This window comes from Helianthus annuus, chromosome 5 (assembly GCF_002127325.2).
Source record: "Helianthus annuus cultivar XRQ/B chromosome 5, HanXRQr2.0-SUNRISE, whole genome shotgun sequence".
Lineage (NCBI taxonomy): Eukaryota > Viridiplantae > Streptophyta > Magnoliopsida > Asterales > Asteraceae > Helianthus > Helianthus annuus.
Window position 1 is genome coordinate 25,517,555 of NC_035437.2, and position 72,089 is coordinate 25,589,643.

At 36.9% G+C, this 72,089-nt stretch overlaps 2 protein-coding genes and 1 long non-coding RNA gene across 4 annotated transcripts; 2 read left to right on the plus strand and 1 right to left on the minus strand.

Moving 5' to 3' along the window:
• Positions 1 to 21,014: 21,014 nt before the first annotated feature.
• Positions 21,015 to 22,103, plus strand: LOC118492320. Its single transcript, XR_004893195.1, has 3 exons — positions 21,015 to 21,339; positions 21,407 to 21,512; positions 22,063 to 22,103. It is a non-coding gene; the product is annotated as an uncharacterized LOC118492320 (long non-coding RNA).
• Positions 22,104 to 35,350: 13,247 nt separating this feature from the next.
• LOC110940219 (calmodulin-binding protein 60 D) lies at positions 35,351 to 41,133 on the plus strand. Of its 2 annotated transcripts, none has more exons than XM_022181774.2 (9): positions 35,351 to 35,545; positions 35,682 to 35,889; positions 37,069 to 37,144; positions 37,361 to 37,422; positions 38,429 to 38,922; positions 39,020 to 39,180; positions 39,667 to 39,870; positions 39,952 to 40,186; positions 40,288 to 41,080. In XM_022181774.2, the coding sequence occupies exons 2-9, from the start codon at positions 35,777 to 35,779 to the stop codon at positions 40,875 to 40,877; spliced, it is 1,935 nt and encodes a 644-aa protein (XP_022037466.1). In that variant the 5' UTR covers positions 35,351 to 35,545; positions 35,682 to 35,776; the 3' UTR covers positions 40,878 to 41,080. The 2 variants fall into 2 exon arrangements, with proteins under 2 accessions (XP_022037466.1, XP_022037465.1); XM_022181773.2 differs by having other exon boundaries at positions 35,352 to 35,545; positions 35,678 to 35,889; positions 40,288 to 41,133.
• A 149-nt stretch (positions 41,134 to 41,282) lies between these two features.
• Positions 41,283 to 42,505, minus strand: LOC110940220 (probable xyloglucan endotransglucosylase/hydrolase protein 23). Its single transcript, XM_022181776.2, has 3 exons — positions 42,162 to 42,505; positions 41,887 to 42,080; positions 41,283 to 41,797 (listed from the first exon to the last, which is right to left on the minus strand). Exons 1-3 carry the CDS (start codon positions 42,429 to 42,431, stop codon positions 41,395 to 41,397), a joined length of 867 nt encoding a protein of 288 aa, XP_022037468.1. The 5' UTR covers positions 42,432 to 42,505; the 3' UTR covers positions 41,283 to 41,394.
• Positions 42,506 to 72,089: the final 29,584 nt, after the last annotated feature.

The window sequence follows — 72,089 nt, forward strand, 5'->3', positions numbered from 1 at the left end:
TAGAATGTTTGAGTTGTGCAGGTTTCTGATCCTATTGCTACGGAAAGCAAGGAGATACATCAGAACCTGAGAAGAAGTTTAAACTGATAAAACTAGGAATTGATTTCAATGGTGATAACAAATTCCAGACAGCGATCCCAGCATGATGATAGGGGGAGTCTGATGAAAGTTAGAGCCAGAGAAAGATCCGGGTACTTAATTCCAGGAAGAGTTCCTGAAGAAGACCGATCAAGATTGAAGAGCAGTCAATGTTTGAAGACTCTCACTGAAGATTCCGTCAACATTCAAGGGGGAGTCTGTTGGTGCAGTTGTCTGTCGACTACATCTTAGTTCGAGTCTTAGGTTAGGGCTGATTGTATAGTGAACGAAAATCAAGAAACACATAAGATTAGATAGGTTCGCTTATATGTCAATATTGTAGGTTCGCTTATGTGTCCTTGATAGATCCACTCATATGTAACTTAATAGGTCCGCTTTTATGGTCATGTCATATAAGCGAACCCATCAGTCTATAAATAGGGGTCTGATGAGCGGATCTAGTAGAACAGGTGTGTGTGTGTACGGAGAAGCCCTGCCAATTTGTCTCCAGCTCTTGTAACTTGTTAGAAGATCAATAAAAGAGACGTTAAATAGTGAAATCAAGCTGAACAAAGACCGAATCAATGAATTCCGCCTCTGATTCTGTCTGAGTACTCTTCTGATCGACTCGTCAGGTCGTCTAACGATCCTACAAGTTGATGCTTGTGCATCAGCCAAGGAAATATGGGATCAGTTGGAAAATCTTTGTGAAGGAGGAGAAAGGATGAAGAGAAACAAGAGAACAAACAACGTCTCATCCTATGAAAGGTTTAAAAGTTTACCTAATGAAAAGTTAAATGACACATATCAAAGGTTCACAAAACTTTTAAATGAGCTAAAGAAATTTAGAATAACTAAATCAAATGATGAAAGAAACATAAAATTTCTTGATGCTTTGCCTAGAGAATGGAGAAGTCTCACAATGACTTTGTCCTCAACCTTAGAACTAGGAAACATGAGTCTTCATGACTTATATAGCATCTTGATCCCCAGAGAGGAAGAAATATTTGAAGAAACCATTCAAAGAGGGGGATCTTTAGCTCTTATCTCTAACTCACAAAGACAAACAACTTCCAATGATCCACAACCATCAAACAGCCAGGCCCTTGAAACTTCTGATTCATCATTAGATTTTTCAGCCTTTGCTGATGCAATAGCACTGCTCACCAAAACATTTGAGCAAAGGTTGAGGGGAGGAGGCCAGAGGTACCAGAGGAGTGATAGAAGGAGGATGGATGATAGATCTAAAGAAGTTGTTAGATCTAAGGATAAAGGAAAGGCTGAGGTGGTGTGTTACAAGTGCAAGCAAAAAGGTCATTATGCATCTGAGTGTAAGACCAAGAAGCTGAAAAATGTTGCTTACTATGAAAAGAAGCTTGAGGAAGCTAAGAAGCAACAACAGCAAGTCAGCTTAATTGCTGGAACAGATACATGGCTATGTGATGATTCTTCTGATGAAGAAGAAGAAGAAGAAGAAATGGCCAACTTCTATCTCATGGCAATTTCTGATGACATACCAGAGACTTCAGGACAACAGGTAAGTTTAGACAATCTTGATCTTGACCACAAGCTAAATGAGCTCATGTCAGATTTTTTAAACTTGCAAGTTAAACACCAATCAGATGGTAAAAAATCTGATGAGTTGCAGAGGACCTTGAATAAAATCGTTCTTGAAAACCAATTACTGATAGAACAAAGTTTAGATCAAAGAGCTAAAATTGAGTTCTATGAAAATGAAAGAAGAGATCTTTATAAGAAAATCAATGATAAAGAAATTAATGTAAGAGGTTTTCAAGAAGCAAAAGAATTCATAAATTTCATAGAGTCCACTCCAAAGAACAAAGGAGAAGGGTTGGGTTATGTAAGAACAAACAATAACAAACCTATTGTCTTTGTAAAAGCTACTCAACAGACTTCTGATAAATACTTATCAGAATCTGATTCTGAAACTTGCAAATCAACATGTTCTGAATACTCCTTTGACAAGCCAAATTTTGAACCAAAAAGAAGTGAATGCAGTCAAGAGTTTGTAAAAACTCTAGAAGCAGTTCATTCATCTTTTCAAAACTATCCCTTCATTCCATCACAAGAAGGAAAATCAGAAATTTCTGATGATTCCTATATGTGTGTTGAAATACTGAAGCTTGTTCAACACCATCTCCAAAAGAAAAACAAAAATTCTGTTAATGGCTCAGCATTTAACAGAAATTCTGATGAAAGGTCATCTAGAAGAAATAATAGAACCAGAATATCATCAGAAAGTGTACCCAAGCATGCCTGGGTACCTAAAACCCTCTAATCATTTCATTTCAGGACCATCATGTGCAGCAGATCTGGTACTGCGACTCAGGAAGCTCCAAGCACATGACTGGAGATAGGAGCTTACTCAGCAACTTTGTCTCAAAGCTGGGTAAAATGGTGAACTTTGGAAACGGAGTGAAAGGAAGGAAATGGGATACGGATGTATCAGGTATGGATGTTTGACCATTGAAAGAATAGCTTATGTTGAAGGCTTAAAGTATAATTTGCTGAGCTGTGGTCAATTCTGTGACAAAGGTTTTCAGGTAACATTTTTACCAGAAAAATGCTTACTAATAGGAACGGATGATAATAAAATATATTTGAGTGGGAAAAGGATAAGACAATCAATCTATTACTTTGACTTCAAAGAAGAAAATGAACATCCTAAACTATGTTTATTTTCAAAAATTAACAAAGGAAGTAGTTGGTTGTGGCATAAAAGATTGGCTCACTTAAATTTCAAAAACCTAAACAAATTAGCAAGTAAAGCTCTGGTAAAAGGGTTACCTTTCATATCCTCTAAAAAGGATAAAATTTGTGATGCTTGTGAGATGGGAAAGTCAAAAAGAAGCTCTCACAAGTCAATTTCTGAATCTTCCATTACACAAAATTTGGAACTTTTACACATGGATTTTTGTGGACCCATAGGTACATAAAGTTTTTCTGGAAAGAAATATATACTAGTAATAGTTGATGATTTTTCCAGATATACATGGGTTGAATTTTGAGAAAGAAAAGTGAAACACCTGATTTGATCATTAATTTTATAAAGAAAATTGAAAATCTGTTAAAACTAACAGTAAGAAGGATCAGATCAGACAATGGGACAGAATTCAAAAATTCAAAAATTGAAAGCTTTCTTGTAAACAAAGGAATCTCTCATGACTTTTCTGCTCCCAGAACCCCTCAACAAAATGGGGTTGTTGAAAGAAAAAATAGAACCTTAGTAGAAGCTGACAGAACAATGCTTGCATATGCCAAAATGCCCTCTCACTTTTGGGCAGAAGCAATTGCAAATGCATGTTTTACTCAAAACAGGACTCTCATCAACAAAAGGCTAAACAAAACACCCTACAACATTATAAATAATAGAATTCCAAGTGTAAAATTTTTACACACATTTGGTTGTAGATGTTTTGTTTTCAATGATTTTGAAAGCCTTGAAAAATTTGACAAAAAAACAGAAAAAGGTATTTTTCTTGGATATTCTTTGTCCTCAAAAGCTTATAGAATTTTTATTTTAATACAAGGACAATCAGAGAAAGTTTATATGTCTCATTTGATGACTCATCAGAGACTGAAGTTTCTGATGAATACATGAAAGAAATAAACTTTTCTGACAAACAAGAAAATTATGAGCATCTCTTTGAAATGATATCAGAAGATTTTTTAGAACATGATAAAGCTTGTACATTTAAATCATCAGAAATATCATGTACTAACCCTGAAGAACAAGTAAATAGCACAATAGAAAATCAAAATTCTGGTGCTTTACATGAAACAGAGGTAACTGAACAGGGGGAAACTTCAAATCCATCAGAACCAACAATTGTTCAAAACAGGTTAAGATGGATCAAAGGGCATGTTCATTCTGATATCATTGGCAATCCAGCTGATGGTGTGAGAACAAGATCTGCAACTGCACATGAATGTGCATATGCTGGGTTCTTAAGCACAATAGAACCCAAATCTGCCAAAGAAGCTCTGAATGATCCAGATTGGATACAGGCTATGCAAGAAGAGCTGGATCAATTCGAAAAGAGCAAGGTATGGGATCTGGTACCCAAGCCCAAAGACAAATCTGTCATAGGCTCAAAATGGGTATACAGGAATAAATCTGATGAAAATGGCATAATCACAAGGAACAAAGCAAGGTTAGTAGTCAAAGGTTACTGTCAACAAGAAGGTATTGATTATGATGAAACCTTTGCACCAGTAGCTAGATTAGAAGCTGTAAGAATTTTTCTTGCTTATGCTGCATCCAAGGATTTCAAAGTTTATCAAATGGATGTAAAATCAGCTTTCCTAAATGGTAAAATTGAAGAAGAAGTTTATGTGCAACAACCTGAAGGCTTTGTTGATCCAAAATTTCAAAATCATGTTTATAGATTAAACAAAGCCTTGTATGGATTGAAGCAAGCTCCTAGAGCTTGGTATGAAACATTATCAAACTTCTTACTCAATTCTGGATTTACCAAAGGTACTATTGACACCACACTTTTTCTCAAAACACACAAAAGCCATACCTTGTTGGTTCAGATATATGTTGATGACATTATATTTGGATCAATGAAAAATTTTGCAAAAAGTTTCAAAAATTAATGACCAGCCATTTTGAAATGAGCATGATGGGTGAATTAACCTTTTTCTTAGGGTTACAAGTCAAACAAAGAATTGATGGAATATTTTTGAGTCAATCAAAATATGTCAAAACAATTCTACAAAAATATTCACTTGAAAACTGCTCTGTTTCAAAAACTCCCATGGCAACAGGGAACAAATTAGATTCTGATAAAGATGGAATAAGTATAGATATTAAAACCTATAGGGGGATGATAGGGTCATTGTTATACTTAACTGCAAGTAGACCAGAAATCATGTTTGCTACATGCTTTCTGGCCAGATATCAATGTGACCCTAAAGAATCTCATTTAAAAGCTGTAAAAAGGGTTTTTAAATATCTAAAAGGCACTTCAGAACTTGGTCTCTGGTATCCAAAGGATACAAACCTTGAATTAATTGCATACACAGATGCAGATTATGCAGGGTGTAAGATTGACAGAAAAAGCACATCTGGTGCTTGTCAAATCTTGGGGGGAAAATTGGTATGTTGGGCAAGCAAGAAGCAAAACTGTGTTGCCACATCAACAGCAGAGTCAGAATATGTTGCAGCAGCAAGCTGTTGTTCACAAGTGCTGTGGATGCAAACTCAACTGAAGGACTATGGAGTAAATCTGACAAAAATACCAATTTTGTGTGGTTCAAAGAGTGCAATTGCAATAACAGAAAATCCAGTTCATCACTCAAGAACCAAACACATAGATGTCAGATATCACTTCATAAAAGATCATGTGGAGAAAGGTAACATTGAAATGTATTTTGTTCCAACTGAAAACCAAATTGCCGATATATTTACAAAACCTCTTGATGAAAAGAGACATAATTTTTTGATCAGCAAACTTGGCATGGTCAACATAAGAGATGAAAATATTTCAGAAATAAAAGCAAAGCAAAACAAAATGAAAACCAAATTGATAATCACCAAGATACTGAGAATGAAAGGACAATTAAACAAAATTCTGATGCAGAAATTCATCTATCTGATGAAAAATCAGAAGATTTAATAAATCATCAATAAAATGTGATGATTTACCAGAAATTCTGATTTATATCAGGAACTTTTGTTTAATTGTACATAATAATCAGTAATCATCAAAAGTCCATATCTTCATACATATTCCATTTGTATAAATTTATAGTTTTTTTTAATTTAAAAAAAAATTTGATTCAGATTCCTATAAATGAATCAAATGTCTTCTGATGATATATATATATATATATATGAGAAAATTCAACTCTTTAAGAAACATTTAGAGATCTTTCAATATATATATCATTAAAAGGACAACATGGGAAAGCACTCAATTGAAGAAAAGGCTTTTGATTGGACTAATTCTGAAACAAAAAGGGTCCCACATAAAAAGTTGCAAGTTGGATACTAGTGTTTATCTTTTAAAAAAAAAATCGTTGGAATCTCTAATTGTCTTGAATGAGATATACATTAAATTAGAGATAAACCAAAGGTTTTTCAAAAACGGTTGCTTCTTTAAAAGATTAAAATATCATTAAGGTGTCATAAAACACCTTGAATACAAACAACCCACGAAAAACACTCAAAAATCTCTGTCTCAACTCACTATAAATATCCCCTCCAACACAGAGACGTCCATCTTCAATCTCCATTCTCAAAACCCTAAAAACCCTTTTCAAAAGCAAAAACCCAAATTCTAAATGGCTGCCACCAACAACAGTCCAACTCCAGCTGAACACTCTGTTCCCTTAATCACTGAAGCTGAATATCTTCCCTTGAAGAACAACAATGAAGCAATGAACACCAATATCGAACAATATGATGTGAAGTGTCAAATTCTCATTGAGTTTCTGATCAGAAGCCCAATAGCTCATGCTCTTACAAAGACCAGAGAGGTACCAGAAAGACTGCTACAGCAAGTTGTAAAAACTCTAAAAGCTCATAGTATAAATATGGAGCTAACAGCACATGTATGGGAAGATATCTTCATCATAATCACACCAAAGAAAATAAGGGAATGGTTGGAACTACCCTTAAATCAAGAGTATGAAGAAGCACCACCAAAAGAAGACATGTTTGAACAACTTGATGCTGTAATGGGATGCAAGGCAAAGATTTCAAAAATCAATGAGTTCAAAAGGAACAAGCTGCCTGCCTTCTGGCAACTATTGATGGAAATATTGAATAAGTGTTTATCATCCAAGATCGGAGGTACGGATCAGATAAATATGAATATTCTAACAATCATGTTCAGCCTTATAACTGGGTTGAATATTGATTTTGGAACAGAAATATTTAATCTGATCAAAAGATCAATTCTGACCAAAACTGGAAAGATAGATTCACATCTACCATTCCCCAGATTTCTATCCATCATAATTTCTGATGCTTTTTCTGAAAGAAATCTACAAACTCCAAAATCAAAATATATGTGGAAATCAGAAATTATGAGACCTTGGAGTGCTGCAGGGTCATGGAAGTCAGACTTTGATGTACCTGTTCTGCCAGAAAATATGATGGATCTTGTACCAGAAAATTCATCATACGGAGCAGAATATATGAGAATGTTAAGTAGGCAAGCAGAAACAAAAGAAGGATTTGAAAAGGTGTCACCCATGGAGCATGATGCAGAAGAATCAAGCACACCAAGAATAGAGTAGCAGGATGAATCTGATCCACATCCAGCTGATAAAGATGTGCAGATGACTCATGCAACAGAAGAACATCATGCTGAAGGCTCACATATGGGAGAAACAGGTGCAACAAAATCTAAACTCAATATATTTTATACATCTGAAAGTGATTCTGATGAATCAATTCAACCAAGATATGAAATATTACAAAGAAGCACTGTTTTTACAAAACAAAATGTGAGTGAAACAAAAGACCCATTTTCTGAGTTAGACTCTGAGGAGGAAAATGTGGTAACAACAGGTGGAGATCAGTTCACTGATCAAAGAAACCCGGATGAGAAAAATAAAAGTTTCTCAACAACTCATGGAGAACCTGAAAAGGTTCAAGGATGTGAGGAAAACCAGGACTTGAATTTGTTTCAAATTTCTGGTGAGGAAACAAAGAATTTGGATACTTCCGATCCTCTTAACCTCAGAACATCAGAAAATGTGTTTTCTGGTGGTGTTAGAAGAGAAACATCTGTTGTTTCTCCAATTTTCCAAGAACGACCATCTATGTCTCCAAAACAACTTCATAAAGAACTTGAAGAGAAAGCTGCTACTGAGAAAACAGTCATGGATGAAAAACTTGATCTGATACTGGAAGAAATCAGAAATCAAAAATCAAAAGTCAAAGCTCTATCAGAGACTGTCAAAGCTGTGCAGAAACAAACTGAAGAAAATAATGCAGCTCTCAAAGAAATACAAAAGTCATTAGAAAACAAAGGAAGTTCTTCAGAAATGGAGAAGGCTCTTAAAGAACTGCATGATATCAAGAAAAAGATGACAGAGATTGCAACTGCAGGAGAAAGTTCAAGTTCAGGAAGGCTTCTTGAAGAAATACAACTTCTCAGAGCCAACAACAGCAGCCTAACTGAGGCTTTTGAAAAGTTGATACTAGAACTAAATGAACAAATAAATAAAGAAAATCAGGAGTTTCAGAAGATAAAGAAGCAAGAAGAAACAAACAGTCAAGCTCTTACTAACATTCACTTGCTAGTAAAAAGACTGCAATACAATGTTGCCACACTGGAAAAGTTGATCTTCATAAACTAAAGACTCCAATTCCACAAGAAAGACAAGCAACAGAGTCAGAAAGTCCCCAACATCAACCAGAAACCATCCAACAAGAACACAAGAAGCAAACAGAAATTGTAACAGCACAAAAACAAAAGCAGACCATGGGTCCACCACCAGATAAACAAAAGTTACCCATGGCTCCTCTACCAAGCATATCAAAGCCAGACACTTCAAGGATCCAACATACTTCAGCTCAACCATCAACTACAACCATCACTGGAGAAACAGAATTTAGCATAAGGATGGACACAAAAGAGAAGCGAAGAATGGAACATGAAGTGACCTCCTCAAAAAGGCCAAGAAAAATAATGAGATTAGATTCAGAAGGCAACATCAAAGAATCAGAAGTGCTGGAAGGTGATCTACACACAATCATGTATCCAGAAGAACATCTGAAGCACTACTATTGGAAAGGTCCAGAAGACAACCCAACAAGGCCACTCTCACCAATGAGTAAAGGTATTTATAAAGAAAGAAAAAATGGCAGCTGGGTAATATTGCACAACAAATTGACCAATCCAATAGTATCAATTGAAAGAGTTGATACTTTGACTACTGGAGGAGGCTTACTAGGGAATGAAAGTCAAAACAAGTACACCCTAGTCAGAAAAGACAAAGATGTTCAAAAAGTTACTAATGCAGACCTGGCTGATAAAATTCATCCAATGGACATAGTCAAGATGAAGAACATCATTGATGAATGGAAAGGTGGTTCAGTAGTGATGAGGAGAGCTCTTGATAGTGTTAAAAGTGCAGGAGCGAAATTATACAAAAGAGCAGCATTAGCAGACTTTGATCTGTGTATCAATTTCGAGTATAACACTAAAGTGTTAATACCTCCACCCAACACAATGATTCCAGCTGAAATCCCTTCAAAATTAGCAAGAACTGGTGCAATCTTTGACACACCAGAAATTTGTGCAGTCTTCAAAGATGCTCATGATGAGAAAGCTCTATTCAGAATCAGTGAAATTTACAGGTATTCAAACCAAACTTTAAAGTATATAAGAAACTGCATAAATGAGAAACAATAGCAACTCAAGATGAAAGGAAAGAACAATGAACAACTAAGAAAGAAAATTGAAGATTGCATTGAAGATTGGATGGAAGCAAGAGAATGGTACAAATCAATGTACAAGGCAACTCAAAAGATAATTGATCATAAGAAAAAGCTGAAACCAGGAGACAAACACAGAGGTGGAGTGAAGATCAATTAAATGAATTGATGAGATAGTATTTGTTTTTAACAATATTTAGAATTTGTTTTTATGTTTTTTTTACAGTGGTTGGATGGTCTATGCTTTAACTTTTATGTTTTATGCTTTATGTCTGTGGGACATAGTCACTTGATCTTTCTTTTTCAAGAATTAGTTAAAAGTTGTTTACATTTCAACAGAGAAATAGTTCATTTTCTTACAATACTTAGGGGAAACTGTTAGGAAACTTTATTTGTAAGTATTGAAGAAAATCTCTATCAACTGGATCTCTGAAGAAGATAACAGTCCTGAAGAACACAGCAAGATGAAGGAAATTAGTTGGGACAACTGAAAAGCAAAGTATCTACTACAAAGAATCTCAAGTTGATAAAGAGTTGATTTGGATTATCAGAGAAGGTCGTTTCTGATGGATCTGATGATATTTCTGATTAAATATCATCATTTTCTGACAAATTCTGATCATCAAACTTTCTGATGATTTGTTCACCAGAATTTCTTATGAAGTGGCTTATCAGAAATTCTGATGAAAGACCCACTTGTCTAAAAATCACAACTCTATCCTGCCACCCATGACCGAAGCATGACATTATTGGTTTTCATGATTACAAATGCAACTTGAACGATGGATTCAATGAATATGTCAAATTGCTACTTTATGCAGGACTTATTGCATGAATAAACAATTGTTTATTCATGTCCACAGCCGTCTATAAATAGAAGGCTCGAGAGGCAGAAGATAATTGAGTTTGAAGCTTAGCATTCACATACAAACACCCAAACTCCACTGCTCTTCTCACCCACAGAAATCAAGATTCATTTGTATTAGATAATAATCTTACAATCACCTTGTTAAACTAATTTGTGTCAAAGTGATATAAACTTGATAATTCTGTAGGTCTTGTTTCTTGAAAGTCTGATTTCCATTTCCGTACATCTTTTTCACATATACTGAAATCACTTGCCATATTACGTAAAAAGAAGTTGTTAAGGCCATACTGGGTCCAACAACCCATGACCACTCCAGCACTCCCAGATAGCAAGTTCCATGTCCAAGAATCTAACGACCTGCAGGCATGCAGACAAGTGTGTCAGACGACGCTGGTGAGTTCAAAGTTTGTTTAATACGTTTTAGTTACCAGATATGTGAATAAAACATTTCGATGATTTTATGTTGTAATAACTCGTTTACCGCTGATGGCTTACAGTTTATTTGCCCAAACCCCATTGCCTCTATCAAAGCAATGGTCAAGACTGGGATCATTAGTTCACTCCCGACCTCCCTGGTATGGTGTGAGGTTGCCAAACCTAAATAGCGCTATTAACTAATACCCCGTTACCTCCCCGGTAACAATCGGTAAAAGGGACTTGATTGATAGATATGCGAGTATTAGAAAACATCCCATTAACCCGACGTTCCTCCCCGGAACGTTTACCAGATGTCCCTCCCTGGGACGCATGCTTGGAAAAAGAGCAGTGAACTCACCTTAGATTTGCTCGGTATTTAACAAGTTACTTTACCCATTCCAAGTAGGTCAACCAAACCCTACCGTGGTTACCAAAGACAATCAGTATAGTGTTTACACATATCACGTATCTAACGTACACGTTGCACAAGTAGCAGACAAGGAAGACACATGTTCTTATACGCATCGTAAATGTTTAAACATACAATCCGTTGATCTATAACCTTTATCATGAAATCATATAACAAGTGCACATGTTTCACATGCAACTCAATCACTTAACAGTGATTAACATAAGAGTGCTCTACTTACAGTAGTGTTTCATGAATCTAAGTACTCATCGTCATGTATAATAGTTTATGGTTATCACATAACAGGTGTTCAAGTCACACACACACAGGTTTGCATCAATAATACATGTTTCACATATTCTTATTCACAAAGTCAACGTACTCTACACAGATTACATTCATCACAAGGTTATTGTATAACACATAGCATGCATATCACATATTAGCATTCAACAGTGAGTTGGTTATTCTCATTAATCAATAACAGTTTCCTCGTTTTAATTGATGTTGTTGTCATGCAGAAACCGAAACCATGTAACCAGATATTCACATCACAAGCATCATGAACAACTCAAAACTCTACATCCTACAACCACATCCAAAGTCAATACTATCGGTACCTACTGTCTAGTTCGTATCCTTACACGACGAAACATCCAGGTGACGAAAGATCATCTTTCGTCGGCATAACAGGTGACAAAACACATATGTTTCGTCAGAATTGCAGGTGACGAAAGTCCATGAAGTTTCGTTGTCGAGGGTCTTTCGTCATTGTTCCTGAGCCGCCGTCGAGATCCTCCGCAACCCTAATCATGGCGGTTTCATCTTCACTAATCAACCTTCTATCAAACAACTCACATGAACACTAATCCTTACCGAATTACTAACGTATGATCTCTACCCAATCGGACCCATGCAAAATACGAGTTAAAAAGTCTGCTTCGTGGTTATTCATCATCATCATCGCACAACCCCATATAACCAGATTATATTTAATAGTGTGGAAACATAGGTGAATTTCCCTAATCAGTTTATGTTGTCAATTCATTAACCACTACATTCTTATACAATATCATATGTTAACATCATTCATGTCAATAGCATTCCACGGAATCACATACTTTCATTCATCATAATCAATACATTACACAACACATAATTAGCATAAACCAAGAATATGAATCGCATAAATGATAGAACATACCAATCGATAGAAATAAGATAATAGAAATGGAAGTAGATGATGCATTCCATCCAGGGAGTCTCGAAGAGGAGTGCTGCCGTCGAAGTGGAGGAACAAAGTGGGGAAAGGTTTAGGGTTAACGAATGATGTGGGGGTGTACGTACATGCACTCTTGTATCCACCAAGGAAAGTGGGTTGGGCCTGGTTTGGGGTTTCGGCCGTGGACCGAGGCACAAAAGTGTGCGGCCCGTAAGGAGGTGTGCGGCTCCTTTGGTGTTCTCTCCGATATGACGAGTAAGTTTATCATAACGGTTATTTACTATGACCCAACCGAGACATGAAAAGACTGATACAAGACTAATGACCACGAGATTTAAACGACGTTGGCTTTGAAAGTTCAAGTTGTCACAAAATCATCAAAGGATACATAAATGACGAGTCGGATCCAAGTGATTCTATCTTGACTATCTGTTGTAACAACCGCCAAATCCAGACTAACGTCCGTACAAACAGAAATCTCGAACACATCGTTATCTTACGTTTTAGATACATAAATGACGAGTCGGATCCAAGTGATTCTATCTTTGAAAGTTCAATTGTGGCCATGTCGAAACTTTCTTATTGATACTTGAATTCATTGTTGGATTATGTTTCAACCAAGTTCAATTGATTGAACTTGCTTACAATATATATTCGATTCAGGGTCCCGTATGATGGATTAAGACCATCATATTCGAAATAATCCCAACAAGCACTTCATTTGTCTTGAACCATAATAGGCTTGTTTGGCCTTCGACTTCATTGAATCGTTTCTTTGATCACGATCACCTTGTGGTGGCGTTTTTCACAAGTTTGAAGCTTGCGCTAATCTCGTTGCTCACCTCATGTACGAATTTAATTATTTATTTATTTGTTTATTGATATTAAATCTGCTTTGTTGATTTATTCATATTAAAGCAATCTTAATACAATCGTGTGTTAAGATAATGGTACACAAGTTCGTGTTAAATATTCCCGTGTACCTCCTAATGGTTCTTTCACCATCCAGCGAACATTTTGTGATATTTATTGCTTTTCATCTTCGCTCGAAAACATTGTTTATTTGTTCCATTTTTAGTTGTAGATCCTATGAGAATTGTTTGAAACAAATATTCAGATTTACTTCGTTGAACCCACAGCGCGATTTCAAAACACGATGATACTTGTTTGATCATCGTTGTTATTGAATTATTTCAATTACTACGACACCTTGTGGTGTCGGTATAAACTTTGTAGCTTGGGCTAATTATGATCGAGCGTTTCATGCAAAACACATGTGATACTTGTTCGATCACCGCTATTATTGAATTGTCTCATTCACTACGACACCTTGTGGTGTCGGTATAAACTTGTAGCTTGTGCTAATCACGATCAATCGCTTCATGCGAAATTACGTATGCTCTTTGTTTGACTAATCACTCAAATAGTCTTAATGCAACTATGTATTAAGGCAATGATACACCCGGTTCGGTTGCCTTTCATTTCGGTGTATCCCCAATTCAATAATGTCAACACCCAGATTGTATTTCATTTAATGGTTCAATAGTTGACAAATCTTTTCATGTTTCTATATCATTTGAGATTGTTGATCTCTAAGTTCATTTTTATGACCAAAGCAAGTTTCGTTTGACAATGAATTCGATTGTTTCTAAAAGTTAATTGCAGATCGTAAACATTTATTTGGACATCTATTGGTCATAATCTCTTTTGTTTGACCCGTGTAAACTCAGTCACATTGGTGATAGTATCACAATATCTCATTCACTTGACATCGATTTCTAGAACAAACTCAGTTAAACCGTTGGGTTCCTATTGATGCAAAATGTTCTTGCAATCACGTAATCTGAACAAGTTTTGGTTCGATTACACAGTCATTCACTTTGTATTATTCGGACTTACCTAGGAACGTCATAACTCTGAGGAGATAACATAGTCTAAATTTCGAGGACGAAATTTCTGTAACAGGGGGAGAATGTAACAACCGTCAAATCCAGACTAACGTCCGTACAAACACAAATCTCGAACACATCGTTATCTTACGTTTTAGACTTATTTTTTTATCAATTGGGTTATCATATGCATAACAATGTCTATTCGTGTCACATTTTGCGTATAGTTATTATTAGAAATTACCGGGTCACACGGGAGTTAACCCGACACGCACGAACATTGGTGACAATTGTTTAATGCTTGGGAAATCACCCTATAGTATTGTTATGTGTGTAATACTATAAATATATATATATATAGATATATATACATATACATATATATACATATATATGTGTGTGTGTGCTATTATTTGAATTTTTCGGCGCGTAAATTGTAAATTATACTTGTGATACGCGGTTAGCATGACACGAATACAAATGTATATAAATATATTTTTATACACCAGACTTATTCATATTATTTTATTTTGGTTTTCTTTTAAATTCTGTTAAAAATGAGTAACTAGTGGGTATAATTAAGCGGGTATTTTATATACCCAACTAAACCTAAACCCACACTCAAATTCAATCATCATCACTCTACCATCAAAATCATTACACCACACCCTACCCCATACCCTATTATCGAGCTCCATGCCTCAAGAAGTCAAACTTCTTCCAACATTTATACAAACCTACAAGAAACATGTGTTGAAATCATATTTGTTGTTTATTATAATTCATTGAAAATTTCACTCCTTTTCCCACAAATAGGTTATGAACCGAATAGATCAAGCCAAACAACATTCAAATTCTAAATTATTAGTTAAGTTGGAACTCTAGTTCCTATCTACAGGCAAACCTATTATAAATACTAAGTGGACATCCTTGATCACCTTTCAACTCTTGCAAAATCTCTAGCTCTACTACTCTTTTTCTTGGTTTTCTTTGGTCCTTTCAAACCAGACTTCTAAGCCTTCCAAAGTGTAAGTTTTATAAGCTTATAGGGTTATCATCCAACTTTTTTTATATACTCTTGTATTTTAGATCATGGTTCTCATTATCTTGATGTCTAGGTGAAATATATCAGGCAAAACCATCCAGAATCCTCACGTTTTAGCATCCATTTCAAGCCCATACTCAAACTATCAACCTTGTTGCCATTTCTAAGTGAGTTTAAAGATCCTTCAATGTCTTTCTATACGATATTCATGCTTAAAACACCCAAGGAAGTCAATTTGCGGTGCAGAATCCATGAACCCAATAAGACTAATATGTATTTATTTTGGACATTGTATCTCTACGAAAGTTAAATGAATTTCTAAGAAGTTCTCAAGAACTATGAATTTTACAAACAAGATTAATTCATAAACCTATGATTCATTACCAGAATCATCTTCAAGGCTTATAAGATTTATTCTATGATTTTATATGGTATACCGAAGATATGTTCACAAATTATTTTAAGGATTTTAATTAAGTTGGTTTTTGTTCTAGTTTTACTAGAAAGTGTTTACAAAAGCATGTCAGTATATTCTATTAGACCTTATTATTATTGTTATTAGTATGAGCCCACAGGCCCAGCTTAGGTTTCTAGGGTTTCACATATTCTCTATATAATGTAATCTCATTGAATCAATAAAGCATTGAGTCATTCAATGAGATTACATTATATAGAGAATATGTGAAACCCTAGAAACCTAAGCTGGGCCCGTGGGCTCATACTAATAACAATAATAATAAGGTCTAATATATTCAATTCAAGAAACCATAAAATATCATAATGCACCTTGTGTGTTTTTAAGGACGTATGTGTATATATGTAACATATATGGACCTAAAGTTGGATATTTATGGGCTTAAAATGTTCAGTTGAACATATACATCGTGTCGTGTTCAGAACGCGGTTCAACTCGGTTCAACACGGTTCAACGCGGTTCAACTCGACTCAACTCGGTTCAACTCGATACAACTCGGTTCAACTCGATTCAACTCGGTTCAACTCGACTCAACTCGGTTCAACTCGATTCAACTCGGTTCAACTCGGTTCAACTCGGTTCAACACGATCGGTTTTGTTGTCTCAGGTCAACACCCGGTCAACTCAGGTCAACAGTAGACAACGCCCGGACAACTCACGAGACCCGGTAACATTTAAACCAAGCGAATTTTAATTTCGTCGTTATTACATATTATATGTTACGCGAACTGAGCTCAACCTATAGAATTAGTTATTTATTTTATTTTTTATTTTTTTTGCACTCGATGAAAATTATATACATTGTTTGATGAATTGCCGTTGCGTGTTGATAAAAATATCGACACTTTGATTGTCGGGATCATCTAAACAGAGGAAACTCTGTCCGTTTTTCGTAAAATCTGTTATACGAAACATTTACAACGTCTATCGAAAGTTAAAATATATGTATATATATATTTTTTTATAAATTTAAAGTATATTTATTTTGGCGACGCCTTACGACTTACGCGACAAATTTATAACATTCATCCAAACGAGGAAGTATAATTAACGAAACTCAAAACTTATATAAAAAATATATTAATATAATTATTTATATTTATTTCAAAACACATTAAAACTTGAGTACGTACCATTTCATCTACGCCTTCTAACCGCGACGACTAACACGACTACGTAAATATATTTATATTTATGCATACAAATATATATATATATCCTAAACCACTCAGAAACTAAGTTGTTTCCGAGACTTAGTTTTATCCCGATTATAACAGGATCAAATAACCATAGATTGGTTATTCTAAATCAAAATAATAACACCTTCTTAGAATCGTTGAGTTAACGATTCGGTAGAGCTCGGACACGTAGTTTAACCACGTTTAAATTAGAAACTTATAAGTATTTTCCTTGTTAGGAATACTACAGTTGCACACTAGCTAATTCAAGTTCTTGGAACAACCTCATGGAAACACATGTAGTTAGCTTTGCACAAGGATATCAAGGTGTGTTCATAACCCCCACTTTTTACTGTTTTACATTTTTTTTATAAATGTTTTCGGGGGTGGAAAGACATGCAAGTTTTTACAAAAGCAAACACTATTTTGATGAACAAAAACACATATTTATAAACCATGTTGCAAATGAATTTCAACGAACTCCAAAGGTTTACGAAAGGTTTATACTAAACATACCGGTTCTACAAAACGTGCATGATTTTCATGACTAGTGACGGGAATGTCCTAGTTACTACAACGGGACTGGGTTGGTCTGCGTACGAAAAACGAGACAACCCAATGGGTTTATGTCCCCTTTTTCTTTTGAATATACATATTAACTAGGGTATGATTAAGTTATGGGATGAACTCTTAGATCATGTGAGCATAGGCTGTAACTGAGGTGCCATTAATCCTTTTGAGGACCAAGGAACAAATGTTAGATCTAATGGGTACGGGCGAGCCCCACTCACGGTCCAGGGGTGACCACTAGAGTGCTGTTGTGTCCATCGTCGAGAGTTCGACACTTAAATTGCCTATGTGGGTTGAGGACCTCCTATGTCGTCACATATATTAATGTCCTTGCAAAACATTAATAATCAAGATTTATTCTATGATTTTATATGGTATACCGAAGATATGTTCACAAATTATTTTAAGGATTTTAATTAAGTTGGTTTTTGTTCTAGTTTTACTAGAAAGTGTTTATAAAAGCATGTCAGTATATTCAATTCAAGAAACCATAAAATATCATAATGCACCTTGTGTGTTTTTAAGGACGTATGTGTATATATGTAACATATATGGACCTAAAGTTGGATATTTATGGGCTTAAAATGTTCAGTTGAACATACACATCGTGTCGTGTTCAGAACGCGGTTCAACTCGGTTCAACGCGGTTCAACTCGGTTCAACTCGATTCAACTCGGTTCAACTCGATTCAACTCGGTTCAACTCGATACAACTCGGTTCAACTCGGTTCAACTCGGTACAACTCGGTTCAACTCGGTTCAACTCGATTCAACTCGGTTCAACTCGGTTCAACTCGGTTCAACGCGGTTCAACATGGTCAGTTTTGGTGTCTCATGTCAACACCCGGTCAACTCAGGTCAACAGTAGTCAACGCCCAGACAACTCACGAGACCCGGTAACATTTAAACCAAGCGAATTTTAATTTCGTCGTTATTACATATTATATGTTACGCGAACTGAGCTCAACCGATAGAATTAGTTATTTATTTTTATTTTTTTTGCACTCGATGAAAATTATATACATTGTTTGATGAATTGCCGTTGCGTGTTGATAAAAATATCGACACTTTGATTGTCGGGATCGTCTAAAAACAGAGGAAACTCTGTCCGTTTATCGTAAAATCTGTTATACGAAACATTTACAACGTCTATCGAAAGTTAAAATATATGTATATATATATTTTTTATAAATATAACGTATATTTATTTTGGCGACGCCTTACGACTTACGCGACGAATTTATAACATTCATCCAAACGAGGAAGTCTAATTAACGAAACTCAAAACTTATATAAAAAATATATTAATATAATTATTTATATTTATTTCGAAACACATTAAAACTTGAATACGTACCATTTCATCTACGCCTTCTAACCACCGCCAACTAACACGACTACGTAAATATATTTATATTTATGCATACAAATATATATCTATCCTAAACCACTCAGAAACTAAGTTGTTTCCGAGACTTAGTTTTATCCCGATTATAACAGGATCAAATAACCATAGATTGGTTATTCTAAATCAAAATAATAACACCTTCTTAGAATCGTTGAGTTAACGATTCGGTAGAGCTCGGACATGTAGTTTAACCACGTTTAAATTAGAAACTTATAAGTATTTTCCTTGTTAGGAATACTATAGTTGCACACTAGCTAATTCAAGTTCTTGGAACAACCTCATGGAAACACATGTAGTTAGCTTTGCACAAGGATATCAAGGTGTGTTCATAACCCCCACTTTTTATTGTTTTACATTTTTTTATAAATGTTTTCGAGGGTGGAAAGACATGCAAGTTTTTGCAAAAGCAAACACTATTTTGATGAACGAAAACACATATTTATAAACTATGTTGCAAATGAATTTCAACGAACTCGAAAGGTTTACGAAAGGTTTATATTAAACATACCGGTTCTACAAAACGTGCATGATTTTCATGACTAGTGACGGGAATGTCCTAGTTACTACAACGGGACTGGGTTGGTCTGCGTACGAAAAAACGAGACAACCCAATGGGTTTATGTCCCCCTTTTCTTTTGAATATACATATTAACTAGGGTATAATTAAGTTATGGAATGAACTCTTAGATCATGTGAGCATAGGCTGTAACTGAGGTGCCATTAATCCTTTTGAGGACCAAGGAACAAATGTTAGATCTAATGGGTACGGGCGAGCCCCACTCACGGTCCAGAGGTGACCACTAGAGTGTTGTTATGTCCATCGTCGAGAGTTTGACACTTAAATTGCCTACGTGGGTTGAGTACCTCCTATGTCGTCACATATATTAATGTTCTTGCAAAACATTAATGATCAACATGTTCATAGACGCATTACATACCTACTTATAAACTGAACTTTCAAATGTTTTTAAGATTCATTTGATGTAAACTCACAAATACATGGATTTACATACTTTGGTAACGTTTTTCAAATTATACCTAAGTAAGAGGACACGCTGATCCTGCTTACAAAGGTTCGTTTGGGCTCGGCCCATTCTCTCTCGTGCAATGCACAAAGACTCTTGTGGGCTAGACCCACAATTTTTCTTATATCATGCCAAGAAAATAATTTTACTATATTTTTTCAACAACTTTTAAACCGGTAAACAAAAAGATTTGTTTAAAATCTTTTTCAAAACAAACTATGAACTCGCTCAACTTTATGTTGATTTTTCATATGTTCTTTCTCAGGTTGCATTTTCAAAACTATGGAACGGTAGGAATAGGAGAACCCATGGGAATTCGAGTAATTAGCAGGCGTTCAATTTCTAGAAGTCTTAGAGTATTTGCTTCCGCTGTGAAATGAAGATACCGGTCCAGTCACGCCAGCTCTGATATTTCGGGGTGTGACATCTGATTTACTTTATTTCTTTATTTATATATACCTATTTAAAAACAAAAATTTTCTCCATATTTGGTTAGATTAGACGTCGACGATATTCTAGTATTAAAAGCTCTTGTGTCCTTGGACGACCTTGGTATCTTACCATCACTATATGACGCCAACGATGGGTACACTTGCCCTAGCGCGTTGTAGAGAGTGATAGTTTTATATCATGTTTTAAAAATTTAATGCTTGATTCAAGTGTAAAAAGGTACTAAAAATACATTAAAAATCTGTACACACTCCGACACGTCAGCGATCACAAGGAAAGTGTGGGAGTTGGTGCATTTAGTGTAACAAATTTTGGACGTGGTGCAACAATGGGCTGCTAGTCGATGGTTAGGATTAGAAGAGGGGGAGGGATAGATGCGACCACAAAGAAAGCATGGGGTGGAGGCTTGGGTTGTTTATTTATAAAATTTGTGTTTTTATTTTGTTTTAAGGGTAAACATGTAATTTTACATCCACCTAATAGATTTCCATAATAGAATTTCAAGAACGTAGAATGTTAAGTAGCATGAAAAATAAAGACTATAACCATAATCTACTACTTCTAATAAAACAAAATAATTTTTAGCCACTTGTCATAATCTTAACCTATTAGTTGACACTTGGCATTAGACTAATACCTATTTTGTTCTATTGACCGCCAAAACCACATTCACGCTTCTTTTCTTTTCCTTCTTCTTTCTTTTCCTCACACGCTATTCTTTCATCTGCTCCGCTTCAAACCCTAATAGTCATCTACTCTCTTTATGGCGATTTTTCAGAAAACCTAAATCTCATCCCGTCGCTTTTGAACATCGAATTAGGGTTTTTGACGAATACTTTCTTCTCCGCAGACGGTGCATATCTTCAAAATAATCTTCAAATCAAGGTTAGATCATCGTTCATATGTTTGATTTTGATTGTTTTTATATTTGATTTTGTTCGTTCATATGTAGGTTTCTGTCACTCGATTCCTTACAATCACCAACCCTATTTCTCAGCCGTAATAGACATTGGCGTTTTCAACGTTGGTGATTTCATCAGAAGATTTTATTTACATCGGTATGATCTTGATCCTGGTATGTTTATCTGAATTGTTCAATTGTTTTTTCAATCCAAAATTTCTATAGATGCTGATGATTTCATCTACAATTCCTTATTTTCCCATTCAATTATTTCTCGATAGATTTTTGGGCCAACATTCATCCATTAATCTTCATCGTTGTCTTCTTCTTCATCATCTCAAAATTCCTAATTTTCAAACAGTAGCATAAAAACCCACTTCTTCCCTCTCCAAATTTGCATTTTTGGTTATCAAATTCGTATGTTATTTCGTCAAATTTGAGAAATCAAATTTCCAGTTTGTGTTCAGATTAGGATTGAATTTTGGATTCTATTTGCGAAATTTTTGCTTTAAACCGGTGAATTTTGACGTATTGATCTGAATTGAATTAGGGTTAGGATTATAATTAGGGTTTAGATAGTTTTTTGTATGAAGAATTTTGATGTGAATATGTGATTAACATTGAAGGTGTTAATGAGTAAGTAACGTTTGATTATCACTAACATGCACACAAGATTGGTGATTGATTTGTATTTTATTAATTTGTAGATCAATTCGAGGCAATAAATGATGAAGGAATGCCATTAAGCTATATATATACAGGTATATTTTTCAAAAGTAAAAGAAAAATATACATGTCTATGGCAGAGGAAAGCTTGAGATAAAAGAAACATGAGATACTGAATTCATGAGAAATATATATAGCTTAATCAAGGTCAAGTTCATAGCAGTTACCAGTTGTCAATGGCAGCCACTTTGCTAGAACTTTTCTTTTTGTTCATTGTGCTATGCTTCTTCCTCCAAATCCATAGGAAAAAACCAGCAACCAATAACAATCTGCCACATGGAAGCTTCGTATGGTCGTTTTTAGGTGAAACCATAGAGTTCGTCCGTACACAAAGACATGGAGCTCTGGAGAAATTCATGAGAAATAGAATGGAGAGATATGGAAGTCCTATGGTTTTCAAAACATCGTTGCTCGGCCACCATATGGCTGTCTTTTGTGCGCATGAGGGGAACAAGTTTTTGTTTGGAAACGAGAACAAACTGGTGGCGTCGTTGGCCCGAAGCAATCCAGATGATGTTTGGTAAATGCTTAAATACAAGCCACAGAGATGAAGCCCTATATATATATATATCCATGCAAGAAACCAATGGCTTAAGTGGTGGATACGTATTCATGTGCTCTTTTTAGCAAAAACAATCGGAACGAACATTATTGGCCGCTTTTCAAGTAACGTTTATACATATGGTTCTGGCTGATAACATTTTTGGTGCCATCCATTGTGTTGGGAAAGCTTACTGATGGAATCCAGCTTTGAGAGGGCCTAATTGAATTCGAGTTGGGCACTGGTTGGGTGATTAAAGGTTTGAGAACAACTGCCTTTAATATGTTTACTGAAGGTTCGTGTTTGTCAAATACCAAACTGAAGTGTTTACAATAGCATATTTTCAGTTTATTGCATTTTTTTATTTTATTTTTCATTTGTGTATCGTTCTCTCTTCGAGATGGACAGGTAAGCGTGGTGAAGTGTGGTGAAGGGAATAAAGGACCTGGGAGTTAAATGTAGCGCAGCTGGTTTTTGCAAAGATTACTAAATGGGTCATTTGACTACAGGAATGGTCGTTTGACTAGACATACATGGTTAGAGGACTCGTGCTCGACAAAATAAGAGGAAATATACTGAAGGTTCGTGTTTGTCGAATACCAAACTGAAGTGTTTACTGTAGCATATTTTTAGTTAATTACATTTTTTTATTTTATTTTTTATTTGTGTATCGTTCTCTCTTCGAGATGGACAGGTAAGTGTGTTGAAGTGTGGTGAAGGAAATAAAGGTGCTGGGAGTTAAATGTAACACAGTTGGGTTTTGCAGAGATTACTAAATGGGTCGTTGACTACTGGAATAGTCGTTTGACTAGACATACATGGTTAGAGGACTCGTGCCCAACAAAAAAAGAGGAAATATACTGAAGGTTCGTGTTTGTCAAATACCAACTGAAGTGTTTACAATAGCATATTTTTAGTTAATTGCATTTTTTTATTTTATTTTTTATTTGTGTATCGTTCTCTTTTCGAGATGGACAGGTAAGTGTGGTGAAGTGTGGTGAAGGAAATAAAGGACCTGGGAGTTAAACGTAGTGCAGCTGGTTTTTTGCAAAGATTACTAAATGGGTCGTTTGACTACAGGAATGGTCGTTTGACTAGACATACATGGTTAGAGGACTCGTGCTCGACAAAATAAGAGGAAATATACTGAAGGTTCGTGTTTGTCGAATACCAAACTGAAGTGTTTACTGTAGCATATTTTTAATTAATTACATTTTTTTATTTTATTTTTTATGTGTGTATCGTTCTCTCTTCGAGATGGACAGGTAAGTGTGGTGAAGTATGGTGAAGGAAATAAAGGTGCTGGGAGTTAAATGTAACGCAGTTGGTTTTTGCAAAGATTACTAAATGGGTTGTTAACTACTGGAATGGTCGTTTGACTAGACATAAATGGTTAGAGGACTCGTGCTCGACAAAAAAAGAGGAAATATACTGAAGGTTCGTGTTTGTCAAATACCAAACTGAAGTTTATATGTTATACCTTTTATCTCTTAACTGTTGCAAAAGTCGCATGAGCAGAATAATGAGGTGGGTTATGAATAAAAGCCGACATCTGTAAGGTAAAAAAACACATTGGTCAGTATAGTCACTTGTGTCAAGCTCGAATTTAGATGGTAATTGGTCAGGATTGTAACTTCCAATTGGCTCCAAGCTGGATTAGAATTTTGATCTTTAAACTTGGTTTTATTTACTCTTTAAGATTGAGTTGTTTGCATTTACAAAGGTTAATTTAATGGAACATAGGCCATGTGTTGTTGCAACGGTAGCCGTCTTATTAGCTTGTGACGATCAGTCAACAAGAAACACTCTTGAATTGTCGTTTGACTACTGGAATGGTCGTTTGACTAGACATACATGGTTAGAGGAATCGCGCTCAACAAAAAAAGAGGAAATATACTGATATACTGAAGGTTCGTGTTTGTCAAATACCAAACTAAAGTGTTTACAATTGCATATTTTCAGTTAATTGCATTTTTTTATTTTATTTTTTATTTGTGTATCGTTCTCTCTTCGAGATGGACATGTAAGTGTGGTGAAGTGTTGTGAAGGAAATGAAGGACCTGGGAGTTAAACGTAGCCTAGCTGGTTTTTGCAAAGATTACTAAATGGGTCGTTTGACTAGACATACATGGTTAGAGGACTCGTGCTCGACAAAATAAGAGGAAATATACTGAAGGTTCGTGTTTGTCGAATACCAAACTGAAGTGTTTATTGTAGCATATTTTTAGTAAATTACATTTTTTATTGTATTTTTTATTTGTGTATCGTTCTCTCTTCGAGATGGACAGATAAGTGTGGTGAAGTGTGGTGAAGGAAATAAAGGTGCTGGGAGTTAAACGTAATGCAGTTGGTTTTTGCAGAGATTACTAAATGGGTTATTGACTACGGGAATGGTTGTTTGACTAGACATACATGGTTACAGGACTCGTGCTCGACAAAAAAAAGAGGAAATATACTGAAGGTTCGTGTTTGTCAAATACCAAACTGAAGTGTTTACAATAGCATATTTTAGTTAATTACATTTTTTTATTTTATTTTTTATTTGTGTATCGTTCTCTCTTCGAGATGGACAGGTAAGTGTGGTGAAGGAAATAAAGGTGCTGGGAGTCAAACGTAGCACAGTTGATTTTTGCAGAAATTACTAAATGGGTCGTTTGATTACTGGAATGGTCGTTTGACTAGACATACATGGTCGTTTGCTCTTTGTAGCAAAAATAATCGGAACGAACATTATTGGCCGCTTTTCAAGTTACGTTTATACATATGGTTCTGGCTGATAACATTTTTGTTGCCATCCATTGTGTTGGGAAAGCTTACTGATGGAATCCAGCTTTGAGAGGGCCTAATTGAATTCGAGTAAGGCACTGGTTAGGTGATTAAAGGTTTGAGAACAACTGCCTTTAATATGTTTATATGTTATACTATTATCTCTTAACTGTTGCAAAAATCGTATGAGCAGAATAATGAGGTGGGTTATGAATAAAAGCCGACATCTGTAAGGAAAAAAAACACATTGGTCAGTATAGTCACTTGTGTCAAGCTCGAATTTAGATGGTGATTGGTCAGGATTGTAGCTTCCAATTGGCTCCAAGCTGGATTAGAATTTTGATCTGTAAACTTGGTTTTATTTACTCTTTAAGATTGAGTTGTTTGCATTTACAGAAGTTAATTTAATGGAACATAGGCCATGCGTTGTTGCAACGGTAGCCGTCTTATTAGCTTGTGACGATCAGTCAACAAGAAACACTTTTGAATTGTCGTTTGACTACTGGAATGGTCGTTTAACTAGACATACATGGTTAGAGGAATCGCGCTCGACAAAAAAAGAGGAAATATACTAATATACTGAAGGTTCGTGTTTGTCAAATACCAAACTAAAGTGTTTACAATAGCATATTTTTAGTTAACTGCATTTTTTATTTTATTTTTTATTTGTGTATCGTTCTTTCTTCGAGATGGACAGGTAAGTGTGGTGAAGTGTTGTGAAGGAAATAAAGGACCTGGGAGTTAAATGTAGCGCAGCTGGTTTTTGCAAAGATTACTAAATGGGTCGTTTGACTACAGGAATGGTCGTTTGACTAGACATACATGGTTAGAGGACTCGTGCTCGACAAAATAAGAGGAAATATACTGAAGGTTCGTGTTTGTCGAATACCAAACTGAAGTGTTTACTGTAGCATATTTTTAGTTAATTACATTTTTTTATTTTATTTTTTATTTGTGTATCGTTCTCTCTTCGAGATGGACAGGTAAGTGTGGTGAAGGAAATAAAGGTGTTGGGAGTTAAATGTAACGCAGTTAGTTTTTGCAGAGATTACTAAATGGGTCGTTGACTACGGGAATGGTCGTTTGACTAGACATACATGGTTAGAGGACTCGTGCTCGACAAAAAAGAGGAAATATACTGAAGGTTCGTGTTTGTCAAATACCAAACTGAAGTGTTTACTGTAGCCTATTTTAGTTAATTACATTTTTTTATTTTATTTTTTATTTGTGTATCGTTCTCTCTTCGAGATGGACAGGTAAGTGTGGTGAAGGAAATAGAGGTGCTGGGAGTTAAACGTAGCGTAGTTGGTTTTTGCAGAGATTACTAAATGGGTCGTTTGATTACTGGAATGGTCGTTTGACTAGACATACATGGTTAGACGACTCGTGCTCGACAAGAAAAGAGGAAATATACTGAAGGTTCGTGTTTGTCAAAAACCAAACTGAAGTGTTTACACTAGCATATTTTCAGTTAATTACATTTTTTATTTAATTTTTTATTTGTGTATCGTTCTCTCTTCGAGATGGACATGTAAGTGTGGTGAAGTGTGGTGAAGGAAATAAAGGTGCTTAAAAGTTAAACGTAGCGCAGTTGGAGTTTGCAAAGGACATAATATTTATACGTACAAGATGCAAAACCATATTCATATCTGAATATTTATAAAAGATGCCTCTTTTTCTCTTAAATGTCTTTAAGTAATTGGTTTAGTGTGCTTGACATTGTAACTGATTTTTGCTACTGGATTTTTTAGAGATTACTAAATGGGTTGTTTGACTAGACGTACATGGTTAGAGGACTCGTGCTCAATAAAAAAAGAGGAAATATACTGAAGGTTCGTGTTTGTCTGTCAAATACCAAACTGAAGTGTTTACAGTAGCATATTTTCAGTTAATTACATTTTTTATTTCATTTTTTATTTGTGTATCGTTCTCTCTTCGAGATGGACAGGTAAGTGTGGTGAAGGAAATAAAGGTGCTTAGAAGTTAAAGGTAGCGCAGTTGGAGTTTGCAAAGGACATAATATTTATGTGTACAGGATGCAAAACCATGTTCATATCTGAATATTTATAGAAGATGCCTCTTTTTCTCTTAAATATCTTTAAATAATTGGTTCAGTGTGCTTGACATTGTAATTGATTTTTGCAACTGGTTTTTGCAGAGATTACTAAATGGGTTGTTTGACTAGACATACATGGTTAGAGGACTCGTGCTCGACAAAAAAAGAGGAAATATACTGAAGGTTCGTGTTTGTCAAATACCAAACTGAAGTGTTTACAGTAGCATATTTTCAGTTAATCACATTTTTTTTATTTTATTTTTTATTTGTGTATCGTTCTCTCTTCGAGATGGACAAGTAAGTGTGGTGAAGGAAATAAAGGTGCTTAGAAGTTAAACGTCGCGCAGTTGGAGTTTGCAAAGGACATAATTTTTATGTGTACAGGATGCAAAACCATGTTCATATCTGAATATTTATAAAAGATGCCTATTTTTTTCTTAAATGTCTTTAAATAATTGGTTTAGTGTGCTTGACATTGTAACTGAACATAGTGCAACTTCTTATTATTCTTAAACAGTCGGGCATGGCTTGCGGACAGTAATGGATAGAGATGGAAAGTAAGGGTCTAGGTGATTCAAGTATCACTGTTGGAGCCAGGATGGTATATGTGGTGGATTTTGTTGATTGATGTTCGGGGCACATTAACTCAGGTTGAGTGCTCGGTAAGGCTTTCCACTTTGTTGAAGAACCCAAAGGTGAAGTTAATACTTCAATTATTTATGAAGATAAGGAATATGTTTGCTCTATTTTTTAATTTTTTTGAAGGAACATACATCTTGGTTGATCTATCAGATAGAATGAATTGCATTATGAACACTTTTGATCCCATATAAATTCTTTTAATAGAAAATTGATATTTTGGGTTTCTATGCTTGAGATAACAATATTCCTTTTGTGAATATTTTATGAATACTTTAGATTTCTTTTGTTGAATACTTGTGATCCCATATTTCTTTTGATGAGTACTTGAAATCCCAATAATCTTTTTGTAAAGTGTGTGGTAATTTTATGTTGGTTTTAGCCGATATTTCGTTTAAGGACAGTACTTATGCGTTCACTTTGAAGCATTTAAACCGTGAATGAAACCTGTTTACATGCTATAAGTGGGAGCGAACTTGAGAAAACTTATATGTGAAGGAACACCAATAAACATCAGGAATAGTCCATAAGATGGTGCGTGATAGTTATGGTATAGAACACTAAGAAGCCTCAGGGATAGCCCATGAGGCTACACAACATACGTATCAACTATTATTTTAGGACTTTTCACTAGCCACACGGTTAGTGTGACACCCCGACCCATGGCGGAACTCCGGAAGCATCAAACCGGTACGAAATCCCGGAAGCATAAAACTAATAAACATTGTAATGGATACAAACACTATCCAAGTTCCTTAGAGATATTAGTTATGTAACATTCCAACGTGAATAACAAATAAGTTAGTCTTAAGATTATAAATAAGTTAATCGCATGATTATTTCGATTTTATTCTCAAACTTTAGTGAGATATTTTGTAGACATGTCAATTATTTCGATTTCATTCTCAAATTTTAACGAGATATTTTGTAGACATGTTAAAGGGTGGAATGTTTCTTTTATTTCAAATTGGGATCAATACCGGTGTTTCTTTTGTAGCATGGGCTGAACTTGAAGCGATAAAACGAAGGTATATTTTTGTCGTAGTGGGCCTTCAAAAGATATCATCCCTGGGTATATTAATATGAATTTAAATAAGAATTTAGATATTGATGTTTATATAAACTTGATGTCAATCAAAAGATGAAAACATTGACCTTTCGTTGATTTATTAAAGGTTCACTGGTATGTAACTGGTTTTTGGAGAGGGAAGTGATCACTCTGTTCGGTTTTGGGTTTGTACCAGTTAGGGTCGTGTATTGTCTGTTTGGGACCTGTTTTAACCCTTAGACGTGAAGCCTAAGTTTGGAAAGGCCCAGAAAAAAATGATGATCTACATAGGCTTCAATGCCGGTAGATATTATATGTTTGTGTAAAGCCACCCGCGAAACTCGTGGGATCTTAGGCTAGTCTATCTACTATAATAAAAGAAACCAACTTTTAAACACGTGTCATTCATTGAAGGCATCCTCAAATATATACTTATTTTATATTAACTAAATAAATATATAATAAATTAATATTAAATCTTATCATACTTTAATAAAATATTATCCTCAAATCTAAATTGTTAATTTAATATATTTTTAAAACAAATACCTCTCTTTCCTACTTATCATATATTAAATATATAAATAATAAATTAATATTAAATGTTATCCTAATTTATTAAAGAGTTAATTACATAGTTAGTCCCTGTGGTTTGCACAAAGTAATATACTTAGTTACAAATAGTTTAAAATCACATTTTAGGGTATTAACTTTTCATTTTATAACGTCTGGAGGTATTAACATTATTTGTAGGTTTAAAATCACATTCTATTAGTACCCAAGTATGTTATTTTGTGCAAACCACAGGGACTAACTATGTTAATACCCTAGAATTTAATACCTCCAAACGTTACAAAATGAAAAGTTAATAACCTAGAAGGTGATTTTAAACCATTAGTACCTAAGTATGTTATTTTGTGCAAAACACAGGGACTAACTATGTAATTAACTCTTTATTAAAAATATAACTTTTTTTATTATTTGGTATACAAAATTATACTTATTCAACTCGTGTAAAACGCGGAGTTTTTAAAAATTTAACTTTTATTATTTACTATACAAAGTTACATTTATATAACCCGTGTAATACACGAAGTTTTTAAAGAGATAATTTTTTTATCATCTACTATAATAAAAGAAACCAACTTTTGGACACGTGTCATTCGTTGAAGGCATCCTCAAATACATATACTTATTTTATATTAACTAAATAAATAAATAATAAATTAATATTAAATCTTATCATACTTTAATAAAATATTATCCTCAAATCTAAATTGTTAATTTAATATATTTTTAAAACAAATACCTCTCTTTCCTACTTATCTTATATTAAATATATAAATAATAAATTAATATTAAATGTTATCCTAATTTATTAAAAATATAACTTTTTTTATTATTTGGTATACAAAATTATACTTATTCAACTCGTGTAAAACGCGAGGTTTTTAAAATTTTAACTTTTATTATTTACTATACAAAGTTACATTTATATAACCCGTGTAATACACGAAGTTTTTATAGAGATAACTTTTTTATCATTTACTATAATAAAAGAAATCAACTTTTAGACACGTGTCATTCATTGAAGACATCCTCAAATATATATACTTTTTATATTAACTAAATAAATAAATAATAAATTAATATTAAATCTTATCATACTTTTATAAAATATTATCCTCAAATCTAAATTGTTAATTTAATATATTTTTAAAACAAATCCCTCTCTTTCCTACTTATCTTATATTAAATATATAAATAATAAATTAATATTAAATGTTATCGTAATATATTAAAAATATAAATTTTTTTATTATTTGGTATACAAAATTATACTTATTCAACTCGTGTAAAACGCGGGGTTTTTAAATATTTAACTTTTATTATTTACTATACAAAGTTACATTTATATAACTCGTGTAATAAACGAAGTTTTAAAAGAGATAACTTTTTTATCATTTAGTATAATAAAAGAAACCAACTTTTGGACGCGTGTCATTCATTGAAGGCATCCTTAAATATATATACGTATTTTATATTAACTAAATAAATAAATAATAAATTAATATTAAATCTTCTCATACTTTAATAAAATATTATCCTCAAATCTAAATTGTTAATTTAATATATTTTAAAACAAATACCTCTCTTTCCTACTTATATTATATTAAATATATAAATAATAAATTAATATTAAATTTTATCTTAGTTTATTAAAAATATAACTTTTTTTATTATTTGGTATACAAAATTATACTTATTCAACTCGTGTAAAATGTGGGGTTTTTAAAAATTTAACTTTTCTTATTTACTATACAAAGTTACATTTATATAACCCGTGTAATACACGAAGTTTTTAAAGATATAATTTTTTTATCATTTGTTATGTAAAATTAGATTTATTCAACACATGTAATAGACGGGGTTTTTAAGGATATAATTTTTTTTATTATTTGGTCGATTTTTCAACCCGACTATACACGGGTTTTTTAAAGATACGACGTTTTTAGTATTTAATATACCGAATTACATTTATTTAATATGTGTAATACACATGGTTTTAAAGATATAACTCTTTTTTAGATCTATTCAACACGTGTACTATACGGGTTTTAAGGATGTAATTTTTTTCTCATTTGGTAGATTTATTCAACCCAATTATATATGGGTTTTTTAAAGATACGGCGTTTTTAGTATTTAGTATACAAAATTACATTTATTTAATCTGTGTAATACACATGGTTTTTAAAGATATAATTGTTTTTTAGATCTATTCAACACGTGTAATATACGGGGTTTTTAAGGATGTAATTTTTTTCTCATTTGGTAGATTTATTCAACCCGATTATACACGGGTTTTTTAAAGATACGGCGCTTTTTAGTATTTAGTATAAAAAATTACATTTATTTAATCTGTGTAATACACATGGTTAATTGATGAATGAAAGCATGAAGTAGGAAGTAAAGTATGAATGTGATATGAATTTGTTGATGTTTTTGTGTTAATTGATGAATGAAAGCATGAAGTAGGAAGTAAAGTATGAAACACTTGCATTATGCATAAATTGTGGCATGCACACCAAGTGTTTGATGAAATTCCTAGGTGAGATTAATAGATGAAATGGTATGCAAGCAATGGATGAAATCGTATAATATGGGGATATGATGTATTTGATGATAAGTAAACATGAGAAATCTTTTTTTAGATGGAATTCATGTAGGATTTGGTTGGCCATGTTATTTGGTAAAAGTATGCATTAGAATATTGTACTCTATGTTAGAGTGGTATGATGTTTACTACATGTTTGAATAATTGCTTAATCAAAATTGATAAGTAAAAGTACTCTAAATGTGAAGCATATGAGATCATTAGAACATGATGAAGTTAGAATGATATTGGGTTGTTAAGCATATATCATGGTGTTAGTTGTAGAATTATGTTACTAGAATGAACGGAATTGAATATGTTTGGTGTGTGCATATAAGTAGATGATCATGTGGTTGTATGCTTATTGTATCGTGAGTATGAAATGTATATAGTGTCATTAGTATGGTCTACTATAATGACATGGATGTATGAGGTTAACTCGAAAGTTCATATGATAAATTGTTGACTTTCTGAAAGTCAACTGTGCATAAGTAGGAATGTTAGACTTTTGTCACACTTGTAATATTATAGAAAGTCATATGATGCGTGTTATATCCATATGTGTTATATGTGATGACGTGATGAATTATATGAGTTTGAAAAGATTGACTTGTGGAAATATGCCTTATGCTTGTTGGAATTGACTAATGAAAGTCAAATGTGAAACATGAACTTGATATGATCGTTAATATGTACAATCATGTATGCTAACAAGAATGTGAATGCGATGACATGAAAGTATAGGGATCATGTCAAGATAGATGGAAGCATGGAAGGCTAACAGGTCAAAAGGAGGTGAGGAAACGGATGCGAATACGGACACTTAAGGTAAGTGATTTCCAGAATCACTTCTTATTTATAAATTAAGTTTGGTATGTTGTATATAGGGAACCAAGTAAGAATTTACGGGTAAGGGTAAGTACCAAGGTAAGTTCATATGAACTTCGTCTATCCTTAATGTAAATGAAGATGATAGTTTCATCGTGTTAATGGAATGTTCATCATGTTGCTGGATGCTCATCATGTTAATGGAATGTTCATTATGTTGCTGAATGTTCATCGTGTTAATGGAATGTTCATTATGTTGCTGAATGTTCATCGTGTTAATGGATTGTTCATTATGTTGCTGAATGTTCATCGTGTTAATGGAATGTTCATTATGTTGCTGAATGTTCATCGTGTTAATGGAATGTTCATTATGTTGATGGAATGTTCATTCTGTTGCTGAATGTTTATCGTGTTAATGGAATGTTCATTATGTTGCTGAATGTTCATCGTGTTAATGGAATGTTCATTATGTTGTTGAATGTTCATCGTGTTAATGGAATGTTCATCGTGTTAATGCAATGTTCATTATGTTGCTGAATGTTCATCATGTTAATGGAATGTTCATTATGTTGCTGAATGTTCATCGTGTTAATGGAATGTTCATTATGTTGCTGAATGTTCATCATGTTTGTTGGAAGTTAGTCGGTTATGTTTTTTTTTTTTTTTTTTTTTTTTTTTTGTAATTGCATTGATTTGTGTTGATATGTTTATAGATAAGGCTCAACTTACAAATAGGTGAATGTGACTTGTATGTATGTATGTATGTAGATATGGAACTGTAGCGTGTGTAAGTCGTGTGAACTTGTATGTACGTGCATATGAATGAGATATGTATGAATGTACTTAGATATATGAAAATGTGTACACGTGTTGTAATCTAATGATTGTAGATCACTGGTATACGTATACGTGAAGATGTGGGTTTTCAATATGTTTGAGATTACGTACTCCTAACCATGTTACTATTGAGAATGAAATAAATGGAATGCAGGTATGGGAATGCCGGACCCTCGAGGAATTGAATAGGTTTGTAGTGTTCGCGAGCCCGGGATGACATGTCAATTTGAGCCTAATGCACACATCCTCACCTGACATTTATGCAAGACGTTGGTTCCACATTCAAGTGCATTTTTGGTTTGATTAAAAAAAATTTTGTGTATATGTATTATCGATTGCTATTACAGGACAAAGATTGTAGCTTCCGCCAACAAAGTTTCGCGACGGTGGAATGACAAGAGGCATCAACGAGAACGATACAGTCACATATTAAAGTTGTTAAGCAAGGGGATGCAGTGTGGGGTGTACATGTAGGTAGTGTGGCGAGTGGCGGAATCCGACGAAGATGGGTTATGCTTTAGCCAATTGTCTTCCACATAGCATGTCTAATTTTACACCTGTGCTCGAATGTTGAGGTTCCCCTACCTTGAACTTCTGTCAGCTAAGCAGAACTGTTTTTAACTTAAAGTCCATTGACTATAATTACTTGATAGAGCTTATTTATGTGAAATACCTTTTCTTTTGATTCTTCTTCTTGCATAGTTGCATGTAAGAATACTAAGGGGTGTTTGGTTCGCAGGAATTCAATGGAATTTAAGAAAATTGGAATTTGAATTCCATCACTTAACATGTTTGGTTCACATAATTTGATGGAATTGGAATCCCAATTAATTAATGTGATCAAAAGTGTCATTACACGAACACTATTACAACCATGGTTATAGATATAGATAAAAAGATGAGTTAAATGCCATTTTAGTCTCTATGGTTTGAGCCATTTTGGCAGTTTAGTTCAAACATTTTATTTTTCATTTGTGGGTCCAAAAAGGTTTCACCGTTGCCACTTTAGTCCACTAGGTTAACTTCATCCATTTTTTATGTTAACGAAAAGGGCAATTCGGTCATTTTATATGTAATTCTGTTAACAAGAAGGGTAATTCGGCCATATAAAATGACCGAATTGTCTTTCTCGTTAACAGAAATAATGAATAAAGTCAATTCAGTATAATAAAATGGCAACGATTAAACCTTTTTAAACGCACATATGAAAAATAAAACTTTTAAATTAAACCGTTAAAATGACACACATTATACGATACTAAAATGAAATTTAACTCCAAAGATAACCTAAAAGTAGATCTATAAATAAACATATCTTTAACATGCGTAAAAAACACCTTGATGGCTGAAGCTCCTTGAGACGGCACTCAACTCAAGACCGGCCAGCCGAGCCATCTGACGTGTCATAGTACGGTTCACCTCTCAGATCCAACGGCCCAAAACCCCCGACCGCCTTCACCCAAAAAAAATTCTAAAAGCAAAAGCAATACAGCTTACGACACTCGTCAGTCGTCATAGAAGACTTCATTAGACCCCCACTAACTGTGTCCGTTTCTAGTGAGAGAGAAACCACTCCCGACTTGTAAATCTCACAGGTAATTCGGTCCACTTTTCATAATTCTGTTACACCTATATATACTCATCATCACTAATTCATTAATTGATTGAATTTCAATTTCAATTTTCAAATTTTCATTAATCGGCGTCTACTGAATTTAATTTTCAAGTTAGGGTTTGTTCGTACAGTGGATCTTTGACCGGAGAAACGGTTTTTAGGGTTTCGGTTGACGGGATATTGTTGTGGATTGTGATTTTGGTGTAAGATAATGCATACGAGGAATATGGAGAGGATGAATTCGATTAGGGAGAGGGGGAAGAGGGGATTGGAGGGGGAAGATGAGCAGCAGCAGCCGGAGCGGAAGCGGCCGGCTTTAGCCAGGTAAGGAAGTGTTTGTTGGTTTGTTATTGAGATCTTGTTTAGTAATTTGGAGTTAGGTGAATTGTTGATTATTATGTTGTTTAATGTGTTGGTGTATTTGAGTTAGGTGTTATTATTTTGTTGGATTTTGGTTTGGTTTGTTTTGGGGTGGGTGCTAGTAAAGTTCATTGTTTATGTTGGATTATGTTATGTTCTTGGGTGTTCAGGTATCTTTGCTTTTCGATATATGAAGTTTGTTCTTGATGTTCTGTTTTTGCGTTGGGTTGGGTTTTGGAGTATAGTTTTCCTCTTGCGACCCCCGAACTTTTCGCTCAGCAGTGTTATGTATGTACGTTTCATATAGAATTTTATAGGTATATACGTTTTCGACCCCCGGTTTTATAAAAAAAAAAAAGTTTACTTATATAGACTTTTTAGGTTCGGTGACTTCCGACCCCCCGGTGGAAATTTTCAAGCTTCGCCACTGCTTAAAACATTTATTCACTACATATACTTTACGTTTGATCAATGCAAGATGTCTTTGAATGTGATTACCGAGCAAACTTGGTTGCTTATTCCATAGTAGGTATACGTAGGCACCACTAAAGTATTCAAAAGGCTACACTTAAGGCCACTCAAATATTAAAACAACATTCCAGTCCACACATGTTAATTTGGTTTTATTTGTGCTAATTCTGACCAAAAAACTGTCAGAAAACTGTAATAAGTTCCACTAGCATCACTTTGAAGGACATTGGTGGTGGCAATGAAGTTTAGCACTAGGCCTCTCTAGAGGTCGCCAGTTCGAAACCGAGCCGAACCGGGTTTTACCGCAGTGGGCCTTCGGGCAGCGGGTTTTCCCCGGAACTGGTGGCTCGGGTATGCATCCAACTCTGACCGTTATGGAGGAGGGGGCGCATTTGCTCGATTGAGGGCATCCCAGGATGCTTATCCGGTGATTTAGTTGGCCATTAAAAAAAGCTAAAATTAGCCTAGTTGATTTGTGATTCTTATTTTACGCCAAAGTGAACTAGTGCCCTCTTAAAGGTTGTTTTTCTCATTCGTAGGTTGTTGATGTGTAAGTAACTACCAAATCTTATCTCAAGTTTTCTTTTTCATAATCGATTTAATATCAAGTTTTTGCTTGTGCTAATTGTGAAGAAAGGAACTCTTATGATGTAAACATAACTATTTATGCAGTGTAATTGTGGAAGCTTTGAAGGTGGACAGTCTTCAAAAGCTTTGCTCATCCTTGGAACCTATTCTTCGCAGAGTTGTAAGTTGCCGCCTTTTACATTTCTATTTTTTTATATTTGTTTATATTATAAAGTCGATGCAAATTAGCAGGAGTGTTTACATGTATATCCCGACTTAATGAAGCTATTGTCTTTTAATGTTCAATTATTTTTGCATTTGAAAGACTGTTTTTTCTGAAGCTTTTGAAGATAGTTTTGTGCACATCTTTTACGCTCACAAGCCATTTTCTGAACAGGTTAGTGAGGAGGTGGAGCGAGCGTTAGCAAAACTAGGCCCTGCACGGGTAACTAATGGAAGGTTTGTAGAATTTCTTTTTTGTATATGATTGATCATTCACTTGTATACAAAATATGCATATTTATGTGATAAATTCAAGACGTCATGGTAGTCATCCTCACTATTTTTGTACCATTTCATCTACAGCGCCTTTAGATAATCCATGCTGTATAATATTGATAATAGAGTAAATGCCATTTCGTCCCTGAGGTTTGGCCAGTTTTGCGACTTTCATTCAAAGGTTTCTTTTTCCGTATCTGGATCCAAAAGGGGTATTTCCGTTTTTTTTGTTAACTCAAAGGGCAATTCGGTCTTTTTCAGGGGTATTTGGTATTTTTACATAAAGTGAAAAAGATCGAATTGCCCTTTAAGTTAGCAAAAAAGACGGAAATACCTTTGACCTAACGGAGAAAAATGGATTGAGTTAACGAGCCCGATGAAAATGGCAAGATTTCATACCTTTTGAATCCAAATGTGGAAAAACAAACCTTTGGACGAAAGTTGCAAAACTGGCCAAATCTCAGGGACTTGGTTTTAAAATGCGCGCATAATGCGTGATGCGCCCGATGCACTAATGAGAGCGCATCGCAACAGCTGATGCGATGCGTTTACGTGATGCGAGAATATTGCACGCATTTCGCATAATGCGCTCTGATGCACGCAACATTGTTTCTTTTGCTTTTTTCCAGATTTTATGAACTGTGTTCGGTTTTTTCCATAATTAACATCTTAGTATGCTTGATTTGAACCAAAAAACACCTCTTATCTTCTAATTACGTCAGTTGTTTTACTTTAAGTATGTTTTTATAAGTTTTTATGTATAAATAATTTTTAACTATTTTTTTATAAAGAACGCATCACATACGTGATGCGCGCGCATCACGCATCACGCATCAGATTTTTGGACAAAACGCATCGGAGCGCATCACGCAATTTAAAACCAAGTCAGGGACGAAAATGGCATTTTATTCTTAATAATAAGCTTTTAGTTCAAAACTTCAATCCGATTGTTTTTGGTGCATTTTAGGTCATCACCTAAGCGTATTGAAGGGCCAGACGGTAGAAATCTGCAGCTCCACTTCAGATCGAGGATGTCTTTACCGCTCTTCACTGGAGGAAAAGTCGAAGGGGAACAGGGTGCAGCTATTCACATTGTCTTAATCGATGCCAATACGGGTCATGTTGTTACATCAGGACCCGAGTCATCAATAAAACTAGACATTGTGGTTCTAGAAGGTGATTTCAACAACGAGGATGATGAAGGCTGGACCGAAGAAGAATTCGAAAGCCATGTTGTTAAAGAACGTGAAGGAAAAAGACCATTGTTGACCGGTGACTTGCAGGTTGTTCTCAAAGAAGGTGTTGGGACTTTAGGGGAGTTGACCTTTACCGACAATTCAAGTTGGATTAGAAGCAGGAAGTTTCGGCTCGGTTTAAAGGTTGCCTCGGGGTTCTGTGAAGGGATTCGTGTTCGTGAAGCTAAGACCGAAGCTTTCACCGTTAAAGATCATCGAGGAGAATGTATGTTGGACTGTTGGTTCATTTTAATTAAAAAAAGAGAGAAAAAAAAAACATTTTGACACGTTTTTCTTTATTTTATTATTCTTCTCGTTGACAGTGTACAAGAAACACTACCCACCTACTTTAAACGATGAGGTATGGCGATTGGAGAAAATCGGCAAGGATGGATCATTCCACAAGAGGCTGAATAGTGCTGGGATTTTCACAGTTGAAGATTTTCTTCGCCTCGTAGTGCGGGATTCCCAAAAACTACGTAATGTAAGTACTTACTATGATTTATTGCGTTATATTATTTATTTCTATGTGTAATTATCGTTGCTAGAGTTGACTGCCATTTTTGTCCCTGTGATTTGTCCGATTATGCCGGTTTAGGCCAAATTTCAAATTTGTATCATTTTCGTCTCTGACATTTTTTTATATGTGCTACTTCAGTCCAAAAAGTTAACGTCTGTTAATTTTGTCTGTTTCATGAGGGGTAAAAAGGTCATTGCACATTTTTATTTGAGTTAACAACAAAATTAACATCCGACGTCTGTTAATTTTGTTTGTTTAATGGCCGGTAACTCAAATAATAATGTATAATGACGTTTTTACCTCTCGTTAAACAGACAAACTTAACGGATGATAACTTTTTGGACTAAAGTAGCACGTTTCAAGAATGTGAGGGACGGAAATGGTACTAATTTGAAAATGGTAGTTAACTCGTGGTGTTATTATTATTAATTGTTTTATTATTTAATTTAGATTCTTGGAAGTGGCATGTCAAATAAGATGTGGGAGGCTTTGATAGAGCATGCAAAAACATGTGTACTGAGTACCAAGCTTTACGTATATTATCCCGAGGATAACAGAAATGTCGGTGTCGTTTTCAATAATATCTATGAGCTAAGAGGTCTTATTGCTGGTGACCAATATCAATCAGCTGATTCTCTTTCTGATGGCCAGAAGGTTTTTGCTACTTGCATTACGTTTAAATTATTTTTTTAACCATTTGTATATTATTTCTTGAGTTCAATTTTCGTGTTGTAGGTATATGTAGATGCATTGGTTAAGAAAGCATATGATAACTGGAACCAAGTTGTAGAGTATGATGGCAAGTCACTTGTGAACTTCAAGCAGCCTAAACGGTTGGGTGTAACTCGGAATGATTATTCAACGGGTTCAATAGATTATCAGAGATCTAATAATCAGCTACTGCCGCCACGTCATCCTGTTGTGGGTCCCTCTGAGCCCGCCTCTGTTGATTCGAATCTGCTATTAGGAGGTAACATACCAACACATAACATCTTTCTTGTATACGCATTTGGAGTATTAAATTATTAATATCTGTCATTTGATTAATATCTGTTTATCATTTCGGTTCAGGTTATAACAACAATCTGGATAATATGTACCAAACTGGGCCACTTGTGGATGCCAATGAACATGGTCAGTACGACATTAATTTTGCTTCAAACGGTCGCCACATTGGCAATTCTCAGCAGATACAAAACAACGGGTATGATAATAGATCTGGGCTAGCTCTCGGTCCTCCACAATCATCATCGTCATCGTTCCAGCCTGTGAACACACCCGTTCAGCAGCAGCCCAATATGAACCCATTTGAAGACTGGTCCCACAACAGCCGGGACAAAGGGGTCGGGGATTTCATGTCCGAGGAGGAGATCCGCATGAGAAGTCACGAGATGCTTGAGAATGAAGATATGCAACAACTACTTAGGCTGTTCAGCATGGGCGGTGGTCATAGCAGTAACGTGGCGGAAGACGGGTTTTCTTTTCCGTCGTTTATGCAGTCACCGGCTCCGAATTTCGATTTTGATGAGGATCGTGGTCGATCCGGGAAGGCGGTAGTTGGTTGGCTGAAGATAAAGGCGGCGATGCGGTGGGGGTTTTTCGTCAGGAAAAAGGCTGCTGAAAGACGGGCGCAGATTGTAGAGTTAGAAGATGATGAATGAAAATCCGGTGCATTTTATTCAACCTATGTGATTGAAGTAAATTTTAGGGGCTTTCTAGGAATGGTAATTCGGCTTTGCTTGTTTATGTATAGTAAGAAGTTCAATTTAACAAATCTATTTCTTGAAGAGATGACCAACTCAGATACATATGATATTCCTGATATTTTTTCATTTTCCTTGTATAATTATTTTGGTTTGTGACAGTTTACTTGTTTGAAAAACAGGGAAGAATGTAATGATAGTAACGATGTGTTTCCCTATGACCTTGCTTATTTGACCCACTAAGAAGACATATAGTTAGTCATGTGGTAACAGAAGTGTTTTGGTGATTAAGAAGAACCATAAAAGATGTGTAAGAATTCATGTCATCAACCCACAAATCCACAATTCAAATTAAGGAGCATATGTAAAAACTCATCTTTATTAATGATAACTAATTACAATGAATATGAATAAATCATTCAATTTTTTTTTTTATCTTAAAGACATCAAACAATATAGTATTAACAAATTTTCCTTATGCCACATTGCACTCTGGAGGAAAACCTTGTGGAAATCTCTTGGAATCAGAGCAGTAGTTGTAGATCATGTAGTTCTTCTGCACCCATCTCAGCCTCTCCTGCTTTGTATTATCCAACTCCTCCGACAACCACGCTTGATTATTGCCGGCAGAAGACGCTGCAGAGCCACCGCAAGACGACTTCCCAGAAGCCACAACACAAGCATCCGCCTTGAAGTTTCTGTAGGAAGCAGTGAAAGGAGCTTGGCTCCAATCAGTCTTCACAAGCCCACCCCTGGTGGCCCAGTCGTCCGCATTCCATAAGCTAGAGTGTATCCTCATCGGCTGGTCTTTAGGAAACGGCACCCCAGTCGATTCGGCATTCTTGAACTCTCTAATGGGTGTTCCATCAACCGAAAATCTGAAAACCGAAACACAATTATCAGTAAAATAAAATAGTTGGTTAACAGAGAAACCAAGAGATAGTTTCATACATGAAAAGCCACTTACATGATACGTTGAGGGTTCCAAAGGATGGAATATGTATGGAAATCGGCAGTCGGGTCGAACCACAGGTAGAACTGCTGCTCTCTGTTACCTTTACCTTGGCTAAACACATTTGTATGTAAAATGTAAGGATCACCACTCAAGTTTCCCAAGAACTCGAAGTCAATTTCGTCCCAGTTGGACCCTTTCGAAGACAACTGTAATAACATAACACTAAATTATTACGAGAACATAAACATAAACTGTTTATATTTATGATTATATAAAACGTTACTTACATAGTAGGCAGTGACAGTGCCAGCAGAGTTGCCAGGAACAAGCTTGAGCTGCATATCGATTTTCCCGAACAAGTACTCGTTTCTTGACTCGAAGCCGGAACCGGATGATTTGTCGAGGGAGAGCGTTAAGAGGTCGGGGTTAATCACTTTACCGCGACCATCGCCCCAAGTGATATCAAACTCGTCATAGAAGTTGGCAGAGACAAGTGAAGAAGAAGCTGATAGAGATATGAAGAGTAGAAAGGAAACTGTAGAAGAGATGAAAGCCATTGGATTATGGTTTTTTGTTGAAGTTGAAGTGATGATAGAAATGGTGGATGGTTTGATATTTATAGGTGCTTCGTACGCGGGGGGAAGTTTGTAGGAAGGTGGTGTTAAATAATAGTGGTTTAAATTGTTTAGTTGGTGAATTAAGTGAGAGGATAGTGGTTGTCTACAGCTGGAATTCTGGAAGCTGCAAGAATTTTATAAGTAAATTTTGTCCATCTTAGTAAAAAATCATCAATAGCACCGCCCTCTTCTATAGTAAGGACGTCAATAATGGGGCTATATTGATGCCCACTTCAACTTTTTAGGGGGTGGGGGGGTGTTTGTGTTATTGGGGGGCTATAATATATACCGGTGTAAAAGGCAATAGAGTCCTTAGAGGGCTCTAACTATACTTCGCAGCCTAATTATGAGTATGTTTGACAAAAGTAGCTGATGGTTGGTGGGTGGAAGTTGTTAGCTAGTGGCTGGAAGCTGTTAGCTGTTAGCTAGTAGTTGTAGTTTTTTAGATATATTTGGTGTTTGGCAGAGTAGCTTGAGCTTTTGATAAAATGTATAAAATGACCAAATGGACATAACTAAAAAGTTAAAAAGTTTTTTCATTAAAAAGTTCATTATCTTTAGTGGTTAAAAAAAAATATTTTTTCCCTAAAAGGTTGTAGCTCCTTCTAAACGCTACTAGTAGGAGCGTTCAACCAAAAGCTTCAAGCTCCTAACCTAAAAGCTTCAAGCACCTTCAACCAAACAAGACTTTTTATTGAATAGGAGCTTTTCTTAAAAACTTAAAGTTAGGCCGTGAGGTATGGGGCGGGGGTTTGGGCGTGGGTTGGGGGAAAACGCCCAAGGCACCACCCCGGGTGGGCTTGGGTTTGGTGCGTGGCCCTTGGGGCTTGGGTTTCAAGCCGGGCGTGGGGCGGGGGAGCAAGGTGACATGGCGGTTGCTGAGTGGCCCATTCAAAGTAGCCGTTGGGCTAGCCGTTGGGGGCTAGTTTAAAAAAAAAAATCTTTTTTCCTATATATATACTTACAACATTTAACATTTTTCTCACACAATATCAAACACATAAAACACAATATTACCATGAGTTCTTCAAGTTATAGTGAATCGTCATCATTATCTTACGATGGTGCGGAAATATTTCTACAAACGATCGCGGCGGTGGTGAAGCTATCGTGGAAGACGAAGATGATGAGGAAGAGACTCAAAAACCTAAACGGAGGAGGAGGTACATCGCTCGTGAACGGCACACCGCTAACGATTTGTTGGTAAGCGATTACTTCTCAGCGGAACCTAAGTATGATGAAAAAATGTTTAGGCGTCGTTTTCGTATGAGTAGAAACTTATTTTTAAGAATATCTAGAGATCTTGAGGAGAAATATGATTATTTCCAACAAAAACCCGATGTAACCGGGCAATTAGGATTTAGTACGTGGCAAAAGGTCACGGCCGCACTTAGGCAGTTAGCGTACGGCAATAGTTCGGACATTATGGATGACTATTTAAAAATGTCTGCACGTGTAGCTAGAGAAATTCTTCATAACTTTTGTTTGTGTATTCTAGAACTTTATACGAAAAGATATTTGAGAAAGCCCTCCTTCAGTGACATGCAACAAATATTGGATCATCACGCTGATTATCATGGGCTACCGGGATGCTAGGTAGTTTAGATTGTATGAAATGGCCCTGGAAACTTTGTCCTACCCAATGGCAAGGCGCTCACACTAGTGGATTTCACGGGGTGCCAGCCATCATGCTTGAAGCGGTTGCGTCCCAAGATCTTTGGATATGGCATGCGTTCTTCGGTATGCCAGGTTCACATAATGATATTACCATCATAAACCACTCACATCTTTTCAATGATCGGGTAAATGGTATAGGACCCAAAGGAACTTTCTTTGTAAACGGGATTGAGTACATGTACGGGTACTACCTAGTTGATGGGATTTACCCAGAGTGGGGGTTTTCGTAAAATTGTTCACAAGACACGGTACCTCAGATCCAAAGAGATTAAAGTTTAACAGGGTCCAGATGGCTGCACGTAAAGACGTCGAGCGAGCATTCGGTGTTTTGAAGAAAAGGTGGCGAATATTGGCAATGCCTTGTCGACTATGGGACAAGGATCAGATTGGAAACGTGATGTACACATGTATCATTCTTCACAACATGATTTTGGAGGATGAAGGTAGAGCGGTCGTTACCTACTACGATGACGATGATCCCCAACCAGGTAACGTAACAGACGAAAATAAAGCGGCAAATGAATTTTTAATAAAGTCAAGGGATATACATCAGAACCTTCGAGCTGATTTGGTGGAACATGTTTCAACGATTCCTGGGTTCGAAACCGACGAAGACGACGAAGAATGACTGTTTTTTATTTTGATAATTAATATGTATGTTTATGTATTTAAAAAAAATATGTATGTTTATTTTTTATGTAGTTATTTTTTATGTTTATGTATTTTTTTTAAATATTGTTGATGTGGCTATGCCACCCGCCCAGTCACGCCCAACCCAAGCCCCAACCATACCCCTTGAAAACTTGGCTTTGGGTTGGGAATATTTAAGATCCACGTGTCACCAAATGCCCAACCCAAGCCCCACCATACCCCATGGTCTTAGAAGGTTCTAAAAGTTCCATGCCAAACATAGCTTATATCTCAGACATTAGTTAACTAGATGTTTATTTATTAGATTTTTTCGGCTAGGTAATTCAGGCTTTGACTGGGTAGTAGACACTCTTCTTTTTGGGGAGAAGATTAGGGGTCGAGTCTTGGTATAAGATAAATTAGGATTAATTTAGTGTAATTTAATAATAGGGTTATTGATACGGATTCGTACAAGCGGAAAGCTAGATACCCTAGCCTTAGAACCTCCCTTTGATCGACAAAGAAGAGAACCGGTCAAGAAAACCCTTGGCCGAAAATTATGGAGTAAAAACTCAAAAGATTTAATTTCCAACTTAACTATCCAGCCATATTATTCAATCGTTTAAATAACCCAAACAAAGTCAAAAAATAAAACCAACCAAAAAATAAAATAAAGAAGTACCAAAAATAAATAAAGGAAATAACAAAAAGAACAAGATGGTCTTTGTTCTCGGCTGGATAGGAACTCACAGATAGGCTCGGCCCATTAGCCACTATTTGTATCCGATGCAAGACTTGGGCCGGGTTGATGTTGAGACGATTGGGCCGGATCCGTATCATCCTCCCCCTCTAAAAAACGACTCGCCCTCGAGTCTAGCAAATCCTCGCCTTCGTAGGGAGACAAATCCGCAACATTAAAAGTGGCCGAGACGTTGTAGTGACCCGGTAAGTCAATTTTGTATGCGTTGTCATTTATACGCTTCAAAACGCGAAAAGGACCGTCGGCCCTTGGGTGCAACTTACCAAAGCGCCCTGGTGGAAACCGCTCTTTTCTCAAAAAAATCCACACGAGATCGCCCTCTTTGAAAACAACTTTTTTTCGGTGCTCGTTTGCTCTCGACTGGTATTGAAAATTGTGTTTTATAATTTGATCACGAACTTGCTCATGGAGTGCCTTGATCTGATCGGCCTGTTCTTTTCCCTCGCCACTAAAACTTTCCGTTTCCGGGAAAGGTGCGAGGTCCAAAGCCGTAAACGGTTGCCTACCATACACAATAAAAAACGGGCTTCTACCAGTTGTTTGATTGTTTGAGCGGTTATACGCAAACTCCGCTTGTGGTAGAACAAGGTCCCATTGTTTCGGGTGATCACCAACTAAACTCCTCAATAAATTACCCAAAGAACGATTTGTTACCTCCGTTTGGCCGTCCGTCTGTGGATGATGAGATGTAGTGAATTGTAACTTGGCACCCAAACGCTTCCATAACGTACGCCAAAAATGACTTACGAACTTTACGTCCCTGTCCGAAGTAATTGTTTTTGGAACCCCGTGCAAACGGACGATCTCATTAAAATATAATTTCGCCACCTGAGACGCATCGAATGTTTTAACACAAGGTAGGAAATGTGCCATTTTGGAGAACCGATCTACGACGACCATAATGGAATCTTTTTTTCGTTGTGTCAACGGTAAACCCAAAACAAAATCCAAACTAACATCCTGCCATGGGCGTTGTGGAACCGGTAACGGAGTGTAAAGGCCCTGGTTGGTCCGGCGCGTTTTTGCGATATGACATGTACGGCATCGTTTTAGCACCGTAGAAACTGTTTTTGTCAATTTCGGCCAGAAAAAACGTTCTTTAACTAGAGCCACGGTTTTGTCTCTTCCGAAATGGCCGGCTAACGCCCCCTGATGATATTCCAAAACAATAGCTTCGCGAAACGACGATAAGGGAACACAAAGACGAGAACCCTTGTATAATAACCCATTTTGACGAACGAAACTTTTGTAAGGGCCGTTGGTCGTTAGGTTCCACAGGTCGTGGAAGTCGGGATCGTCGGGGTATAACACCGAAAACGTGTCAAAGCCACGGACATCAAAGCGAGCCGTGGTAACCAAAGCCGGACGTCGACTCAAAGCGTCCGCCACTGAATTGGCGGAACCGGCCTTATGACGAATAACGAAGTGAAAATCCTGAAGTGTCTCAACCCATTTTGCATGTCTTGGGTTTAACTTCGCCTGCCCCTGAATGAATTTTAAAGCCTGGTGATCCGAAAAAAGAACGAACTCGTTTGGTAATAGGTAGTGACGCCAGTATTCCAGACTTCGAACGATAGCATAAAATTCTTTGTCATACGTACTGTAACGCTTCCTGGTGTCACTAAATTTCTCACTAAAAAACGCGATCGGTCGGTTGTTTTGCGATAAGACGCCCCCAATGCCCAGACCCGAAGCATCACATTCAACCTGAAAAACTTTGTTGAAATCTGGTAGTGCGAGAACGGGGGCCTGTGTAACCGCGGATTTAAGTGTTTCGAAAGCAAGCTGGGCAGCCTGAGTCCATGTGAACTTGGAACTTTTCAAACATTCCGTAATAGGGGCCACTATCGAACTAAAATTGCGTATGAAGCGTCGGTAAAAAGAGGCTAGCCCATGAAAACTCCTTATGTCATGTAGTGACTTAGGAGTGGGCCAAGTTGTGATCGCAGTAACTTTCGACTCGTCCATTCGTAAACCGTCACCCGAAATAAAAAACCCCAAAAAGATGACTTCGTTTTGCAAAAACTGGCACTTTTCTTTGTTTGCAAAAAGTTTTTGTGTGCGCAGAACATCAAAAATACTGCGGAGGTGGTCGAGGTGTTGTTCGATGTCGTCACTGTAAACAAGAATATCATCAAAATAAACCACAACACACTTACCAATAAACGGTTTAAAAATATGATTCATAAGCCGCATGAATGTGCTCGGTGCGTTCGATAAACCGAACGGCATTACCATCCACTCGTATAGTCCGTCACGCGTTTTAAAAGCTGTTTTCCATTCGTCACCTACTCGCATTCTGATTTGGTGGTAACCGCTTCGCAAATCAATTTTAGAAAAAATGCTAGCACCATGTAGGTGATCGAGTAAATCGTCAAATCTCGGAATAGGAAAACGATACTTAACGGTAATTTTATTTACCGCGCGGCTGTCGACACACATACGGAAAGTCCCATTAGGTTTCGGTACTAACAGGGCGGGGACGGCACACGGACTCATACTTTCGCGAATCAAGCCTTTTTCCAACAACTCCTTTACTTGGCGGTTTAATTCGGTAAATTCTGTTGGGTTCATACGATAAGCCGGTTTGTTCGGGATGCTCGCCCCCGGAATAAAATCAATGCAATGTTGGATATCGCGCATTAAAGGAAGACCTGCTGGAATGTCGTCCGGGAAAACATCATGGTACTCGGCAATAAGTTGCTGAACCTGTGGCGGAATAAGGGAGACACTGAGGTTTGGTTCTGTGAGCAACAACCCGTAGATGACTTGTGGGGGATCGGATTTTAGGAGAGTGGTGAAAACGGACTTAGAGACCACCGGTTGTCCGCGCTCTTTCCGGGGGTCGGAAGGTGCCAAAGTAATATTGATCCCGTCTTTTTTAAAGGAATACGTGTTCCTAAACCCATCATGCTTCGCTCTACGATCATACTGCCACGGCCTTCCGAGTAAGATATGGCACGCATCCATTGGTAAAACTTCACACCAGACTTCATCAGCGTATTTGTCTCCTATCGAAAACTGAACGAGACAACGGTGTGTGACATTAAGAAGATTCCCTTTTTTTAACCATGTGAGCTGGTAAGGTTCGGGGTGGTTGTGCAATGGTAAGTTTAGTTTCTCGACCATGGTAGTGGAGACGATGTTCTCGCAACTTCCGCCATCTATAATAACGTTACACACCTTGCCCTTTGTGGTGCATTTGGTCCGGAAAATGGTGTTTCGCAGCCACGAGGTGTCATCAGAGGACTCGGCAACTGTGGTATTCAAAACTCGTTGGATGACTAAAGCCTCCCCGGTGTCGGGAAAAATAATCTGAGGATCGCGGTCTTGTTGGTCCTCGGGTTCGGAGTCGTAGACCGGTTTCGGGTCGTCAATCAGGGCCACGACTTGTTTGTTGGGGCATTCTCTTTTTAAGTGGCCCAGCCCATGACACTTGTAACAACGTTGGGCTGGTTGGACAGCTGAAGATGGGAGTACGGGCTGGTTTTGGGGCTGCGGTTTTGTGGGCTCAGATTTTAATGGGGTTGTGGAAGCAGGTGGTGGGCGAGTAGGGGTAAATCGGGTTGATGACTTTCCCTTTACGGCTAGTTGTTTCTCGACCCGCTGTGCCAACATGCAAACATCCGAGAATGACCAATACTGCTGAAGACTAACAACATCGGCGATGTCGGTTCGAATAGCACCCAAAAAACGAGCAATAACCTGCTCTTCCTCCTCATCAACGCCACAGCGTAACCTGTGTTGTTCAAACGATGCAATGAAATCCTCAACAGAAGAGGACCCTTGCTTCAAGTTGTGATAATCCATAAAAGAATCTTGTTTATGATTAACGGGTAAAAATTTTGCGCGAAGTAAACGACGCATTTTGGACCATGTTTCGACTTTGGACTTACCCTCCCGAGCACGTTGTCGTTTAAGATTTTCCCACCATAACGAGGCATAACGACGTAAACGAATAGCAACGACTTTAACCTTCAGCTGTTCGGGTATATCTCGTAAATCAAAAACCCGCTCCACGGTTTGGAGCCAATCAAGAAAATCATCTGGTTGTAAACGACCCTCGAATTCTGGGATTTCAGTCCGAAGGCCTAGAGCACGTAACGGGTCAAACGGCTGTCTCTGTGTAGGAGATGCGGGTTGGCGGTGTTGACGAGCGAAAACATTGTGAAAATCCGCATCTCGGTCGTGATCATCCCAGATCACGGACTCCGTAACGGTGCGATCCTCCTCCTGTTGGAGATACTGATTTTCGAGTTCCAGATCACGAATCCGGTCCTTCAAACGTTCAATCTCGATGTCTCTAGGATCACGCTGATCAGGACCGCTGCCTCCGGCGGCGAATCTGCGGGGAATCTGTCGACGATCTCTCCTGTAATCAGACATCCTGCGAACCTGAAGCTGCTGATACCACTTGATACGGATTCGTACAAGCGGAAAGCTAGATACCCTAGCCTTAGAACCTCCCTTTGATCGACAAAGAAGAGAACCGGTCAAGAAAACCCTTGGCCGAAAATTATGGAGTAAAAACTCAAAAGATTTAATTTCCAACTTAACTATCCAGCCATATTATTCAATCGTTTAAATAACCCAAACAAAGTCTAAAAATAAAACCAACCAAAAAATAAAATAAAGAAGTACCAAAAATAAATAAAGGAAATAACAAAAAGAACAAGATGGTCTTTGTTCTCGGCTGGATAGGAACTCACAGATAGGCTCGGCCCATTAGCCACTATTTGTATCCGATGCAAGACTTGGGCCGGGTTGATGTTGAGACGATTGGGCCGGATCCGTATCAGTTATTGTAACATTAACTTGTTAAGAAAATAAAATTTCAGCCACCTTTGTTAATTTATTTTATCATATATGTTGTTTGATTCTTGGATACTAAGTACGGAAAAAATGTTTAAAGACTACAATATTTAAATAAGAAAAATAGTAACAGGATAAACTTATTTTAATAATTATATTATTTTAATGATTTGATTAATGTTTTAAATAATAATGCATGCTTTGTATCAGAACAACAATTCCTAGGTATTGGATTTTATATTCGTACGGGTGTTTGTGTCGGTCAAGTCGCATAAACGCGGCTTTGGTGGGGGTTGGGTCATCAAAGCCAATCATAAATTATTCAAAACAAAGTTTTTCGGTGGCTGAGTTATTAAATTTATTAAAAATTTATTGTAATTTAGGTTATGCAACAAGTTTTCTAGACCACTTGTTAGGGTGTACAGGGTCATTCGGGAAACTCTTGAGTAAATTGGAAACACGTCCCCTTATGTTGATTTGGCATTGAAGAAAGAATTTTCGTTCATAAACGGTGGCGGACTCAGAAATTATTTACTGGGGGTACAGATGAGTGGTTCAAACATATTTTCAAGAGGTGCAGTCGAATTTTTGCCTCAAAGGTACACTAATTTTTTTTTCAAAGGGTGCATTTGCTCACCCGGAGTTATATCTGGGTCCACCCCTGTTCATAAACCTGAAGTTTCATCTTTTGATAAATGATTATTTTATGTTGAAAAGTTTTTCACGTACTTTAGGTATTTTAAGAAAAGCAATGCAACAAATACGACTACTTTTGGGCTAAAATGAGGTAACTAAATGTGTGGATTGAAAAAAACTATTGAATAATAAAAATAAAAATATTAACTGAACAAAAATAATACGCAAAGCTAAAATAGTAATAATAAAAAGTCATATACTAATAAAAAATACGACTACTTTTGCAATTTTTGTCATGATGCTTCGGCCACTAGGTGGGCAGGTCCCGTTGGGAGTAGCTAGGATTTTAATCTTCTTTCTCGAAACTTCGTGCTTCAATCAAGTGTTTCAAATTGTGACAACCTAAGCCAATAAAGAATCCATAGTTTTGAGTTCGAGTAAACTTGATGATAATATCCGTGTAAGAAAGCGGGTCAGTTTTATTATAAATAATGATAACAATGCTATTGTTATTTATAGTTAGTATAATATAATACTAGTGATATTCTCCCGCGTTTTGATGCTGGGAATTTGATTAGTATATGTTCGATTCATTACAGTACTGACACTTGCTATAGTAATCAAAAGAAAAAATCTTACATCAATAAAAAATAATAAAAACGAATATCGATACCGGTACTGAGCAGTGGCGGACCCAAGATTTTTTTCCAATGGGGTCCATTGTTTCGGTGTTCAAAATTTTCATAACAAAACATTAAAATTTTCGGGTCGGGTCAGAGCAAGGTTTGAACTAGATTTAAAAATAAAACAGAAAAAACAGACTATACAAGGATTTAACCCACGACCTCTTGTTGTTAAAGAGGGAGGTTTACCACTACATTAGCTTTTTTTTCTTTCTATGGTGTCGACCTAATTGTATTTATGGGGTCCTTATAAAATTTAATATACCGGATCTACTAATTTTTTAAAAAACATTAGGGTCCGGGGACCCCGACCCGTTCAATGTGGGTCCGCCCCTGGTACTGAGGTTGTTTAGATGATCTTGGTACGGTTGGTTTGCGCATATTTTTTTTTTTGTAAACGGCTATAATGTCGCTATCATACCAAACCGAACCGAAAACCGACTGAAGAACATGTGTATCGGTATTTACTTTTTATTGTTTTTGTTTTCGCTTTCGATAAGGTAAGATCGTATCACTACCATACCATAATGAATCGAACAACATCAGTACCGGTATGTATTAATTTTTATGGTTTCTTATTTGATAACATATATCGTGCTGCTACTGTAGTGAACCGAACCGAACCAAAACCGAGCGAACAACATCGGTTCAATACCAGTGTTTATTTTTTTTTTTTGACAAATTGACATTGTATCGCTAGCGTACTATACCAAACAACATCGGTACCGATATCTATATATCAATACCGTAAGCACAATATAAGTGTCGTTGCTGTTCGATTTTATCGTTTTCGGTCGATGTAAAATATATGTTGATTTTATATCGAACGCATGAATCGTACCGGTACTATGACGAACCGAAGCGATATTAATCCAATGCCCTCGGTAACATACCATCACAATGCGTAGACAAATAACTTGAAATGTTAAAAATATAAATAAACATAGATACAAATGTGGTTTCTTTTTGTTAACGAACGTAAATTATTACTAAAAATATCAAATTGAATGCTAAATAAAATATTACTAATAAAAAACTAAAAAAAACAAAACCCAAGAATTATCGATTACTATTTAGTTAAAAAAAAAACAAATTATGAATACTAAATAAATATTACTAAAAAGCTAAAACAATTCTTTAAAATATTTCATTTACTATTCATTCCAACTTTCTATTTATATACTAGAGGGATTCTTACGCGCGTCGCTGCGGGTCTTTGGGCGTTATCGGTCTGATTCATTACAATAAGAGTACTATACCAACACTCGGCATAGCAATCGTTTCCAATCGACACATTTTTTTAAACTGATTGAAAACCCATAAAAATGAATACCCATATCGATACCGTTGTTGTTTGGTCAGTGTCGGTCCATTACGATACCGGTATCGTGTAGACACTCGATATAGCTTATGATACAAAAAATACTTTATTACGAATATTACTTTGTGTTCAATGAATTTTATATCGCCACGTGGAGAATTCTATAAAAATGAATACGGTACTGTTACCGATGTTGTTTGGTCGGTATATGTTCAATTTGCGATGATAAAAAATCAACTATATATAACTCGTTCGAATACAGAGGTTGTTTGGTCGAAATATGTTCAGTTTGTGATGATAAATAAAATTAACTATATATGACCCGTTTGAATACCGATGTTGTTTGGTCGATATATTTGGTTGTGATGATAAAAAGATCAACTATATATGACCCGTTCGAATAGAACTTTTATCGAACCATTCATAACAATAGGCATATGATGACGTTAATAATAAAAGACTATACCGATGTTATACGATACCGGTACCGATGTTGTTCAGACAATATCAGTAATAATAAAAAAATCATTAAAAGTTAAAATTAAAAAAATATATTTAAGGTTAAAAGTAAATATAATAATAATCTATTCCGATATTGTAATGGAAGATATAAAAAAATATAGATATTATTATAATAATAATAGAATTACTATTTATGGAAAAAGAAACACTATATCTAATACTAATAAAAGAATCATGTTAATGCCACATAGCATTCCCTTCTTAAAATTATATCTTAATGTCATGTGTTATTTTCACATTTAATATTATTATTAATATACTTCTTATTGTTATATCATATTAATATACAATTTATTAATTTATACACAACAACAAATAAATACATATTATTATATGATATTAATATATTCAATTTATTAATCTATATATAAGTACGGGTAAATATTTATCTTATACTATTGTAGTATTTTATTAATTTATTTTTATTTTCATATGTAACATTAAATTTTATTTTTTAATCATTTGCTGATCAAACCAAATTAGGTTATATACTTGTAGACATAGATTGTCTAATCTAATCAAATAATTTGTTTGCAAATAACTATACGCAGGTATCTATTAATGTAGCAATATTATTATTTTATTGATAATATATAACACATGTGGTATCCAATACAAAAAAAAACTTTATTGCGAATATAACTCTTTATTCAACGAATTTTATATTGCCATGCCAATAAATCTATAAAAACGAATATGGTATATAGTTTAAAATTTAAATTATATTTTATATAATTTAGATTTTATTTTAGTTTATTTTTGTAATTTAATATCAACAATGATTAAGTTAAATAGAAGATATTTAAACAGCTTTTTAAGTTCACATTTGAGCAATGATATAAATTAATGGGGTGAGTTTTATTTGGATTAGAAAAACAATAAATTAAATAAGTAAAAAGACTAAAATGTCCCTCACTAAACTGACTTTTTTAATGAAGTTAATGGGCCGGATGAAATTGGCAAAAAAATGCAAAACTCAGAAACAAATGAGAAAAATTGTTATTGCTATTGTTATTATTATCTATTCGTAATTATTATATTATTACAATTATGAATTAGTATTATTATCTAAGAAACATTATACATGCTCACTTTTGAATTATATATAATATATTAAATTATATACAAAAGGAGTTACAAATTATGTAAATAAATTGTTACATACCCGTAAAGATTCAAACCAACGTCAAATTCTTCAACTCCGTTCTTGATTGTTGTTGCAACTACCAAAATCGTTGAACAGTTGTTGTTGAGGATTTGTGTTTAACACGGGTCTATTAAAACAAATTCCGTGTTTCCTCTTTAATGAACATGTCTGTCTCTCGAGGTACAAAAGAAAAAAAACTACTTAACTTTGAGTATTGATATCTTATTCACAAACTCGGAAATAATTGTCTTTATAACTCATATATAAATAAAATTATTTATTTAAGTCCAAAGTTAGTGAAATCATCTTTACTAAAGTTTTTCCAACAACCTTTTTCCTTTATTCCTCTCGAAAGATTGTAGCAGTTCTCTCAAGCTCTCCTTACCATCTTCCTTATTGAGGTCAATGGGATTTCCTCACACATTCGTATAGGGGTATTCTGTATTAGAATCGAACTCAATATTCAATTCGAATCAAATGTGAATTCCAAGTTCGTATTCGATTTTTGAATATTCGAATCCGATTTGCCTAATCGAATACGAACTTTTGATCTTCGATTCAATTTAAATTCGAATTCAAATTATGCACTTTATTTTTATTACACATAGACAAAATACAAAAGTGATTATAAGATTTTTAAGTTCTAACATTAAGGTCTCTTAACATTTAATATACAATCAAATGATTTTAAACAATAAACGACCATAAAATGACGAAATGTCTAATATTTAAGCCACTTCCACAGTTGCACTCCAATCAACACCGAATATTAAAGAACAATAAGTCGATTAAAGTTTGTAATCGATTTTGAGTTTAATACTTTTTTACTTTCTTTGATATCGATTTCATTAGACTTAATCAAATTTAGTAATCGAATTCAGCGTTCATTAGAATTTTGACGTTGGATTCGAATTCGGTTTGAATTAGTAATCGAATTTCGAATCGAATTTGAATTTAGTTTCAAATTTTCAAAATTCAAAAAATACGATTAATTGAACACTCCCTATGTTCATAGCACATAACGTGCCTTTAGACCTCAAACGTCTTTGTTCATTTCGAGTGTTAACTTCCTTGACTCGTTTTGGGAACCGGCACCCACCTAGATGAATGCCATATAATATTCCAAGCCACCATATGGTTAAACGTTGAGTTGTTAATATTCCATTCGGTACTGAGAAGTAACTGCCTTCAAAATATCGGTATCACTTATACCACATTTTTGTTGATTATAGATGCCGTTAGACTTCGTCAACTTCCATCTCATATCCCTCCATGTTAAGTTGTGCGAACGAGATGTGGGTTGTAGCCAATTGGAAGAAAAGCCGCTTTCACAATTTTTAAAGGTAAATGGGTAACTCATAAAAAAAATAAAATGTATAATTAATTTTTATTATCAGATAAATATGTAATAAAAGCTCTTGCTAAAAGGATATATGTAAATATCCCATATATGGTAAAAAAGCGCTAATAAGTTATTTGAGATGCATATATGATTATTGAGAAGTAATGAGTTAATTTAACCATTATATTAAGAAATGGTGTTATATATCAAATTCTATATTGAGGAATAATGGTGAGTTCAAAGCATTCGCTTTCCATTCCTTAGGCTATGGGGCTTGGGTTGGGGCGTGGTCATTTGTAACACCCCAAAAACTCGAATTACTAAATTCGCTAGTGAGACCCCATGTTTAATAAAATAGAATGTAGTAACTAGGTTATTATATCTAGTCAAAAGTTTAGCAAAGCAAACAAGGGAACAAACTTGAGGGACCATATATGAACAAGGGGGAAAGTTATGTTTTAATAAACAAAAATCAAAACACACAACACACATACATCGTGTGTGTGTGCGTGGAATGCTCTGGAGAAGAACAAAGGGGTGTAAACCCTAGTTCTTAAAGAAGCTCCAAATTGAAGGTTGAATCGAGGCTCAAAATCATGAATAAACACGGATTAATGCTCACCATCACAAGAGGATCAAAAGGTATGTCTCAAAACTAAGATTAGTGATCTTGTATGAAATGGGTTATGTCTTAATCCATGAATTGGGATGAAATTGAGCATGAGAATGTGTTAGTATCATGATATAGAGCATAGATTACACATGGTTAGGTTAATTAGATGATTAGAGATGAAACCCACATGTAGTGGTGAAGATGATGATATGGATAATCATGCATGTGTAATTGTTGTATAAAGTTTATGTATGATGTAGTATGTAATGAGTGATAGTTAGTTAATTTGGGCATATTATGAAGATTATATGATTCTAAGTGGAACTTGATGATCTTGACATGAACTTGTAATATTATGCATGAATTAGTTGTATGTTGTGCATTAAATGGTGTACGCACACCAAGTGTTTGATGAAATGCCTAAGTGAAGTTAGGACGTGAGATTGTAGGAGACGGCTTGACATATATGAATGGAATATGATAATGATATGACTAGTAGTTTACTAATTTGAAGAATGTGCTCTAGATGGAACTCGTATAAGAATTCGGGTCAAATATATGCGTGAGTCAAGTTTATGCATTTGGAGCTTGTATGTCGAGTATGTGACTAGGTAATTATGTAGTGGGGTATGTCACACAACATTTTGTATGAAATAAATGTCATGTCATTAATATAAGCTACCTTATTAAGAAGGATACAAGTTCATAAGTTGAAAGTATGTAAATAGGACATTTGACTTCTTGAAGGTCAATAATGAATGTATAGCGTGATTAGCCTTTCGAACATGATTATAATAGTAGAAAAGTCATGTGTATCGTAGTAGATGATCTATGTGTCGAAAATGACGATAATTGAGTTGTATGAATATGGGCCAATGTGATTCTTAGTCTATGCTTTGTGTATGTGGTATTTGGGTAATATAAAGTCAAGTAATGCATGAATGGAAGGAGACGAATATTAGTATGAATGAGCAAATATGCTAATCATAATGTGATTGTGATGACATGAAAGGATAGGAATCACATTAGCATAGACTCAAGAACGGAAGGTTAACGGGTCAAGTGGAGGCGAGGAATTAAGCATGAACACTAACGCTTAAGGTAAATGACTTCCGACTCACTTCTTAGTATACATATAGAATTTTCTTGTTTATGGATGAGGGGAAATTATGTATGGGAATGTAATGAATGAAGGTATTAATATAAGTATTGAACTAGTTCGTCGAAGGTAGTTATCTAAGTAGAAGGTAATTTGGTGTGATTAAACGGGTCGAATAAATAAGTATAAGTAAGGTAACGGCAATGAAATTCGTAATGATCTAGGACCCGGGGTAAGAATTCTTAGTCTAATATGTAAGGAATTGTTTTACGGACATTTAGCAACAAGTTTCAAGTGATTCGGACGCGAGATGAACAAGTTATGAGGTTTTTGTCAACAAATTGGAAGGCTGAGCTGGGGACTACCGTAGCTTACGGTAGCCACCGTAAGCTACGGTAGATGCTGGGTCTTTGTTTTCTGCCGTAAGGCAGTAGGGAGGCACCGTAAGCCTTTTGGGGTCACCGTAAGCTACGGTAGCCACCGTAGCTTACGGTGGAGGTCAGATGTAGAATGCAGAATTTGTGTAATTCATCGTTTTTTTTCGAATTCGGACCCCGTGAACCCACTCCAAGCCTCGATAAGTTTTTATAATGTTCCTCAACCCTACCAAGTGGCTTGGTAAGTTCCGGGTGAGAATGAAACTCATTCTTAGGATCCGAAACATACCCGAAAGATATTTTAAACGCGTTTATGATTTGTGAGTAAGAATGGGGTATGTGAGCGGGTATGCGGGGTAATGAATTAAGTACGCGGGTGTGTATGTATGTATAGATTTTCACTTCATTCCAATGGCTTAAGCTTATAAGTAATTACGAGAAGGAGTTAATATGTATATGAGTTTGTTCGTACATGTATTATTACATGGAGGTTTTTAATTAGGATATGTCAGTAAGTCATAAGGAATTATGTATGTGGTATGTAAGAGCTAGTATGTATGTATGAATGTATTTATGTATTTATATAACTAGGTATGTATGTACGTATGATGTGTGTATGTATTATGTGACCAAAAGTACACATACGGATGTGTGTAGTGATCGGAGAGTCGCACTCCGGTCAAAGATAATATTTATATACCCTAATTACCCTTAACAAATAGCTAGTGGTAGCAAGGGGTCGAACCACGAAGAGTATGTGGTTTGCGAATGGACTTTGAATGAAATGTTGAAAATGTCACTTTTATGAAGCTTGCTAAATATGTTTTTGTGTTTTTGTTTGATTGGAAGTTGTGAATTAGAATAACTAAAATGATTAACTAAATTAACTACGCACGATTACTAAACGCAAAAAGTGAAAATGGTTGGTTGAACAATAATAAGAAAACAAGGCTCACACCCGGTTCGGTAATTGCATTCCTAGGGTTCCTACACGTTTTAAGATTGATTCAATTGCAAAAACGATTAACAAGTTTAGTGTTACACGGCTTAGGTGCCAAGAGCTATCAACGTTATAAAGAACGGACCACAATGCACTTCGTTACCAAGAACATGTAAACTCTAACCTAGACAAGGCATAATTGCACATATTCATTTCACAAAGTCAAGTTTAATCTTCACTCGACGGTTTACGAATTCAATACAAATGCAAGACAATTATCATAAGTTTCAAATCAATAAGCAATTTGTCACAAAATCAATCCAAGAACAATGTTTTAACCCTAGACTTACAATTAACCTACACCGGGGTGAAACCTCCGAGGAATTAGCCACGCATGATCGAAGAAACTTGATCACCGGATGTTGTAGACTTGAGTTGGATCATCATGAAGCGTGAAGATGGAATGATGGATGAGGGTTGGAGTTTTGATTGAATGATGATGGTAAATGGATGTGTGGTGTGGTGAATTGATGGGAGGATGGAACTAGGGTTGTTGAAATCAAGAAGAAGATGATGATGATTTCTTGATTCGGGTTGTAGGATCGATGGTAGGGTGATTGGGGATGAGATGATAGGTGAATAATGGCTCCAAGACTTGTTTTCAAACTCCCAATGAAGTGTAACCCCCGAATTGATGGCCAACAACCCCCTTTGATTCGTTCTAAACCCCCAAACAAACAATCTCGCGATCCAACAATTGACGAGCCGTCGTCGACGGCCTGAAGCCCCGTCGGCGACGGTGCCTATTTGTTTACTTTTGGCCTACGGCCTAACTTCCTGTCTACGGTGAAACTTAGGCTACGGAGATATGCATAGACCGTCGGCGACGGCCCTTAAGGGCGTCAGTGACGGTGCCTGGACGTTGATCTTTCTGTTTTTCGCATTCCTTGCTTCCGGTTGACCCGTGTCGCTTCCCGGTGGTTCCGTTTTCGCTCCGGTGACCCGTAAAGCTCCCGAAAAGCTCCTTAAACTCCCTTAAACCTGCAAAACACAAATCTAATCAAGAGTAGGCAATTCGAAACTAAAACTTGTGTAAAAACATCAAATTAAACAATTACAAGCACCGGTTTTCACCCACGTATCACATCCCCACACTTGTCTTTTGCTTGTCCTCAAGCAAATCTGTTTTTCACTTTCACGTGGGTCGAACAACGAACATACATCCCATTCCCGAGACAAAGGTTAAGGTCTAATGTCATGCTAAAGTTCAAACTCTTTACAATATTCAATGTATTTAATGGTAACGTGCTTTAGATACACAAATGGTTACCCAAGATTAACCCGCCCGTAAAACTAACAACTCATGCATATCCCTCACAATGTGCTCTCCACTCGGCTTAAAGTTTGCTAACATGTATAATGTATTAGCTTTTCAACAATTAATCGCTCAAAACCGATTAGAACACGTACCCGCATAGGCTTGCAACTCAATCATCCTCCACTATTGAACACAAATACTAAGCACAAGTCAAAAGGTCTTTGAGGGGTTGTAACGGGGCTAGGCGAAGGGTAGGAATAGGATATTTTTAAAGTGACTAAGGTGATGAAAAATTCGATTTTTATTACAAACCACTAAACTAAACAAGACTACAAATAAACATCAACTATGAGGCAACAACTTCCGCCTTTTATTCAACCAACTACTATCACATCTTTTTGTGTTTTTCTCAATGCTTTTTTCATTCTTTTTCGCAACATTTTCTGAATTTTTTTTTTTAATACAAATGAATCACAACTATACAAACTTAAGATCCTATAATCGAATTTTCATCACACGGGTTTAAAAATAAAAGGCTTATGGTTATGGGCTAAGTGGGTTGTCAAATGAAAGGTTTAGGCTCAAATTGGGCGACTAGGGGACTTGTTTGGGTAAGGATAGATAAATGGTTTAAAAGGAAAAGGTTTACCTAATGCCTTAATCATTCTCGTGCTTGTATTCGGTCTATAGTCTCGAATGTATCAAAAGTTGCAAGTTCTACAATACGCGACTAATGGCCCACTCAAACAAAGAAACATGTGAATGTGAATCTATGATGTATAAAGGGCTCAAACCTCACGTATAAGGGTATGATATGTGATATGCATACATTGCTAGTTCCTTAGGCGAATTATTCTCAAATAACCACCCGCTAAATACCCGATATGCTTATTAATTTGAACTTGACCATGACAAAAGACCAAATGGGTTGTGACATCCCTCGTTGACTTGGTTACTTGTGCTTTTGAGATTGCCTTGAAAACAAGATATTTTGAAAATTTTTTTGAAATTTTCCCCCATCCCCACACTTGAGGTAAACATTGTCCTCAATGTGTAGTATTTAAATGAACGGGTCAAAATCGAAAATTTTTACTACTCCCCCATCCCCACACTTGAGGTACATATTGTCCTCAATGTGTAAGAACTAGAGTTTTTAGAGCACAAGGGATGTGATACGGCTATCCTCCCCAAAAATACACCCCGGAAAATAAAATACAATTTACAATCCACTTATTTGCTACTAAAAATCAAAAGATAAAAAGAAACGTATGCACCTGGTTTGTCGCTAGTTCCTCGTGTGCTCTTCATCTTTTCAACTAAGCGGTCGTCTCACGAACATAGTGTACCTACAAATCTTAACCCTTGTGTAGAAGCATGCTTCTCACAGCCATCAAAATTTGTTAGTTACCTAGTTCTACCACTTTTATGAAATTTTTACCAAGCCATACATTATCTTACTTTTGATTTTATGTGGAAAATATTTTACACTACAATAAACCTAACTCACTTTCGTAGGAATCACGACGGCATTTAGCATATGCACGCAAGCCCTTTAAACCTCCCGATAGCTCGGGAGGACGAGTCGGTCTCGTGAGGGTTATATAGGGAACACACCCACAAAGTTCATTTAACTAGGCAACAATTTAAATAATCAAAATGAGAAAAACGAAACTAAACTAATAATATACAACAACAACAACAAAAAACGTACATTGCCTCTACCGCTGATATCTCTCATTGGGGTTCACGGGCGGGTTCGGCTGGTACGGATAACCAGTAAGGGCCTCAAGCATATCCCTATAGTTATCCAACGGGCTTGACTCTTGTTGGGGTGGCGGTTGGTATGGCATGGGAACAAAACTCGAGCCGACTGCTTCGGGCCAGTGAGGGATTGGATCGGCTGGCCCTCGCGGATGAGGAAGGTTGGGGTAATCAGTCCACCCCGAATGTTCAGCATATGGAAGCCCGGCTTGATAATCTCGTTGATGGCGTTCTTGGTCATGGAGTACCTTGAAATTGTTAATTGCCATCTGATTGGAGAAAGCCAACGCCCCCCATCGGCGTTGGTCCAACTCTGCCTGTGCATTCCGGCGTCTAGCATCCTCTTCCTCCCACGCTTGTCTGTGGGCCCTTTCCTCTTCTTGCAGCTGTATCATGCGTTCCATTTGAGATTGTTGTAACGCATGTTGCAGTTGCTGTTCCTCCAACTGTTTTTCCACCCTCTCGCGGAAAGATGATTGAAAACCCCATTGTTGTTGTGAGTACGCCCATTGCGCCTCTTCCCATTCTTTCCGACTAGCATGGTACTCTCTTGCTTCACCAATACCCGCCGACACATTGTCGTAGATCCCTTGATCCGCACGGTTCCACAACCGATACGACGGTATTTGTCTTTGATTCACAAAATCTGCCACATTGGCAGAGATTTCCCTATGCTTTTTTCGGTACCTACGCCTCGGTCCCCGTGGACCGGAAGGATCAATGTCCTCCTCAACATCGGGCATCTCCTCATCGCCCCCTTCTTCCTCACCTTCTTCATCAACCTCCTTGTCGTTGAACCGATAGCTATCCCCTTGCTCATCTTCAACCGTGTGCAAATGCCCAAAAGATTTCACGGTTATGTTCCAATGTCGCCTCATAGAGGCAAAGTTGAATTGATCAATGGGTTTGGATACCCATAGTGAGTCTTGAGGTAATGCGTTTTGTTGGAGAATCATGGCGCTGATCAATCTTGGGTAAGGAATCATTTTGCGTTTAAACGATTCCCGTGTATCCCATGTGTTAATCATAACAATTTGGCGCCACGAGAGCTTGAGCGTCCCATATAATAATGCATGCACCACCCGACAGTCGGGTGCCTTCACCGTCCCACGGTCTCCAAACCGTACCATAATGTTCTCCAACGAGATACCTTGCAATATTTTTCCCATCAGAGACAAATCTGCCCTTGCATTACCTGAACCCCCAGAACCGGGTAATGTATCCTCCAAGAGAGTCACTGGGTCAGCATCATTCCTCTTGTTATCCAAAAACTGATCATACCCATAATAATCGTATGCGTCGACCCCAAGCGAGTCAAACCTCGCTATAGCATTCATATGCTCGAAGGACATCACCATTTGATTTTTCCCAATGTTCCGAATCAACTTCCACATATGGGCTGGTCTATCGGAATGTTCAAAACGAAGAGTGGATAGCCACTCACAAACTGCCGCCAAGTATACCCGGTTGGTGATGTCATCACACCAATCAATCACTCGCTCCCAACCGAGTTTCTCGAACCTCTGCACTATCCCAATCTTCCTAAACTCTTCGACATCCACCGTACGTTCACAAACCGCCCTGTCGGGTACAGGTTTCGAAATGCCCGTAACCATTTTCATCTTCCACATCTTGGCTTCCAACTTCTTATTCTTGTATCTAGAAAGAGCCTTTGTTTTCTCTTCCTTCCATTTCGAAGCCGACCCACTATTCTTCGCCTCTTCCCAAGCCCAATCTTGTCTTTCAAGTTGACCATCGCCTTCTTCTACATTACTAAGTTGTTCCCATCGTCTTTGATAAACCCCAGAGCCCGAACCGGCTCCCGAAGATGAACCTTGACCGGAGGTCTTTGCCTTTTTGCTCCCACGAAACATGGCTACAATCATAAGACAAAGATAACAACAATTAGTACATTCCAACCTTCAACAATCTCAAACTTTGAACATGATATGTAATGTTGAATTTTAATCCAATATTAGATGTAAAATCGCCTTTTTAAACTTCCAAAGTCGCTCATTTTATCATCTATATTGGCTAATATGGTTATTCCTAAGATTTTTTTTTTAAAATAAAAAAAAAATCATGGCTCAACAATGTTCAACATCACTATTATGTTCAATCATGCCAAAATCTTAGTGTAATCACATCACTAAAACTAAGCATGCTCAAATCCCACCCAAATCAAGCAAACACCCTTGAATTTATGCTTAAACATCCTACATTATGATAAACAACCTACTCTTAAACAATAAATCTAAAATTTCGGAAGAAATCACAACAATATATGAAAATCATGCATAAATGGAGTGAAAGTTCATACCTTTAGTGAAGATTGACAGGAATAACCAAAGAAAAGTGTAAAAACAAGAACTTGGATGCACACTCTTCAAGAACCCTAACACACCCGTCCAGAAATCTTACAATCAAGCAAGAATTGATGGAATTGGTTATGGGGGTTTTGTTCTTCTCTGAAAATCACTCAAGATGGACTCAAGAATCAAGCTATTTGGTGGAGATTTGAGAGAGTTATGGAGAAGAGAAGAATTAGGGTTTTAGAGAGAAGTTGAGGAAGGTGAAGTTGAAAGGCAAGAGAGAGAAGAAGAAGAACGTATGAATCTGCTTTAGGAATGATGTTAGGTTGATGTCGGGTCAGATGGGTGGTTAAAACTTGCTTTGGGTCGAGTTTAATTACCCAATATGGGTTTGGAGGTGAATGTGAGCCGCATAAACAATTCAGCGTCGGCTGATCATCCAGGGACCGTCGGCGACGGACAAGACCACCGTCGGCGACGGTGGTTGTTTTGTGACTTGGTGGCGACGGCCTAAGTCCCTGTCTACGGACAATTTTGGGCGACGGAGAAATGCAGGAACCGTGGGCGACGGGAGGACATGCCGTCGGCGACGGCTTCTATATATTCCATTTTTTTAATTTTTCAATTTATATATATATATATATATATATTTTTTTTAAAATTTTTATTTACTTTTATTAAAGGGCTATGTACACTAAAAAATTCCTAAAAATTAATAAAAATCTTTTTGTGAGTTTTTATGAGTTAAAATTTCTAAACAAATAACCGTTAACGGCCCTACCACCCCCCAAAAAAAATCGTGTATTGTCCTCAATGCACCAAATCAAGTCTAAAACATACCTTGTATCTTCATGACCCTTTTGGAGTGCCCGAACTTCACACAATCAAGAAAGGTTAGTATGAACCGAAAACGATTCCCATCCGAACACACAAACAATTAAATATGTATACATAACTTTACAAAACGTGTTACCGGTCCTTTTACTTCACCTCATATGTTGGCACGCTTACCAAGAAACATACCAACTCCACATTTGCGTCCTTTTTCTCTTCGTTACCATCAAGGAATGGTTTAAGGCGGTGCCCATTAACCGTTTGCTTCGACCCGTCCTTCGGGTCCTTGATTGTAACATCTCCAAGCCGTCCGACCCGTGTAATCACATACGGGCCCATCCACTTGCTCTTGAGCTTTCCCGGGAAGTATTTAAGCCTCGAATTGTAAAGCCAAACCTTTTGACCCACTTCAAACTCCTTTGGCTTCAACTTCGCATCATGTGCCCTCTTCATGTCATCCTTGTACTTTGAGGCACACTCGTACGCTTCTTCCCTAAGCTCCTCCAACTCGCAAAGCTTTAACTTTCGCTCCTTTCCTGCATCGTCATATTTCATGTTAACCTCTTTTATAGCCCACCAAGCACGATGCACAAGCTCAACCGGCAAGTGATAATTTCGCCCATAAACTAAGCGATAAGGAGTGGTTCCAATAGGTGTTTTATGAGCCGTTCTATAAGCCCATAAAGCATCATTCAACTTCGTTGACCAATCCTTTCGGTCGGGTCGAACGGTCTTTTGCAAAATTTCTTTTATTTGCCTATTGGAAACCTCAACTTGACCGCTTGTTTGTGGGTGGTAGGGAGTAGCAATTCGATGGTCAACACCATACCGTTTCAAGAGTTTGCCAAAATTAAAATTCTTGAAATGAGATCCCCCATCACTAATGATCACTCGGGGAACCCCAAATCTAGAAATTATATTTGTTTGAACAAAATTGCAAACAACGGTGTGGTCATTCGTTTTAGTGGCAATCGCTTCGACCCATTTGGATACATAATCGACCGCCACCAAAATGTATAAATTGCCATGCGAATTAGGGAATGGGCCCATGAAATCGATCCCCCATACATCAAAAATATCTACAATAAGGATCGGTTGCATGGGCATTTCATCCCTTTTTGATATACTCCCTAACTTTTGACACTCAACACAATTTTTAGCGAAATTAAAAGCATCTTTAAAAATAGTCGGCCAATAAAGGCCGCTATTGAGCACTTTGTGTCCAGTTTTGTGACCACTAAAATGGCCCCCACAAGCAAATGAATGCAAGTGCATCAAGACGCTAGGAATCTCCTCGTCGGGTATGCATCTTCGAACGACTTGATCCGGACAAATCTTGAATAAGTCCGGTTCCTCCAACGTGTAATACTTGATTTGAGACAGGAAGTGCAACCTCTTCCTTCTATCCCAATGAGCCGGCAAGTCACCTGTAACCAAATAGTTGACAATATTAGCATACCATGGTAATATTCCAACTTTTAAAATTTGCTCATCTGGAAAAGTCTCATTGATTTCTTCACGGGAAGAATCCTCCACACTCAACCGAGACAAGTGGTCCGCGACCACATTCTCGCTCCCTTTCTTATCTCGAATTTCTAGGTCAAACTCTTGTAGCAAGAGAACCCATCGGATTAGCCTCGGCTTCGCATCCTTCTTGTCCATGAGATACCTAACTGCAGAATGGTCAGAATAAACAATGACCTTAGTACCCCATATGTAAGCACGAAACTTATCCAACGCATATACCACCGCAAGCAGCTCTTTCTCGGTGGTTGTGTAATTCAATTGTGCATCCGAGAGAGTCTTACTTGCGTAGTAAATAGCAACCGGTTTCTTATCTACCCTTTGACCCAACACGGCCCCCACCGCATAATCACTTGCATCACACATAATTTCGAATGGTAACGACCAATTCGGTGATTGCAAGATTGGGGCCTCAACCAACTTTTGTTTCAACACATTAAAGGCATTTTGACAATCTTGGTTAAATTCAAACGGTTGGTCTTTTAGCAATAACTTACATAGGGGTTTGGTTATATCACTAAACCCTTTTATAAATCTTCTATAAAACCCCGCGTGACCCAAAAACGATCTAATACCCTTAACATTCGTGGGATAGGGTAAAGTAGAAATAACTTGCACCTTTGCACGATCAACCTCTATCCCACGACTCGACACTACATGCCCCAACACAATCCCTTCTTGAACCATGAAATGGCTCTTTTCCCAACTCAAAACAAGATTTTTCTCAACACATCTTTTCAAAACTTTTTCGAGTTGGTCAAGGCATGTATCAAACGATGACCCAAATATTGAGAAATCATCCATGAAGATTTCCAAAGACTCCCCCACCATATCTGAAAAGATACTCATCATACACCTTTGAAAGGTGGCGGGGGCATTACAAAGTCCAAATGGCATCCGCCTAAATGCGAAAGTACCATATGGACAAGTAAAGGTAGTCTTTGCTTGGTCTTCCGGATGTATAGCAATTTGATTGTATCCGGAATAACCATCCAGAAAACAATAAAACTTTTGTCCGGCCAATTTCTCAACTATTTGGTCAATAAACGGCAAAGGGAAATGGTCTTTGGAAGTTGCGGCATTCAACTTCCTATAATCAATACAAATACGCCACCCGGTTACCGGCCGAGTGGCGACCTCTTCACCTGCGTCGTTTGTGACGACTTGAATACCCGCCTTTTTTGGAACTGTTTGTGTCGGGCTCACCCATTGGCTATCCGAGATAGGGTATACAATACCCGCATCTAGCCACTTCAAAACTTCCTTCTTCACTACTTCTCGCATATTCGGATTTAGTCTTCTCTGTGTGTCGCGAGAAGGGTTCATTCCATCTTCCGTGATGATCTTGTGCATCACCACCGAGGGACTAATTCCCTTCAAATCCGCAATGGTCCACCCGATAGCGGCTCTATGGGTGACCAATACCTTCATCAACCTCTCTTCTTGCTCCCCGGTTAAATTGGATGCAATAATGACCGGGAGCGTGCTACCTTCACCCACATAAGCATACTTAAGATGCTTGGGTAGCACTTTCAACTCTAATGCCGGAGGTTCTTCCAATGACGGCTTTAGCTTTGTGTCTATGCTTTCTGGAAGACTTTCCACTTGATGTGTCCAAGTGGGCCTTCCTTCTTTTGCCGCCATAACCTCCAACTCTTTCATCTCTTCATCCATGCTCCGATTTGTTTCTCCTTGTAACCTGTCAAACATGAAACACTCCTCTATTGTGTTTTCCTCTTCGACACTAGTGTCACATAGAGGTATACACTCGTCAAGATGTCCGCCATATAACATTCATCGCCAACTAGAGGATCCGTTAATCCTGAAAAGACATTTAACCGCAACCGACGGTTACCAAAAGTCATGTCGACCGTGCCCGATTTGCAATTAATTTGGGCATTCAATGTTGCCAAAAATGGTCGACCTAGGATCACCGTTGGTTGCTTGGTTCGGTCCAAAGAAACATAATCTAACACAAGAAAGTCCACCGGATAGTAAAAGTCCTCGACCTTGACTATTACATCCGTGACTATCCCACGGGGTAGTTTAGGGGTCAAGTCGGCTAACACCACGGTGGTGTTAGACACTTGAAGTGGACCAAAATCATATTGGTCATATAAACTACCCGGCAAGATACTCACACTCGCCCCAAGATCCAAAAGTGCCCTTGTCATTTTAAATTCACCAACTTGTATTGAAATAATGGGCGCCCCCGGATCTTGGAGTTTTGGTGGAAGTGCACCCGAAAGAATTGAACTCACATTTTCGGTTAAATCAAGTTTTTTAGGAAATTTGTGAGTTCTCTTTTGGGTACATAAATCTTTCAAGTATTTCCCATATGAAGGAATTTGTTTGATAGCATCTAAGAGTGGTAAGTTAATTTTAACTTGTTTAAAAATTTCCAAAATCTCCTCTTGATGTGGGCCTCTTTTGTTTACCACTTTCTTAGATGGTCCCAAAAGAGCTTCGGGAAAAGGGGCGGTATTACCCTCCACACCCTTGTCCTTAGCCTTTGGGACGGGAACGGTCGCAACGGTTGTATCTTTGTTAATTTTTAATTCATTTTTATTTTGACCCGTTCGACCGTTTTTCTCTTCATCATCACTCGCATCTTCCACCACCCCTTCAACAAACTTAGGTGGTGGTGGCTCAACACCGCTATCTGCTATCTATCACTCGACCACTACGTAAAGAAATTTTGTTTATTGGTACCTCACGTGTGTTTTTCGAGCTCGACCCTTGATGCTTAGGGTTCATCGTGGTGTCGCTTGGGAGTCCTCCTCCACTTCCGCGCATTTGAGCCATCTCTTGAGAAAGTTGCCCCACTTGCTTCTCCAACGCCTTATGGGATTTATCTCGTACCTCAAACTCTTTCTTCATCTCTTGATTTGAATGATTGATAGCATTCATAATAGCATCAAATTTTGAATTTATCGAGTCATCACCTTGAGAGTTTGAAGCACTACTCCCATTTCCGCCTTGGTTGTAACCTCGTTGATAATTACCTTCACGGTTTTGATACCCTTGGTTACCCCCTTGATTGTAATTCCTTTGGTAACCCCCTTGGTTACCACCTTGACGATTGTTGTATGAGGACCCACCTTGACTACCTTGATTACCCGATTGGAAATTCGGATTCATTTGATTTGAGGCGTTACCATACCGGAAATTAGGGTGATTTCTCAAACCCGGATGGTAAGTGTTGGAATTCATGTCGTATTGCTTCCGATCCCCATACACTTGATTTACCTCCTCGGTGTAGTCACTCGATCCCGTTGGGCATTGCTTGGTGCTATGCCCAATATCACCACAATCTTCACACACTTCAAATTGAACCGCGTTCACCTCCTTCTTTTTCTTCAATTGAGCTATTTCCCGCTCTAAGGTGGAAATCCTATCCTTGGAATCGAGATCGGGAAGTGATCGGGAAACCGGATGCCTTTTTGCTCTATCGGCCGATTCTTTTTGTTTGGACCGTTTGCTCATCCTCTCCAAAAATTCCCAATCGTCATCCTCATGATTGCTCAAGAGTGTACCATTGCTTGTCGTCTCGAGCCGATTCCAAGTCGCATCATCCAAACCCCGTACGAAACATTTCACCAATTCCCATTTTTCTATTTGGTGATGTGGGCATCTCCTCATGAGTTCTTTGAATCGGGTGAATGCTTCATGTAGAGGTTCACTTGAAAGTTGACGAAATGACCGAATTTCATCTCTAGCATCGTCGGTCTTGGCCATGGAATAGTACTCATCCAAAAACGCTTGTTGCATTTGCTCCCAAGTTCGAATACTATTGGCCGGAAGTGTAAAGAACCACTGTTTTGCTTTATCTTTCAATGAAAATTGAAATAGCCGAAGCTTCACTTCCTCTAGTGCGAAATTATGTCCTCCAATAGTATCACAAATAGACGAGAACTCCGTCAAATGAGTGTACGGCTCGTCATTGGACCTCCCGTTGAAATGAGGAAGGATGTTGATGTAATGCGGCTTACAATCGAACATCCTCCTTTCGCATACTATTGGAGAGTTGTTCTCGGTCACTATTGGTCGGAAACGGTCGTTTACTCCCCGTGGAGGTTGTTGACGACGTTGTGGCCCATTAACTTCTTGATCGACCGGTCTTCGATTATCCCGTCTTTCATCCCTTCGCTCCTCTCTTCGATTATCTCTCGGGTTACCACCTCCCACAAAACGAGGAATCCGGTTAGGGTTTACATTGTTGTTGTTATTGTTGTTGTTGTAAAACCCTTCATTCCGGTTCCGTTGGTTGTTATTTTGTGGTTGACGGTTGTTCCCATACCCATTGTTTCTTCCACCCCCGTAGCCATATTCCTCTTCCCCAACATAGTTGGCGTTTTGAGACCCAAACTCCTCATCGTCGTACCTTCGAGCATTGTATACGTTTCCCCTATTCAAGTAACCCCAATCTTCATCATCATTGGCTCGATCATCATAATAACCCCCATCGTCCGAATTTTCCATATGAATGCTCACGTGTTCCGGCGATTGATAACCGGGAACACTATACGGTTCGTCATCGGGAATTGCATTCCTTAAATCGTCGATGTTGAAAAACGGGTCTTCATTTACGGGATTGCCGTGATCACGGTTACCTCTTCGATCGGAGTTGACATTCCGATCATCAAGGTTAATAGGTAACGATGCTTGTCGGTGAAGAGGTTGTTGTTGAGGTGTTCGTTGGGTGTTGTTGGTGTTTTGGTTTCGGAAAGGTGGAGTGGGTGGTCTTGCATTGGTGTTACCACCCGGTTGCTCTTGAGCGGGATAAAAGGCTCCTCGGGATTGGAATTGATTTGGGTGGAGGTTTTGGTTTGGGTTAAATTCTTGGTTGGAATTGTGGTTTGCCATTGAATCGGTTTCAATGGTTGGTGTGAATGGTGGTGTTTGGTTGGTTTGATTAGAAGCAAGAGTTGCTTCTAACCGGCTTGCTAAGTTTCTTCTTGCGAGTCTTTCAATTTCCGGTTCGTAGACTAGAGGTGAAGTCCTCCCGGAATTTCGTGTACGCATGCACTACCTGTAACCTGCACAAGTAACACACCCCGCGTAACAAGGAAAAAGACAATACAAAAAGAAAGCAAAACAAATTAAACAGTTAATCACACAAATTCAAACAATATCCAAACACAAAGCGCACGCACTCCCCGGCAAGGCGCCAAAATTTGATCGGAGAGTCGCACTCCGGTCAAAGATAATATTTATATACCCTAATTACCCTTAACAAATAGCTAGTGGTAGCAAGGGGTCGAACCACGAAGAGTATGTGGTTTGCGAA

Coding starts and splice junctions, on each gene's coding strand:
- LOC110940219 (XM_022181774.2), top strand. CDS start 35,777: ATGCATACGAGGAATATGGAGAGGATGAATTCGATTAGGGAGAGGGGG. Junction 39,181..39,666: donor ATTCCCAAAAACTACGTAAT/GTAAGTACTTAC, acceptor TATTTAATTTAG/ATTCTTGGAAGTGGCATGTC. Junction 40,187..40,287: donor TTCGAATCTGCTATTAGGAG/GTAACATACCAA, acceptor ATTTCGGTTCAG/GTTATAACAACAATCTGGAT.
- LOC110940220 (XM_022181776.2), bottom strand. CDS start 42,431: ATGGCTTTCATCTCTTCTACAGTTTCCTTTCTACTCTTCATATCTCTA. Junction 42,081..42,161: donor GCACTGTCACTGCCTACTAT/GTAAGTAACGTT, acceptor ATGTTATTACAG/TTGTCTTCGAAAGGGTCCAA. Junction 41,798..41,886: donor TGGAACCCTCAACGTATCAT/GTAAGTGGCTTT, acceptor TTCGGTTTTCAG/ATTTTCGGTTGATGGAACAC.